Raw genomic sequence first — 72089 nt, 5'->3', positions numbered from 1 at the left:
TGTAGACTTAGCTGACCAGGAACTTTCCCTGTAGACTGGAACCCATGGAAGTTGTTACCTTTGCCTCCAGAGCGATGGAATTAAAGACAAGGTCCATATTGAAAGGTTAGCAAGAGTAGACATGTAACAACAGTAAATGTTATAGGAATACAAGCCATTGGAACAAATTTCTCAACTTGTATGCAAGCTATTACAAAATACACAAATAGATAAGTCATGTAGTACAATATATTTTAGATGTAGAGAATGTCTTCCAAACACAGAAAATTTAAGAGATTAATGTAATTAAATTAAAATTATATTAACTAATTTTGAAGGATACAGATAACAAATATCAAAACTGATAAATGTTTTAATACAGGGAAATGATATGTAACCCACAAAGAACATTTGCCCCTTCAAAGTTTGATATGAGGTATCCAGAACACCACTATTTTCCACAATGATTAAGTAAATGTAAACCATTAAGTAGGTAGCATTACAAGGCAGTGGGAATTCTACCTGAATGTTCTCTGAGGGAAGCAAAGCTTTGTGCTTTCTTATTTCTCCAACATGGCAAGTAAAGGCATGGACTTGGAAAACATCTTCTGGCCTCTTTCCCCTGCTGAGGTCACTCTAAAACATTATTATTTTTTTAAATCAGAGTGAGAAAATAAGTGAATTTGTGAAGTTCTCTGATCATACACAAACACACAGTACTGGGGAATGAAGGCTCCAGGTCCCTAATTGCCACACCAATGCTACCATTGAGGATATGTTTGCCCTGAATGGAATTCCTAAACACCATAAGGCATTCATTTTGATTTTGTGTTCTGCTCATCTATTTACTGTCAATAAATCCTGAATAAGTCAGTTTGTTATTGGTTTTTACACAAGAATTGGCATCATAGTAGAGGACAAACTGCTCTGAAAAGATTAGAGCCTCCGTGGAAACTTCCTTTGGTCCTGAAGGGACCATCTGTTAGCATGAAGGTCCTTGTATGACACCCACTGAAATCTTCAGTGTGATTACTACAACAAATAAGACTCTTCTAATAAAATTATTGAATCAACCCAGGTAAATAATGTGACACTGCTATTACAGCGTGATGATGCTTATTCGTGACGTGATGGCTGAAAACCTTGAAATTACTTTCATTTATCTCAAGAGCAGTAAGCAGCTTCTGAGAGCGAATGAATAATTCATTAATTAATTCAACACAATTATTAAGTGCCTAACAAGTCCTACTACATCTCAGTCTGTAGCTGGTACAAATATAAATAAACAGTTGCTTCTCCCATTTAGCAGCAAGGCAGTCAAGGAAATAATTACAAACAATCAGATCAGTGTCATGGTGTGACCGCATTTTGTGTGACATTAGAGTGAGATTGTTCTTCCCCATGGGGAAAGTCCTGAGAATGTGTGATTGAAATTGAGATGGTGTAGCAATGTAGACTGTAAATAGATTATAGGGGTCTTTTGTGCATTCGGTAAAACATTGAATATTGAACCCTGTAATGAATCCCATGACATAAGGACACATCTACTTTGCACTGAGTTATCTGGGGTCAATTATTGATGTTGTTTTCCATTGAGGAAATCACAGATATATTTGCATGCCAATGTGAGCACAAAGAGAATGGCAAATGCTATACAGAGATTAGAGGGATGGGGCTTCCAGAAAGAAACATCCAAGAAAAATGTCAGAAAATTCCTACGAATTTAAAAATTATCATATGAAGATTAAATAACTGCAAGAGTCAAGGCTGAAGCCTGGAATGTTCTCCTTAAAGAGCAGGTATGGGTGAATGACAAGGTAGGCTGCTCTCAGAGCATGAAAGGCTTGTCCTTACACCGCTATTAGGCGTGTCATACAGAAACATGCAGAATGAAGGTAAGTGTTCATGCTCCATCATATATCTAAGAGAGTGGGTTACTTTCATAATATGTTATACAATTGTATCTAAATTATATGTAAAGTGGATATCCTTCCACAGCCCTGTCACATTGGCATGACCTAAGGCTCCATGTTGGAGGCCAGATATTATGGCTTCTTATATTATTTTATTAAAAAAAGAAAGCCTGGGAGTCAGGTACCAGGGTATAAACCCGATAGATCCATGAACCAATGGAAAACCGATCAGATCACCTGACCCTCTTCTCTACCTTCCCAGATCATTGAAATCCATGTGAATCTTTCCAAGCTCCTTCTTATTCCTCAGTAATTCTCTCTGTCTTCCTCTCAGTCAGCCAGGAAATCTATTGTTCATTCTGGCCTGCTAAAGGTGGACTCCAACCTCTGATTCAAGGCATGATTTAAGGTTTAACTATTGATGGTCTCAGAGTAACAATACAAACAAATTTCCTGCAACCAGCAAATATCACATTTGAGTAGATTACATTGAGAAAGAACTCTAGAAGATTTGACACCAAAGAGACAAAGGGCTGCTTCAGTAGATTCTACTTATAACTAGCTTATTGAAATATTTGCTTTTTTGATGACTGCTCATGGTCCTCTTTACTCAGAAGTTGTTATCTGCCCAACATATATTTACCACTCTGCAACAAATGGCACAATCAAGTCTGACAGCTGAAGAAATATTTCCTCTTATTTATGAGCTTTTCCATGTGGCAATGACTTCTCTAGACTCAATATAACTAACTTCCATTTCAATGACAATGAGCTGTCTAAAGTAAGTACATTTGGTATATATTTTTGAACTTTCAGGAAACCATAACTAAAATTTACAGAGGTTTTTGTGATAGGATAATTGGGTTTGAAAATAGGTGTGCATGCTAGGAATATCACGATTCATTTAAAATACTTGTACTAGGGCCAGGCGTTGGTGGCACACACCTTTAATCCCAGCATTCGGGAGGCAGAGGCAGGAGGATCTCTGTGAGTTCAAGGCCAGCCTTGTGTACAGAGTGAATTCCAGGACAGGCTCCAAAGGTACACAAAGAAACCCTGCCTTGAAAAACCAAAAATAAATAAATATTTACACTAGCACATCATTGGCAATCTTTCACTTAAAGAAGAAAAGAATCAATAAACTTCACACAGTATCTTCTATAACTCTATAATTCTTAATGATTAAGTTTCTCCAGTAACCATTTGGTATTTAATTCATATTAATAAGTAGAGGCAGAAAGAAAAATGGGAGATGGTCATTCATTTGTTTGTGCTCATGACAGCCCCTACTTGTCAACATTTGGTGGGAATGGAAGGCTTAATATGGGTTTAAATTCTGAATGGCTACTTGGGCAAATAATTTATGCACCATTGGGTCTCCTTGGTTAAAATAAAATAGAAAAATTCATTTGCATAATAGTACTGAAAGGTTGTTTTTTTTTTTTCTTTCTTTCTTTCTTTCTTTCTTTCTTTTTTTTTTTTTTCCATTTTGGTTTTTATTTTGAGACAGGGCTTCTCTGTATAACCCTGCCTGGTTGTCCTAGCACTAACTAGCTTTGTAAACCAAGATGGCCTCAAACTCACAGAGATCTGCCTGCCTCTGCCTCTCAAGTGCTGGGATTAAAGGCATGAGCCACCAATGCATAGCTCTGAAAGGATGTTTAAATAAAAAATGATATCATTATTATCCTGTGGCTTTCTAGGCTTTTACAATATTATTTAGAGAAAAAGAAATATTTTAATAATTAAGTTGTAAAATAATTTCTATATAAAATTATTTGCTTATTTTAGATACCTAATGAACTTGTCTCTCTGGTTGTTGTGAGGAAATTCTGTTTATGTCATTGTTATTAATTTATAGGAAGTTAATTTATAGGAAAACATTTACAAGAACTCTTGGATCACAACTGTTTATCATAATTTTATGGTACCTCACTGCCTGTCCTAGTTAGCTTTAGCTTTCAACTTGGCACAGGCTAGAGTAATTTAAGGGAACCTCAGTTAAGGAAGTGCATAGGTAAAATTGGCCCTTGAACATGTCTGTGAGACATTTTCTTGATTGCTATTTTAGATATGAGGTTCCAGCCCATCATGGGTGGTACAATTCCTTAGAAATGTGATCCTGTGCTGTACAGACAAGAAAGCTAGCTGAGCACAATCCCACAAATGAGCCAATTAATAACATTTTCTATGGTTTCTTCTTCAGGTCCTGCTTAAGTTCTCTCCCTGAATTCCTTCAATAATAGATTGTTATGTAGACATATAAGTTAATGCAACCCTTACTGTTCTATTCTACTTTTGGTCATAGCATTTGAGCATAGAAAAAGTAAAGCACAGCCAAAGACACTACCTAATATGAAGTCCAAATGAGCTACTCAGATAACACTAGATATCTACAGTGACTGCATTAGAGGAGCAAGATGACCTTTTATCATTTTATTTAATAGTGGTTCTTAACTAATTCATTTTATATTTATTGTATGTGCATTTGGTGTGACAGTATCTGGTCCCTTAGAACTGGAGTTACAGACAGTTGTGAACTGCTATGTGGGTACAGGGAATTGAACCTGGGACCTCTGAAAGAGCATGTCAGTGGTCTTGACTGATGAGCCATCTCTCCAGCCCTTAATAGGGGTTCTTATAAGTTAAATATTTATTTGTGTGTATGTGTGAAGGTCAGAGGCCATTCCTGAGGGTTCACTTGGTGGGTAGGACTCCCACAAATTTTCTACTGGATTTATCATACATGCACTTAATGGCATGAACACATTCACATGTGCCTTCACAAATACACACACTAAAGAAATAGGTGAATAAATGTTACATAAAATATAAAGAAGAGGTTTTTTTATAATTTGAATTAACCTTTAGGGTATAGTCTAAATATTTAAGTTCCTTACACAGAACACCAGAAACTTGACCTGTTGTACTTAATATTAAGAACATTAAGAATATATTTCTAGGTGTGAGAAGAAGCACTGTGTGGTCTAGATTTTATAACTTATGTTATCCTCTTTCGGATTCATAATTTTCTTACTCTTCTCAGATTGAAACTTTAGAGACACAGAAATGTTTCTTGGTAAGGAAATAGTAACCAACCCAAAAACCAATTCTAACATTCAGGGCTTAAACTCAGGATCATCTCTGAAGTAACCTGTAATGGGGTTGTGACACTGATTATACTTAGATTCACATTTGTTGTATGATCTTGTTTTAGAAACTGTTCTTGGAAAGAAATTAAATGAAGAATCCATCATGTGAACAGTTCTAACCTCAAGGATCTACTGAACTTCTCTGAGAAAGTTCAACAAATGAGATTTCTACTTTCTGAACACAACAATTATTACACTTGGTTTCATCAGATAAAGCTTCCCCACAATTAACTCTCATAAACACCACAATACTTCTGCTTTTAACCATGGTGATTGTTTTATAAAAAAAAAGAACTCTACATTGTAATCCTTGTGGAGAGAGTCAAGTGACTGAAAGCTTAGTGGCTGACCAAGCTGCCAGTAAAAAAACATAGCAAGGAGTTCAAAGTGGTATAAAACATATAAAAGCCACTTTAAGATTTACACTTTGCAGCTAACCAGAAATCTCACATATGGACATTTAAGCAAAACCTGTAGGATACAGTTAGCTGGGCTGTCTCATCTGATTTTCCAAGGATATATTGTATTTTTAACTGTGTGTGTGTGTGTGTGTGTGTGTGTGTGTGTGTGTGTGTGTGTGTTTGTGTACATGAGTGAAGTGCCATCAGAGGTCAGAAGAGGGCATCAATTCCTCTGGAGGTGAACTTAGAGGTGTTCTGTAAACTGCCTGATGTGGGAGCTGAGAACCACATGGATGTTCTCTACAAGAGCAGCAAGTGCATTTAGCTGCTGAGCCATCTCTCCAGCTTCCACTATATTATACTCTACAGTGAGTATGAAAGTATAAGAAATATATGTATTTACATTTTGCTTATCATAAAACTTAATAAACTCATAATGTAGAATATTAATCTTATTTTACAAAATAGATTCATTGTCTTGTTGAAATATTACTGTAAAAAATAAAAAGTACATTAAGAATTTTTCTTCATGATATTAAATATGCCTATCTCAGAGAAGGACTGTGATCATGCTTATTTAAGCCTTCATTAATTGTCTGGCACAAAAGTCATAATTACTAGGTATAATTATCTAAAAATACTTAACTTTGGATATTTTAAATTCATACAATCTTGAAAGTGACTATAATTTAATTCATACTAATCTGACATTTTAAGAAATAATCTGATTTTAATACAAATGTGACTGTAATAATTGTACAGCCCTCAGAAGATGCATGATGACAATGCATAAAGAACGTGTGTGCCCTTGACCATTTCTCTAGTAGTAACCTGTCAAACCTGCGGCACAGATAAATTATCAGGACTGACCCAATGCCTTATTATTTCCAGGGGTCCCTGGCTCCCTTTGCATTGGTCTCCTACATGCAGGTGTTTTAGTCCCATGCAACATTATTATTTACACAAACACACTGCCACCAAGATGTACAGTCCCATCCCCATATAATGTCACCTATTGATCTTCAGTGACAGCAGTTCATCTGTCAACTGTATCTTTGCTTTACTTTTGCCTCTAATCTGTTCTTATTTTTAAAATTTTTCTCTATATAACACAACTTTATGAACTGTTTTTAATATTGACATCTTATACACAATCACATATATTCATGTAAATCAAATAGAACATGAACATAATTTTAAGTGGCTGTTCAACATCCCCATCTGAAATTCTGTTTTTGTCTCTATTTATACCATATCCATTAGGAGGGGGCATTTTGTTGTTGCTGTTGTTTTGCTTTTTGAAACAGGGTTTCTCTTTGAATCAGTCCTGGCTGTCCTGGAACTCATTCTGTAGACCATGCTGGCCCAGAACTCACAGAGATCCCCCTGCCTCTGCCTCTGATTGCTGGGATTAAAGGTGTACACCACCACTACCCAGCTGGGGAGGGACATTTTAAGGCTCTCACAGATTAGATAAGCATTCTTCTGCTGAGATTCGATCTTACCCATGCCTTCACCTCAGTTTTAAATGAATTTGTTCTGCATCCTTGCTTCAGGACTCGTGCAAAAAACAGAATTACTTCTTTGCCTTTACCTCAATTTGTCTTTGACTCACTGGCGCAGTAGGAGACCTTAGAGGAGGGAATGTAAGTCCTAGATCCAATAAGATAGTTAACTAACTCTGAACTTCCTGGATCAGCTAAGATGGGGACACTGATTCTCATACTTGATTGACAGAAATAGATTGCCTCTCTTTGATGAAGTCAAATTTACAGAGATACATGCTGTCTAGTTTTAAGTTAATTTGATACAAACTAAAGTTATCTGAAAGTAGGAAACTTCAATTGAGAACATGTTTTCATAATATTTGGCCTTAGTATTTATGGAAGGGGCCCAACCCATTATGGGTGGTGCTACACCTGAGCTGATCTTCCTGGGTGCTATAAGAAAGCAGTATGAGCAAGCCAAGGGGAGGAACCCGCTAGGCAGTACTCCTTATGGTTTCAATGTCAGCCTCTGACTCCAAGTTCCTGCCCTCTTTTTTGAGTTCCTGCCTTGACTTCCTTCAGAGCAATGCTAAAGTGTGAGCCTGTTAAGTAAGCTCTTTCCTTCCCAACTTACTTTTTGGTCATGTTGTTTCATTGCAGCAATAGTAACCCTAACAAAGACAGAGGTCAATTTCTTTTAAGTGTTAGCTTATAGTGTACATAATTTTCTCTGTCTTCTAATATGAATTCCTATTTTTTGGCCTCTAGAGATTTATCTCCTGTTTCTTCAATGTTCATTCAACTGTTCCCTTCCTTGAAAATGGTGATGTAAGTCAAGGAGAAAGAGACTCCTCCTGAGAAGGTCACTGACAAAGAATTTCTTCATTTAAACATCTGGGTCATGATGAAATATGTCATTAATTAAAAGAACAGTTCTTAATATATTCCAGTTTTCCCACTGGCTTTTATTACATTTGAAATTAAGTATGAATTTTAAATATGACCATAAAACATATTGGTGCATAGATATGAATGCATCTACACGTATATTTTCTGTTCCTCCACATGGTAGTTGAGTTTTACTCCCTGACACCCTCCAATATGAAGTGATATTAAAATCAGCACAACAAAGGAAAGTTTGTGTATAGCTTCAAGATTTGGATATTTATTCAGAAAAATTAAATTGATTCCTCTTACATATTAAATTATGTGTGCTCCATGAGAAAATTTGAAAACCAGACCCTAATACCTCAAAAAGAACATTTTGAAAACAGGATAGTTATGAGTTGAACATGCAGGCATGTCAGGGAAAAGGTCCCTAACCCAATGTGACTGGTCTCCATGTACAAAAGAGCCTTGTGAAGACGCTGACATAATAAGAACAAGGTATGAAGATGGAGGCAGACTGAATTGGCACACCTGCAAAGGACAGAAAGTCAACAATCTCACCTGTCACTACATGGAGGTGTGGGGAAGAGTCCACCTCAGAACTCCAAGAAGGAATCTCCCTTACTGTCTCCTTGGCTTCAGATTTCTTTAAGACACATAGTGGGAGGTATGTTGTGACAGCCCAGGAAACTCATTATGTAAATGTAAAAATTCATCTTTCTCTATTCTCTGCAGTGCTGGAAGTGTTTGCTTAGCATGTTCACAGAACTGGATTCCATGCTCTGTACCAAGTAAACCAAACACAAACACAGCTCACCAGGAATACAAAAGCAGACAGATCAGAAGTTCAAGGTTATACTCAACAATATAGAATTTTTGAAATGAGCATATGCTACATGAGACTTCATCTGAAGAAGGCAAAAGTTTCCTCTGGCAGTTTTAACAGGGCGAAATGAAAAATAAAACACATCAAAACATAAACATATAAAGGAATTGCAAATGAAATATACATCCAAACATGCAACATGGAGTTTATTGTCATTGTTGCTTTTGTTTGCTTACGAAGGGTAGTCTACTTGAAGAGAGCAGAGGCAAAAAGTATTCCAGAGTTTTACATCCCACTGATAGTACCAATATGTGCAGGATCAGGATCATCTCTTCAATTAGGTCCAATGTACAGACAAAATTTGGTACTTCATTTGAATGTGCCAATACATTTAATGTTTGATGATATAACTAAACCCATAGGTATCTATTTTAAACAGTGTCCTAATCACTGTTCTATTGCTGTTAAGAGACACCATGACCCAGATAACCCTTATGAAAGAAAGCACTTAGTTGGGGGCTTGCTTATAATTTAAGAAGTTTAGTCCATTATCATCATGGCAGGGACCAGAAGAACATGCTTGTAGGTGATAGATCCCAGTTTCATCTCCCTCCCTCCCTCTCATGGCCCCTGATCCCCTTCCATCCCTCCCCCACTCCACATGTAGGGTGATGCCTTCCAGGTGGGGTTATCTAAATCTGTCAAGACCTTAGGAGTAGGGACTAGGCCTTCTCTCCTGTCTCTAGGTTAAAGGAGAGTATCCCTCCATGGGGGGGGTGTGCCCCCAAAGTCTTTTGTGGACCAGAGGTACATCCTGGTTCTACTATCAGAGGTCCCTTAGACTGCATAGGCCTTCTAGCTGATACCCATGTTCAGGGGGTATGAGTCAGTCCCATGCTGAATTCCCAGGTTTTAGTCCAGAGGCCCATTAGCTCCATTTTGTTCAAGTCAGCTCTCCCTATGTTTCTGTAGCCTGGTCTTGTCCTCCCTCTCTGCATCTGGATTCCAGTTCTGCTCAGTGTTTAATTGTGGGTGTTTGCTTCTGTTTCCATCAGCTACTAGACGAGGGCTCTAAGTTAAATGTCGATCTCATTATCAGGGAAAGGCATTTATGGTAGCCTTTCCACTGTTCCTCAAATTGTTTGTTGGGGATCAGTCTTGTAGGTCTCTGGACATTTCTTTAGGTTCAGTTTTCTCTTCAAACCTATAATGGCTCCTCTTTTATGTCTCTCTCTCTCTCTCTCTCTCTCTCTCTCTCTTTCTCTCTCTCTCTCTCCTCTCATCTATTCTCTCATCTATTCTCTTGTCTATTCTCTCATCTATTCCTCCCTTGACTCAATCTTCCTAGTGCCACGTGCTTTCTTCTCCTCCCCTTCTATTTCTCCCAGTTTCCTCACCACTCACTGACCCCCCTACTCCCCATATGCTCAGGAGATCTTGTCCCTTCCCCTTCTATGAGGGACTTTATAAGAATCACTTAGAATCCTCTTTGTATCCTAGTTTCTCTGGCGGTGTGAATTATAGGTTGGTGATCCTTTGTTCTATGTCAAAAATCATATATGAGCCAGTACATACCATGTTCCTTTTTTTTGTGACTGGGTTACCTCATTCTAGATAATTTTTTCAAGTTCCATCCACTTGCCTGAGAATTTCAAGATTCCATTGTTTTTCCCCCCCCTCGGAGTAGTATTCATTGTGTAAATGTGCCACATCTTCTTTATCCATTCTTCAGTTCAGGGGCATCTAGGTTGTTTCCAGGTTATTGCTATTACAAATAATGCTGCTATGAACATAGTTGAGCACATGTCTTTGTTGCATGGATGTGGATTATTTGGGCATATGCCTAAGGGGGGGATTGCTGGGTCTTTGTGGTAGACTGATTCCCATTTTCCTGAGGAACCACCATACTGATCTTCAAAATGGCTGTACAAATTTGCACTCCCACCAGCAGTGGAGGAGTGTTCCCCTTTCTCCACATCCGCTCCAGCATGAGTTGTCATTGGTTTTTCTAATTTTAGCCATTCTGGCAGGAGTAAGATGGTATTTCAGACTTGTTTTGATTTGCATTTCCCTGAGAGCTAAAGATGTTGAGCACTTTCTTAAGTGTCTTTCAGCTTTTTTGATTTCCTATATTGAGAATTCTTTCTTCAGTTCTGTACATATTACTGTTAAATAAGGATCAGGATAAACAAATAGGCCAAATAGATGTTTATTCAGGGAGAAATAATTTACAACCTAGACAGATGAACACCAGCAAGTTCCACCAGATGCTCTCCTGTCCGAATCCCGCCAGCAAGAGCTTTCCCAGCTCTTCCTCAGACCTCCTTCCACCCATGGCTCCACCCCCAATGGGCATGGTCAGTGCCACAGAAGGATTATCTCACTACATGTACCCCATTTTTTAATAGGATTATTTGGTGTTTTGTTGACTAGTTTCTTGAGTTCTTTGTATATTTTTGAGATCAGCCCTCTGTCAGATGTAGGACTGGTGAAAATCTTTTCCCAGTCTGTGGGCTGCCATTTGGTCTTGTCAACTGTGTCCTTTGCCTTACAGAAGCATTTCAGTTTGACAATTTATTAATTGTTGATCTCAGTGTCTGTGCTACTGGATTTATGTTCAGGAAGAAGTCTCCTATACCAATTTCTTCAAGGGTACCTCCCACTTTCTCTTCTAAGAGGTTCAGTGTGGCTTGATTTATGTTCAGGTCTTGGATACATTTGGACTTGAATTTTGTGCATGGCAATAGACATGGGTCTATCTGCAATCTTCTACACACCATCAACCAATTGTGCCAGCACCATTTGTTGAAGATGCTTTCTTCCTCCCATTGTATACTTTTAGCTGTTTTGGCAGAAGTCAGGTGTTAGTAAGTGTGTGGGTTAATATCAGGATTTTCATTTCGATTCTATTGGTCTACCTGTCTATTTTTGTGCCAATACCAGGCTGTTTTCAGGACTATAGCTCTGTATTAGAGCTTAAAGTCCTGAAGTTCCTTTATTGCACTGGGTTATTTTGGCTATCCAAGGTCTTTTGTTTTTCCATATAAAGTTGATTATTATCCTTTCAAGGTCAGTAAAGAATGTGTTGGGATTTTAATAGGGATTGCATTGAATCTGTAGGTTGCTTTTGGCAAGATTGCCTATTTTACTATTTATCCTACCTATCCAAAAGCATGGGAGATCTTTAGTCTGGTTTTTGAAAACTCAAAACACCCCAGTAACAGATCTACTCCAGCAAGGCCACACCTATTCCTATAAGACCATACCTCCTCCTGATTCTTCTAATTTCTTCAAGCAATCCCACTCCCTGGTGATTAAGCATTTAAATATATGAGCCATAGGTTGGGTCTTTTGTATTACAGAATTTTCTTCCTTTTCCCTCAGAAGCAAGTTGAAAGTGAGTTACAGGCCCAGCACTATTCTTGAGATCTATTTACATCACCCTTTAAGATTTTGGGTTTTGTCCTATAGTGATATTTAGAATCTGATATGCTCCCTGAAGGCTCATATTTTAAAGAATTGGTAGCATTGGAGACTGACAGATCATGAGTTCTCTGACTTCAGTAGTGCATTAACCCTTTCATAGATCCATAATTTCATAATATTATTAGAAAAGGTTAGATTAGAACTAGGAGATTAAAACCAGGAGGCTACAGAAGTGTTTACACATGAACGGATCTTGACTTGGTACTCATTTATGTCCTTCCTAACTGCTCTTGATTGAGAAGCTTTGCCAGGTTATGACCTCCTGGAAGTGATGTTCTGATTCTACATACATCTGCAAGTACGGGGCCTGGATATTTCTTGCTGGGCATTTTATTTCTGATTCCACCTCATAACTTATTATAAGTGTATTTATGTAATCTATATTATTTGGTTCAATTTTAGTAGGTCATATGTGTCTGGAAATTTATCCATTTCCCCTGGATTTTATCTAACTTTTTGGAACATAGGTTTGTAAATCATGCACTAATAGGCATATGGACTTCTTGACATCTGTTTGAAAATCCCATTTTCATGTCTCATTTTATTAGCTTGGGTCTTCTTTCTCTTTCTTTTGGTTAGCTTGTCTATATTTATGACAAGTTGTTTTATGTTTTTCAATAAACCACTGCTTTGTTCCATTGATTCGTTGGGTTGTTCTTTTGTTTCAATATCATCATTTTCTACCTTGGTGTTTGTGATTTATTTCCACCTATTGATTTAGGGTTTAGCTTGTTCCTGTTCAAATCAGACCTTGAGATTTTTAAAAAACTATTTATTTGGAGCATCTTGGGTAATGTCAGAATTTATTGAAGTAAATTTCTTTCTTCCTTGATTTTTCACCTGTGTCTCATGGGTTCTGATCTCTTTTCATTTTCGTTCAATTCCAGTGACCTTATAATTTGTTTGATGACCCATTCATTGTATACAAGTGTATGGTTCACTCTTGAAGAGTTGAATTTTCGATAAGTCTCCCAAAGGTGCTTTTTAATTTTATTCCATTGTGATTAAGTAGAATACAAGAAGTTATTTTAATATTTCTATATTTGCAAAGACTTGTTTTGTGTGATAAAATATGGTTTATTTTGAAGAAAGTTCCATGGGCCATTGCAAGTGATTTATATATTCTGAGTTTATTTGTTGATACCATGGCTGAGACCTTTTCTCCTGCACTGCTTTGGTGTTTCATTTACTTGTCCTTTGTTTTTAATTTTTGTTCCTTGGGAACAGAGTTCCTATTAAGTATCCTTTTATTTTAGTCTTTACTTTTCCTTTGGAAAAATATTTTTATCCTATATGGTTAACATTGTTATTATTGTTTTCATTCTAAGAGTTATTTGTTAAGTACATTTATTTTCTAATTGGTCTTTGAATGGCATTATTTTCTTGTACTGAAGATACCATCTTTTTCTTCTGTTTCCACAAGAGATTTATAATAATATTACGAAGCATTTTTTTTTCCTTTTAGGATTTCTACAGAGTAACAAGGGATTATTGCATAAGGGGTGTCAATCAAAATACGTAATTTTATTTAAGTTTCTTTTTCTCATCCCAGAATCTTGTAGCCTAATGCTTCTGAATTCTGATGTTAGCCACTGATAGACTTAAGTAAACATGGATGCACTTCAAGTTCTTTGAAAACTTTAAGTATATTTCAATAAATGGAGTTGAATTATGCAGGATCGAAGCAACATTGATAGCTATCTCCTCCTTGTGGTCTACAAATAAATTTTCATTTGATGAATCATACCATCCCACCAGTTCAATTTTACTGATACTTTGAACAAAAATGAGAGGGATGAAAGATAGAGGAAGGGAAAGATGGGTGAGTAAAGCTCATTGGTTTTACTCAATTTCATCTAGGAAATAAAATAAATCACACATGCTTATAGGAAACTCCATGAGTTCTTAGAAACTTTGTGTATATTCAGCTATGGTTCTTGAGTTTATCAGCTTACTTGGTGGAGGAGATATCACCACACTTATTTATTCTCCCACCACTCCTCATTTTTACCATGGATCTCATTGCTATAATCCCATCTGTAATTAGCTAATGTGATAGGGACTTATATAAGATATTTGACTAGAGAACCAACTGTAAAAAATTTTAAAGTATATTTAATAGCATTTTAAACTGTGTGTTTGGTGTTGTGCCATTTTCCTCTCAATATCTTCTCTTTCTGAAAATGGATAGTTATTCTGAGCACAACTAGTACCCTAGTATCGGTGTTACAACTATCTCCTACTTTGTCCCTTTTCTTGTCCCATGCAACAAGATGGTATATTCATTTTCAGCTTATCTCAGCCTTTCTACAATATTTTTGTGGCTCTGATTAAGTCAAATTAACTTTCTGGTCAATCAGTTAAGGGATAAGATTCTAGAATGGACCTCTAGGGTCATTAGATTTGCATAATGCAAGTTGTATAAATGCAGGGACTCTGGGCTTAAACAAAACAATGTTCCTGCATTTCTGCATGATTCTTTGAGAACACTGTAAATCATTAGGCCATTGTTAGAGAGTTTCAGCAAATTTAGTCTTCAATAATCTCACACATTAGCCATGGAAATAAAAGCAATTACAGTCAGACATTTGTAATCACTGGAGCTTTCAAGATTCATTTGTGGTGAACTGAAACTCATTACTTTCCCTAATCACCATGCCAACTTAACTGCCTTAAATGTTACCTGCAAAACTAAAGAGATATAATACATAATGTCAAAAGTGCTACATCAAATTTAATAAATACACCATTATGGAAAGTTTTATTAATCCAAAAATTAGAGAATAATTTGATATTCTTAGGCATAGAGAAAAATAATTGAGAATAGTTTTATATATACTATAGCTGTGTCTAAAAGGTTAAATGAGACAATATTTTGTTCTTCAGTTTTCTGTAGAAAGATGAAACATGGTGCCCAGTATTTCCTAAGTGACTATATATTCAGTGTGTGTTTCTGCTCATCTTTTCATTAATTCTCCAATCACAACCCCAGTATATTTTTGACTACTTTACTTATGTTCTTTGGGATTAGTCCAATGAATTCCTGTAACTATGAAATGTGCAGCCAAGCACAATTTTAGATGATACAAAGGGGGAGAAAGAGAATTTCCATTGGTTGGAGTGAAATTAAACAATACAACCCCTCCTCCAAAATATCTTCTGAACAGAACACATTCACAATCTTTTCTCCTCTGCTCTAGTCTGTGTTTATAAAGGGAGAAATATCTAAGATCCAAAAGCCAAAAAAAAAAAAAAAAAAAAAAAAATCAATCCAACTCCTCCTGTTCCCTGGGGCTCTTGTATTATTACTACATGGTATTGCTGCATGGCTCATCTATTTATACAGTGACTGCTACATCAGGCTTGGGTGCTAGTGAGCTGATGGAACTCATGGGTATTTAGCGACATGTGTGAGTTTTTGTTTGTTTGTTTGTTTTTTGTTTCAATAAGTAGTAAATGGACTATACTATTTCCCTTTTAAATATTTTCAATATGGGGTTTCATCATTAGCCAAGGTATGCATTGAACCCATAACCCACATGTCCCAGCACTTCATAGAGCTATAACTGCAGTATTCTACCTTAACCTGACTTAAGTACAAATTTTACTCACCATAGACATGTTCAAAACATTGCACATTCAGCTATCTTTACAGTAACAGGAAGAAAATGGATACAGCACTACAAATACCATTAAGATTAGATAAGGTACCAAGGTTTAAAATGGAATTCTATGCAAAATAAGGTCAATGAAATATGACCCTCCACATCTCATGTATTTGTTGGATTGGAACTATAACTATCCATAAATTATGGTTGCTTCCTTCTACTGCACAGTGTTCGGATAGTAATGGGTAGAGAGTTTGTGGTGTCTTCTTCTTTGGTATTGTAATATGCCTGAATAATTTTGGTTAACAATCCCAGATTAATTGAAAAGGATTATTCTAAACTGTCTTTCATATATTGGTAACTAAGATAAATTAGACATTTATAATCACTGGAGATATCTGTTGGTTTGTCTGCCTTCTTTTGCATGATTTTAAGGAATTAATTAATCAAATAATTGCAACTGAATTTCCCCCTAGATTAAAGATAATTGTTTACATTTTCTTTATCCCATAGAAGTCTCAAATATGGCTTTATATTCACATGAGTTGTAAGGAAACACGCATGATAGCAGCATGTTTAAACATGAAGGGTCAAGCAAATATAACATGTTCTTAAATTATTATAGCTATGCTGCCTTCTCTAAATCCCTCTAGTTAAAAAGCCATCTCTGAGGTGACTGGTGGGTTTCACAAGTGAATTTCTCAATTTCTCTCTCATTTATGGATTTTTGGTTTGGATTTGTTTGGGATTTCAAGATAGGCTTTCTCTGTGTAGCTCTGGCTGTCCTGGAACTACTTTGTAGAACAGGCTGGCCTCAAACTTGTCAAGATCTGCCTCCCAAGTACTAGGATTAAAGGTGTGTGCCGCTACCACCTAGCTAATATCTGAATTTCTCAAAAGCTTAGAAATCTTCCCTTCCAACTCTCCAAATACTTCCCCTATCTCCTTGTTATCCCATGTCTTATGTTTCTTCTTTAGATTTTTCTAGTATGTAAATACTACCCTTATCCTTTTGGAACCATGAATTTGAAAACATTGCATCATCTGTGGTTACTCTAACCTCTTAGCCTTCAATTGATAAATCCACAATTGCTACGCCAGTATAGTATGAAATATACTCAGATACTATACATTTTCAAGAAAAAAAAAAGAGGTCAAACAAATATCCTCATGAAAAATGATTGGTGCTATGACTCTAATTCTTCATGTTTCTAAACATTTATGGTGGAAAAAAAAAATCGTGACATTACCTCTTCAATATATAATAAGATACAATGTGATTGCAGTGAGCACCCAAATGCTTCTGGGCCCTGTCTGCTTATGTGTTGTTGAAGGAAATGATGTGAGTGAAGGAGAATATAGGAGAAGAAGGGCAATTGGTAGCAGCAATATCTGCAAGCCAGTGTTTGAGGCTGGGCCTGAACTTTCCCTTATTCTATGGCTCAGTATCTCAGGATCAGTACCAGGAGAGCACCAGGAACACAGCTGAGCCGGTGACTCTTAAAGCCTTAGTCTTGTTCCCCAAAACAACACTCAACAACAAGAGACAATTTGACCCATGGTTATGTAGAAGTCAGCAGATGACCATCATTGAGTAGCACCATTTTATTTTACGAAATCTGTATCTTCAAATGCTGCATAGCTCTCCTCTATGTGCAGGCCACTGACCACCATAGAAAATCTCATCTGACATTTTTGGATATTTACCTCCATTGCCATGTTGTTTGAGTTGTGTTATATATGCTTAGAGGGATGAATCAGTGCTAACAATGTCCTATGCCTTGATATTTGGAGTGTTTATAATATATATTATAAAAATCAGACTTTTATAGATGAAGCTACAGCTTGATGATAGACTGCTCTTTTCTTGTGTGCCTCAGACTGTGAGTTCAAGCCACACCCATGCTAAAACAGCAAACAAGTATCAAAAAATCTGATCTTGTAGCTGTGAGGTAAATGTCCAAAAATGAGGGAAGGAATAAGCTTGTGTGACACCTCTGTTTACAAGGTCCTTGTCTTCAAAGCCTTTCTGTATCACTTGACCTTATTTCTGAGTCTTGAAATAAATGAACTATGTTTGTTGAGTCCTACTTCTCTGCATATTCACTGTAAAACCAAGCACAGATTGAGAAATTAACGAAAACAAATTTCATTAAACTTCCAAACCCCATTCTAATAAAAAAACAGTTCTGAATTCTTCTATGTTATGAGAGGTTTCTAAGATAGTATGATCAAAATCTTATACAATGACAAATTTGAGCAGTAATTACATGTTGTGGAATTTAGTTTTTAATTTTCAATTATAGGCAGTTGTGATCCACCATGTGTATGCTTGGAACCAAGTCCATATTCTCTGCAAGAACAACAAATATTCTTAGGCACTGGATAACCTCTGCTGCCACATATCTGCATCTTCAGTGATATTCAAAGGCAATGAGATAAATAAAGTGGGGAGCATGAGACCAGTAAGGCTCACATTTTAAACCATTAAATAATTATGTATGCACTGTGGAGTTGTGTAAGCAGAGCAAACCTTTATAAAAGGGTGAGATGTGGGACTGTTTCTTAAAAATTCATATTCTTCAGGAAAAAATGAAATTGAAGTGACAAATCCATGTGTATTACAAATAACTGAAACAGTACAGGGAATTACTTTATTAGAGTTCAGAACACTTACATACGCTAGTCTTAGAAGTAAATCTGTTTTTGTTATTTTCAGAGTTCTGTTTTGCTAAATTGTTATAATGGCAATAAATGAATTATCAACACTCTAATGTAACTGCTTTGTTTGTAAAATTACCTAATCATGCAAAAACTGAGTCATGTCGAGAATAAGTATGCCTAAATCATGTTAGCATCAAAGTCATTTAAATCAAATAAGGACAAGTACAAGCAGTTGGTAGTTCTAAATTTGATTACCAATCTCATTAGTTGAAGTTTCACTTTTTATGAGAATTATCTTTTATTTGTATACAGAAAGAACATTTCTCTTTGCAATAAAACAATCTCTTCCAAACACAAAAGATAATAGGTGGGATACTGGTGAGGGATGAAAGTTCACTATGAGGTATTAGGAGATACATTAGGATGTCAGCTTATTACCCTTATATAATGGACTACTATAATTGGTGGGTTTTGTTTTGTTTTGTTTTTACTCTTTTGGTTCTTTGGGGGACTACCACCTAGCTCCCAAATAAACCACATGGAGGAGTGTTATTCTTTCTTATGTGCAGTGATATCTTGCTTACACAAATAAAGCCTGTTTGAAGGTCAGAGAATAGAGCTTGCAACTAACTAACTATGTTAATCTGGAGGTCAGTACAGACAGGAAGTGAGGTAGCTGAGAAAAACCAGTATATACTAAGGGAGAAACAAGAACTTGTTTTGTCTGCTGAGATGCTAAGGAGGTAAGGTGTGGTGATGGCAAGCTCCATTCTCTGACTGTCAGATAGCTGTTATTTGTGCAAACAAGATATCACCACACTTATGCGTGTCTGGCCTTAGTTTGGCTTGTTTGTAGCCAGCCCTTTATAAATTAGCCCACCTATATTTTACCTCGGGGCTTTTATCTTTATCTATTCTGTATGTCATTCTTTACTTCTTACTATGTGGCTTGCTGTATAGCTTAGTGGCTGGCCCCTTCTTTTCTTGCTCCTTCCTTTTTTTCTTCCCATATTTCTCCTATTTATTCTCTCTGTAGGCTAGCCTCACTTATCCTTTCTCCTATGTAGCTATCTGTCATTCCACTTTTTATGAGACCAATCCAGTGTTTTAGATAGGCAAAATAACACAGCTTCACAAAGTTGAACAAATGCAACATAAAAGAAAGCATCACATCTTTGTATCATTAAATAAATATTCCACAGTTAAAAAAAAAAAAGAATGTAACACACCTTCAACTAATATTCTACATCAGAATCCAGTTGAAAGTATGTGTGGGTCAATGGTCCTGCACTGAACTCATGCCTAAGCTCCACTGGGGGCATCATCTCAGGTGCTGGAGGCTGAAGTGTGTTCAAGGCACACAGAAATGTCTACCCGTGTAGACAGCTCTTTCTCTGCCTTCAGGGTTCCAGCCCCAGGAGGAAGCCAATGATGAAGACTGTAGAAATGTTAAATGAACAGTTTCAACATTAAGTAAATTCATCCTTGTAGAGTTAATTGAAATAGATGATTTTATTGCAATTGTAATTAAGGAAGCACGTGACTACTACACTAAGTAAATAAAGAACATTTGATGAGCTGGCCTGACCATAGAAAAGTTCACTGGGTGCACAGAAAATAAAGTCTCAGTCTGAAATTACGAAGGCTTAATTTTGGAGATTGTCTTTGACATGTTGATTGAGCATTTCAAATACAACATTTAAGTCTATAAACTTACACCATGTTGTTTTCTTTCTCCCCAGAATTCAAAAGTACTATTGTAGTTTTTTAATGTTTAAAATCTTTATTCTTTATCTTGAGTCTCTAGCAACTATATGTTTGTTGAAATTTGACACTCTATGCTTATTTTAAATCTCTAACATTAAATCCATTCTACTATCTAGGATCTATTATTATCATTTTAATTAGCATATACTTGATTGACACATAAATAATAGACTGATTTTGAATGTGATAGTCAACTGATAAACTAATGAATCATTGGAAATGCTTGTTGAAATGACAATAAGTTAATTACCTTTATCACATTTGCAAAAAAAAAAAAAAAAGATACATTGGCAAAAGCAATGCTGCCCAAATGTAAGCTGAACAAGGATGGCGCCAATGAACATATCAGACTGGAGAGGGAAAGACCACAAGACCCCAACACTACACCAACCAACAACTACAGACAACTGAGTAAAGCCAGGAGCAGGAGAGATGGTCTTCTCCAGGAATTGGTTGTTCAATGCCAAGTGGTCAGCCATGAAAACATATACACAAGTAAACTTTTGTGGGCTAAACAGGATAATTTAGGAATATACAATATCATATATTCCTAAATATACATGTATGCATGCAATAACAATTGATGACAGCAGAGACCATGAATTTCAAGGAGACATAGGTGGGGTATATGGGATTGTTTGAAGGTAGAAGGGGAAGGGGAAAATGCTGTAATTGAAATAAAATCTCAAAACAAACAATCAAAAAGCCATAGTTAGATAACACCTACTATTTGCCAGATAGCTTCCTCAAGCTTGCCACACATATCTGCAATGTAACATCAACAGTGTTGACTGTCCCTTTGAAAGAAAAGAAATAAAATGCATGAACTACAAATGAGGGTGATTTTTAACTTTATTGAGCAAATGACAGTTTGACTTGCAACTACCTGGCTTAACAATGCTTCAGAAACCTTATTAATAAGTAACAATTGAACTTCATTTTCATCCTTGTGCCAGATAGCAGTGTACTATGTGAAGTGCTCTCAAGGCATGCACTGTAGTTTTATATAAATATTCTAAACATATATTACTTAAGCTAGTTTAGGTTAGCTATATTAAATGCAGTATCAACTTAAACATATTTCAACTTATAATAATTATCAAAACGAGTAGAGTACACATATAAAGAGTTGGCACTGTATAGAAATAGACAACAGTTTAACAAATGACTAAACCCAAGAAACCAGAGCCAATCAAGTGTACCAATTGGCACCTTCCAGTCACCATCCTATTCCCATGGCAACTGTATTCTAAATTATCCTAATAGAATGATGAGGGTATTCATACCTGTTTTATGTTTATTTCTTTGTGTAGTGGGTAATATTGTGACTCTCAACAATCAAATCCACAAGTGAAATTCATAAAACTTCAGCATTTTCCTTTTTAATATACACTTGCAAATGTCTATAAATATACCTTTGCAAATAAAGAAAAAAATTCACCAATGAAATTCTTAAAGCTCCCTCAGCATTTATCCTTTTAATATATACTTGCATAATGCCTATAAATCTAGCCTTGCAAATAAATAAATAAAAGTTAATACAAGACCTCTGAAAGGTAAGTGCCTTGGGTGATAGTTTCAAATTGAAGGTATCTAAAATATTAATAGGTACTGTTGCTGTATTATTACAATGTGTCAGAAACCATGGTGAGTGCTTTATTATATACTGCTTACTATAATTCTCATGACAGACTCTCAGGTAAATATTATTACACCAAATTTTATATAAGGGGACTCAGAGCCAGAGACCATATATAACTTCCTTCCCATCATGCATCTGTTACAAAGCAGAGCAGGGATTCAATTCAAACCTGACCAAAACTGAAATGGCTCAAGGCCTCTACTCAACCTGTCTCCATTCAGTGTTGATGCCATTCTATAAAACAAGAAGATGATTTATGAGCAATGGCTCATTGGTCCTTCCCAGGCTTATTTAGAGCAGTAACAGGACTTTAGCAACATTTAATCTTGTGACTGAAACAACTTCTCAGTGATACTAGTAACGGCTGCTTATTTGGGAAGATACCATGTAGAGGCTCAGAGCTGGGTGTTCTTTTGTTAAAATGTTGAGCTTTGTTCTCCTGGCCAGTTCAGTTACTGGAGAATCATCTTGAGCCTGCTGGAAGGAGTCATGGGCTCTTCTGAAGCAGGTCTGCATCAGTCTTGTCTGTCCTTGTTGGAAGTTTCAGCCCCCGGATTTCAGCCACAGTCCCTGTTCCTCCAGTACTCTCAATTCTCTTGCTATAGCTCTTTTGTCTTGTGATTCAATGACTCACTCATGGTGCTTGTGTTTTAGGCTTAACCCTAGTTCCTTCTACAGAGCATCAACAGAGCCAAAGGATTCCTTCTCTGAACCATGGCTGTTTGGTTGTCCACAAACTGAGGCCTCTGTTTCTCCATCTGAGGAGACTAGTCTTTACTTTTCTACATCTGTGTATTTGAAAAATAGCTTTAGCAAAAGGAACTGATGCTATGGAGATTACATGCTGTAAAACCCTCTATTCAAGTGCTCTGCATTCCAAAGTTCACTATATATAGCGAATGCCAATATATATAGAATATATAGAGTACATGTAGAATGCACACACACACACACACACACACACACACACACACACACACACACACTTAACTCACTCCATTTTGGATAAACTGAAAATCCCACACCTAATTTCAAAATCAAATACTTTAGCTACACAACTACACCATTCCATAAATTTAGTTCCTTGATGTTTTGATTACTAAGAGGGCTTAGAGAGACTGCTGGCTATGTTTAGGTATATAGATGCAAACATCCTCATTATCTCAATGCATATGCCCGAATGTTCAAATCACCTGTCTTATATTTGGAGAGACATTTGGATTTTGATGTCTTATCGTGTCGATATTCACCAACAAATCTTATAAAATTGAAAAGATCAATTTTAATCTATAATCTGCAGTTAGCAATAATATAGAAGAAAAGGAAGGAAGGGAGGGAGGAAAGGAGGAAGGAAGGAAGGAAGGAAATGAAGAATGAGAGAGAGGATAGGAGGGAAATGAAAAATGAAAAAAAGGAATTGAACTAATTTCAATATTGAAGCTAAACTGAAAACTCTATAAGAGGCATTTGGACTATACCTCAAACCCTAGGAAGTAAAAATCTCTAAATACAGCTGACCTTCCTTATACTCTCTGGTCACTTCTCCTCCCCTTTAACTCTTCTGTATCCTCCTGCTCCTTTTCCTCCTTTCCTTCCCCCTCTTTCCCTTTCCTCTCCTCCTCCCCCTCCTTGTCTGTTGATAGTGTCAGGCTTTCAAAGTGGGTAGGGTAAGTGTTTTGTTTTCAGTTAGCTTATTTAAATAAAGTAAGTTATTAGTTAGCAGTTTGCATGGAGCAAATACCCACAGGTGTACCAAGAGGTGAGGTTGAACTTTTTCATCTTACCTCTGCCATTTCTTACCTACAGTACATGTGGTGTCGAGATCTAACAACTCATGAAGTAGAAATGCAGCCTGAGAGAAGTCGATACACCCTGACAGTTCTTAGGTGGGAAATACGAGCCACGCTGAGGAATGTCAAGTTAGCATAAACTCATGAGCATTTTTCTGTTTACAAAGCTTTAAAAAAGTCAAGATACATCTCACATGATTTGTATAAAAATCTATAGCTAAAAATGATCGAGGAGATGGTTGAAAGTTTCAACAGACCCGCTTCTGAATATCAATGTATACATCTCTTGCTTGACCACTGACCAAATTTATTAACATTTCCAGTAACTCAAAATTAAAACTTTTATTCCACAATAAATAGCATTACACACTGTCTCTTTAAACTTAGAAGAATGCTAATTTCTCCACTACACTTCAAGGTGAACTTGTAAACCCCTTTGTGCATAGAGATGTGATAATACTTACACACAAAGTTAATAACTCACATGCCACATTATGTTAAGTGCTATAATAATAACACCACTAATTGTATTCCAAATGAGAGCTAAGATTGCAACTTTCACACACTTGTAACTCAGTGTCTGCCTTTAGTCACATTTGGGGGAAAAAAAAGTAACTGATGACGGTGGTCCAACTGGGGTAGGCCATCCTTCATGTAAAAACTCTGGCTTCCTGCATGTTAGGTAAGCATACTACCAACAGTACAAATTCTTCACACTGGGATAATGGAAGACAGAGGGAGCTGGGTATCATGTCTCCCTTTCCACAAGCTCTCCACATGCTGGTTCAAGCCATCTCAGCATATTCTAGTCTTATTAATTACTGTTTACTCAGCTAATGTTGCCTACATCAAATATATCCAGATATCCAGGCATCTAAATAGGACCCTCTAGGAGCCTTATCACAGAGTGGTGACCTGGATTCCATAAAGTATTGCTGTCACCTAATTTTATCAGTTTTAATTAATTCAAGACATCAAAACAGGCAAATGAGGTAAATTAGACAAAATCATAAATACTACAAGAGGTTATATCATTAGATTAGGATTTCTACTGGACAGTTCACACAGAAGTTACAATGGGAGCAAACCCCACAGGACTTTATTAAAGATTATTGCAGTCATTGATTCATTATAGGAATGAAGCAACTAAAACCAAGGCTAAACAGTTAAGAGAAACAGTCAAATCATGTCCTAGAGCAGGTAGTAATTTTGCAGTTGCCAACTGGCAGTTGATGGCTGCTTGAGTATGGAGAGTCACTGTTCTTTAGGGGATTTGGGCATTGGTGGTGCCCTTTTCCCAACTCATGGCCTCACATCCATGCACATATGGATAGCACTAATTGAACTCATGGTTACAAAATAAAGAAGAAAGACATGAAGGTTTTGGGGAGAGAATATGTTGGAGAATGAGGGGTGTGGGGGTATATATGTGGTTATGATACATTGTATACATGAATAAAATTTTCAAAGGATTAAAAAATTACTTTAAAAATTAAAGAACATTTTGTCTAATTTTCATAGCTATTTAATGGACATTCTGTTTATGGAACTGATTAATTGCATTTAGTCATCATATTTGTGTCCTCATTGCAAGAAAAAGAAATACACCAATTTTAATGAAATGTCCCCATGGGCTCCTGTGTCTGAACGCTGTTCCCAGCTGATAACCTTATTGAAAACTATGAAATGGTGGGAGGTGGAGTCTAACTGGAGGAAGAGATTCCAAGAATGGTGGACCCTGATGTTCATGGCTAAATCTACTCCCTCTCCTTTTTTTGCATTTTGATCTGTGCAAATGCAACATCAAGCTGTGCCATAAGTACCAGCCAGTGGAATTCCACTAGCTACATTACCACATCCTAGAACTTGAGCTAAAGCAGATTCTTCTTCTCCAGGTTGCACCCTTTTATCCTTCCTTCCTTCCTTCCTTCCTTTCTGTTTTGTTTCTGTTTGTTTGTATATGTCTTAGGGTTTTCTATTGCTTGAGGAGACTCCATGACTATAGCAACCCTTATAAGAAAAACATTTCATTGAGGTGGCTAGCTGATGGTTTCAGAGGTTCAGTCCATTATGGTCATGAAGGGGAGTGTGACAGTATGCAGGTAGATGTGGTGCTGGAGCAGGGAGTCCTACATCATGCAGGAAACAGGAAGTTGACTGTCACACTGAGAGCTTCAGGAAAAGAAGCCTCACAGTGACAAACTTCCTCCAACAAGGCCACGCCCCCACTCACTTTGGGGCCCATTTTCTTTCAAACCATCACAATTTGTTTTAATATGCAAGTATTTATTTAAAACTTTATTAGCAAGATGAAAAAATGGAAGTCATTTTAAACAGATTTAATGCAGGACATTGTGACTGATACTATATATATATATATATATAATAAACAAATGCACAATGACTACAAGGTAAACAGAGTTCCCCTTGGAGTTCCACCGTGTATAATTTTCATAGGTGTAACTACCTGAAAGCCACTGGAAGAAAGTATATCAAAATTGAAGGAGTATATTACAAGATACCATGATTCCATTCACTGGAGTGCTGGGATTTGATTGATAGATTTAGTGACAGGAAATATGTAGGACGCTTAGCAAAGCAGTTTGAGCAACAAGGAAGATTTATTGTCAAAGTTGGGTACTTTGACATAAACAGGTTTTTGTATGTTTGTGTCTTTGGTTTTTTTTGTGTGTGTGTGGTGTGTGTGTGTGTGTGTGTGTGTGTGTGTGTGTGTGTTTCACTGTAGTTGTGGGGTGTAGAAAACATAATTGCTTTGAATATAGTAGAATATCCTAGTCCAGAGAAAATACCTGCATAATATCTCTGAGGTTGGACATGAGAAAAAATAAGACATCGGAGGAGTTTAGAAATGTGTCCTGATATGGGAAGTAGGGAAAAGAGAGCAGAGATAAGCAATTCTTAGGGGAAGAACAGCCTTCTAAATAGCTAGATAGCTATATGTTTGCACAGTAATGGGGATAATTAGAAGAAGAAAAAGTAAATGATGTTGGGAAAAGAGAAGAGAGTGTTAAGGCAACATCATGGAACAATGAGTAAGAATGGGCCCCAGAGCACACATGACATGTGGTGATGGCTTTGAAGTATGACATCATTTATCTGCAAGAACATTGAAGAAATGGGAGTCAGACCTTCAAGGCTGCTAGATGCTAGATATACTGGTTACTATGTAAACATTGTCTTCTGATGGCTGCAATTTTTTCAGTGGGCAGGTAATAAGAATATCAAGTAAGTGGCAATCAGTAAACAAGCTGTTGAGATCTGAGAGTAAGAAGGAGAATATAAAGGTGATTATCTGGGGAACAAGGAAGAAGTCAATGAACCAGGTCATTAACTGGAACTGAGATGTGTCTGTAACCATACTCAGCAGAGTGGTTACAGGATTTCAGGAGCTGGTGTCTGGATATAACCAAGAATAAGAAACCTTCTAAAATGGCTATATGTGTAGAATGGTGGGGTTTGTCACCATGTCAGGAACAAAGAAGTAAGCCTGAAGGGCTCAGCAATATCACAGTGAGAGAGAAACAAGTGGGGATGAATGTAATTATGAAATTTTAAAATACATTAATGTGAATACTATTGAGCAAAATAATAAAATGGGACTGATATATAAGACTTGAAATACAGTATTGACCTGGACCACTATATAGTGTTCCTGTGTTTAACATTTAAAGCCATCAGACTAAAGAGATCACAACACATCAGGCATAGGTAAAATGTGAATTTTGTTTTACACATGAAATATAAAGGTAGTGCTTCTCATTAAGATCTAGAGCAGAAGGCTTAACTTTCCCATAGCATGCAGCATTTCATACCATTCAGATGCAAAGATAGAAGAGTAAATATTAAGAACAAGACAGTACTGAGGAGATTCATCCCTGGTAGGTCACTTAACTAACACAAATGAGAAGAGACATGTATCATTGATGGATCACTGAAGAACACTATCTGGGCTGAATTTCTAGAAACAGGTTCCAGGGATCTTCAGGAGGAGCTATTAGTAGTTGGTGGCTGCTAAGGAAATTAGATTCACTTTTCTTCAGAGATTTGATGCTCCATAGGGTGGCCCTACACCTGTGCACATATTAACAACACTAATTTGACTTGGTGATTTAAAAGAGGAGAATATTAAGTTGGAACAGGATGAGGTGGAGGTGAATGCAAAATGCATTCTACACCTATATGAAATTCTCAAATAATAAATAATTATCAATATATTTAGAAATAACAGCATATTATATGCTTGAGGTTGACTAATAGAATGGACACAAATGTTCTCTCACACATGAAAGAAACTGCCCAGGTGAGGCAACATATGTGTTTTAGTTTGAAAGTGGTGAAGTTGTGATAATATAACAATTATATGACTCTATCAAGTCATCATCCAGGTTTTAAAATTATAAAACTTTTATTGGCTGATCATGTCTTAGTAAAGCTAGAATACTATAGTGTTTGGAGCCTTTATTTTAGCATAAAGCATATTTGAGCATTCTTAAATTTTTCATTTCATTTAATTAAGGAAATAAAGTCTCCTGAGGCTAAGTATCAAAATACAAGCAACTGCATTGGAATATCTAAAAGCAAAAAAATAATTGAAGGCTAACCACTTTGAGCTTCAGAGATACTATTATAGAGAAAAGTATAAGGTCATAGACTTGGCAAATTTAGAAAAAAAATCAATCTAATATATCTGATGACCTGAAAAACAGAGATAAATCCTCTGGTATTACAAAGGACCCTGCGAGTTTAGAAAATGCCAAAGTAATGAAAGTTAAATGAGATGACCCAGTTATTTCTCATCAAATTATACAACAGTGACAATTTAAGAGCACAGTTGTAAGCCACATGCTTCTCCTAAGTAACTTTATGAGTTATCTGACATGAAAGAGGGTAAAATATACAGAGGATCACAGAATGGATTATGTCTTATCTTTCTTCAGTCTTCATAGACACGTGTTCCTTTATGATAGTTAATGGTGAGGCTCCTGGAATACTAACTTCTATCTTATCCTCAAACTGTTCATTTTCCCATAATCTAGACTGTGCTGGTTATCTGTAAATGGGCCCAGAGTTAGGAAACAGACCTAGTGTATGTAACTAAAGACCCTGGTGTCATATTTAACCTGGGAATTGATATGACAAGAAAATTTACATAGAAAACTGACATCCAAATGTCTTTTTCTTATATTAGCATGTCTTTAATTCCAGTATAACTAGGGAATCATTGGGTTTATTGTCACTTTTTAAATTTACTTTAAGGTATCAGGTTGAATATTTATGGAGAAAAATATTTACCTTATAAAGCCTAATATGGGCCTAATGTGAGGAAATTAGAACAATCATGGCTTTCACAGTAGCATTTAGGCTCTTTTCTCCTCTCATTCACACTTCCCATCTGTATTTTAACAGTTTCACTGGGCATACTCTGTGTAGTATAATTTATAATAATTGTTCATGCCACACAGGAATTGAGTATCTGTGATATACTTTGGGTCTTAGCAGTCTCCCATGAGCCCTTGTGTTAAAAGGATACACAATGCTCTTTGTAGACTGTGGTACCTTTAAGAAGTGGGCTAGTGGGTGGTCTTTGTGCCATTGGGAATGAACTCTGAGATGGATTGTGGGATCTAAGTCTCTTTCTGTCTTTTCCTCCCAGCTATGAGGGAACTCTGTGCTCCCTGCTGTTGCAATGAACACTCCCAACAGACAGTAAAAGTCCACCACTGAGTTGGTTTACTCAGACATTTATTACAGTAACAGAAAGCCAACTAACCAGATGTACTGTTAAGCTGGAGTGTGTCCTTACTCATTCACAATTGAGTGAATGGTAGCATTATGGACATGAAGTTGACATGACAGAATATCTAGGTAATTATATCTTACACTTTTAATGTCAAAACTCTAAGTAGCTAAATTGTTGCTTGGTTCCCATATGAATCCCAGGTCAATAGCATGCACTGATATATAGATATAGGATATATAGGACACTTTATCCCACATACTCTTACAAGCCTGGCTTTCTGAAGGTGCTCTTCCTCAATTCTAGCTCCTCACTCACTGTTTCCTTCTGAGTGAATGACAACACACCCTTGCCACTTCTGTTAACACAATATTTGCCAGAGCTGAGCATCAGTCTGATTATAGATCACATTGCTGTGACATCTAACTGGGTGTGAAGTGACATTTCCTCTGGGGTAGGTTGCTGAGGTGACTCTCGAAATGGGATGATGAGTCCCGTGATTCATCCCTGGGTGGCAGACTCTGTCCTCTGCTGTCTCTGGTCAATCTTTTTGACTATAAGAACACCCACTTTCTATTAACATATTTTGTCTCTTTTTCTCTCTCACTTTTTTTCTTTTGCCTTGTAGAGAATGGAGTTTTCTGGTTGCTGGAGCTGCTCAGGGTGGGAGGATTTGGAGAGATTTACTAGGTAGCAAGGCAACATGCTGTGTTCTTGGTGTTCTTGGGAATCTTTCAGAGTGAGTGACAAGCTTCCGTACAAAATGTTAAGGATTCGCTTTGATTAATCCACTGGTGTGTGTCCTTCTAGGCAGCTCTAAAAAAGTTAGTATGAACAACTTAGTGAGTCCATCCATATCTCAGAATAAAAATTACAGTGTTGAGGATGCAGTGCATGAGACTAACATGTGTGTGGCCCTGGATTTGATTCCCAATACTTACAAGGAAAAACCTTTTAAAGACTTCATTCAAATCATAAAAGGTTATATTAGGTGAAGATGGACATTAAACAGCAATGTGCACTTCATGAAAACAAACAAAAACAAAACCCATAAGTATTATAAATATTTATGCACTTGATCTTATGTCATGTATACATACATACATACATACATACATACATACATACATACATCTCACACACACACACAAAGCAAAACAGGTCAGACCTCAGAGGAGCAATCAATGTCTACAAATCTAGTAAATGATTATTACCACAGTCACAACAATGAAGTGAAACAATCAGATAGAAGATATGAGAGGGGACAAAGGCCTTAAATCAATAAACAAAGTTTGTTGGAATACCCCGTTCACAAAACGCCATGTTCTTTTCCAGTACACAGTGTTTTTTTTTTTTAATTTAATCAATTATTTTGGAATCTTGCATCATATGCCCCTGTCGCACTTACTCCTAGTCTTCCTACGTCTGCTCCTCTCTCCTACACCCCACCCCTTCTCCCCTCCCCCAAAAATAATGTCCATTTTGTATTGTCAATATATTCACTTCAATTTGATCACTTGAAGGTGATCAAATTCCTAGGGGCCAGCTCCCTGAGGAAAAATAAGTCTTTCTTTTCTGTGCAAGAGGCCATCAACTGAGAAGAGCCACTTAGTAGCTAGAGGAGAGTAGGGCTAGTTTCCCTGTGCCCATGATACAACCTGCATTGCAGATGCACACCAACTTTCAAAGACAAAAAAAAGTTTTAAGCAGCAAAGGAGGTGTCAAGATTTAAAATAAACTTTTAAAAGTCCTTCACATTTTTACATGCAATAAATGAATAATGTAACAAAGCTAATCATAAAAAACAATCCCATTTAAATAACATCAAAATGGCAGTAATATTTAGAATTAAGCAAACTCGAGCCTCCTGGTTGGTGACAGGCATCACAGTACTGGAAGGAAGTTACACCCTTGAGGACAAGAAGCTTCAAGCATCAAACCTCCCTAGATTAATCCTAGGATGCTTGTCAGGTACTCATTTGGGCTGCTTACAGAAACTGTAATCATAGGTCCAGCACTTCCTGAGTTCTTGTAGTTACTCTAAGAATAAATGAATTGGGGGACGTGTGTGGATAGTGAGGGCTTCTTGATTTGAAGTCCTTTGTCAAAATGGGGCAGGTACTTGAGGTGGACAGACATTCTCATCTAACCAACTACTCAATTCCAAGTTACTCATGCAGGTATTAAACTGAACCTGCCATGTGGAAGTTATACATGGAAGGTTCTCCAAAAGAATAAACCAAGACAAACAATTTACAAAATTTCTACCTCTTCACTAACTAGGTACAGATTTTCCAATTTGGTAGAGTACATGATTTTAAAGTATATCTACATAATTTTCTAGATTCCCTTGGTATTGTTGTTAATGTTTCCATTTCCATCTCTAATCTTGGATCTTTTTTCTCCACCCTTTAGCTAATTTGGATAAGGGTTTGTCAATCTTAATTATTTTATTAAAGAGCCAATTCTTTGTTCCATTGATTCTTTGTACTGTTTTTTTTTTTCTGCTATTGTTTCCATTTTATTAATTTGAGCCCCGAGTTAAATTGTTTCTTGCTATCTACTCGTTTTGATTGTGATTTCTTCTTTTCATTCTAGAGCTTTCAGGGATGATGTTAAATTACTGTTATGAGATCTCTCTAATTGTTATATCCCATGAACTTCCCTCTTAGAACTGCCTTCATTGTGTCTCATAAATTTGAGTATGCACTACATTCATTTTCATTCAATTCGAGAACATCTTTCAATCCTTAATTTCTGTCTTGACCAGTTTTCATTCAGTAGTGAGTTGTTCAGTCTTCATGAGTTTGTAATCCTTCTTTTGCTTTGAGATTTGTTTTGTGACTAAGAATGTGGTACATTTTGGAGAAAGTTCCAGGAAGTACTTGGAAAAAGTATATTCTTTTGTGTTTGGCCGAAATGATTATTAATATCTGTTATGTCCATTTGGTTTATCATGTCAGTCAGCATCAGGATATCTTTGTTTTTGTCTAGATGATCTATGTTCTGCTGATTGGGGTAATGAAGTCTCCCATTATCAGTGGGTGAGGGTCAGTACATGTTTTAAACTGCAGTAGGTTTTTTTCTTAAATGACCTTGGGTGTGGCTCAGATGTTTAGTGTGTGTAATGTTCTGTTTGTGGGTCTCTTATTCTGTTTCCATCTGTTACTGAATAAAATGTCACCAATGACAGTTGGGCTTGGCACCAATCTATGAATATAGCTGGCTGTCATTATGGATAATCCTGGAGAAGAGGAAGATGAAGGAGTGTAGGAGCCAGAGGGGTCAAGGACATCACAAGAAAGCCCACAGAATCAAATACCTAAGTTCATAGGGGCTCAAAGAGACTGATGGAACTGACAACCAGGGAGCTTACATAGACCTGAACTAGGCTCTCTGCATATATGCTACAGTTGTGTCCCTTGGTTTTCTTGTGGGACTCCTAACAGTGGGGACATGGGCTAAGTCTCTTTTTTGTTTTGGTTTGGGTTTTTTGTTTTGTTTTTTTTTTTTCCTTATTTTACATATCGATCCCAGTTCCCTCTCCCTCTCTCCCTCCTTCCCATACCCCCCGCCACCCTCCCATCCCATCCACCCCCCTCGACTCCACAGGGAGGGTGATGCCTTACAGGTGATTTGGAGTAGGGACTAAGCCCTCCCTCCTGCCTCTAGGTTAAGGGAGTATCCCTCCATGGGGAATGTGCTCCCAAAGTCCTTTTGTGCACCAGGAATACATCCTGGTTCCACTGTCAGAGATCCCTTAGATTGTCCAGGCCTTCTAACTGAGACTCATGTTCAGGGGATTTGAGTCGGTCCAATGCTGGTTTCCTGGCTATCAGTCTGGAGGCCCATTAGCTCCTTCTTGTTCAGGTCAGCTATCTTTGTGGGTTTCTGTAGCCTGGTCTTGTCTACCCTCTCTGCATCTGGATTCCAGGAATTTGGCTCAGTGTTTAGCTGTGGGTGTCTTCTGTTTCCATCAGCTACTAGATGAGGGCTTTATGATAGTGAGTAAGTTAGTCATCAATCTCATTATCAGGGAAGGGCATTTAGGGCATTTATGGTAGCCTTTCCACTGTTACTCAAATTGTTAGTTGGGGTCAGTCTTGTAAGTCTCTAGACATTTCTCTAGAGTCAGTTTTGTCTTCAAACCTATAATGGCTCCCTCTTTTATGGTATCTCTCTCTCTCTTTCTCTCTCCCATCTCTTTTTGCCAGCTTTTTGGACTCTTATTCTCATTGGGTTGCCTTGTCCTGTCTTCAACTTGATATGCCATGTTTGGTTGATAATCATGGGAGGTTAACCCTCCTTTAAATAGAAGAAGAGAAGTGGATGGGGGGGGGACACAGGAGAGAAACTGGGAGAAAGAGGGAGGAGGGGAAAACAGTGGTTGGGTTGTAAAATAAGTAAGATATAAATATATAGTTGTAATGTCCTCTTGGTGAATTTTTTTCTATGGTGAGTACATATGTCCTTAACTATATCTTCTGATTACTTTTATCATATATTAAAATGGCTATCCCTGCTTTCTTCTTATGTTCATTTGCTTGGAATATCTTTTTCTATCCTTTTACCCTGAGGGAATCTCTATCTTTAATATTAAGGTGTGTTTCTTGGATGCAGCAGAAGGACGGATTCTATTTTTTTATCTGTTCTGTTAATCTTTATCTTTTTATTAGGAAATTGAGACTACCGATGTTGAAAGTTATCTATAAAAAGTGTTTCTTTATTCCTGTTATTTCATCATTGTTGTGGTGGTGATGGTGGTGGTGGTGGTGGTGGTGGTGTGTGTGTGTGCGTGTGTGTGCAATGGCTTCACGAACCCACATTTATACTTGCATTGTATTATGTTAGATGATTGACATATTACATGACTGTCTCTTAAATATGATTTTTCTAAATGATTTGTGGAATGTAGGTGTGTCTGTAGGACCAGGAAACACCATCATTGATGAGAGCTGGGATAGAATGAAGTGTCTAAGCTTTGAGTAATGTGCTTATTTCTTACATTTCGTTGAGACTTCAGAACATACTTATTCTTGATCCATCTTGTGCAGAGTGACTTAGGCTGAGTAGGTGTTATCTAAAAGTGTTCATGTTTCATGAAAACCAAAGAATAGCTAATCTCAGGTCAAGTAACAAGAGGTAGTAGTAGTGACAAGCCACTTTAAGATCACTATGGATTGATCATCTATTTACTGAGATCAGAAAAACAACATCATTTCTAGGGCAGGTCATGTACCTCACCATAAGCAAGAGAGTAAGAATAAATGTGCATGTTTTGTTTGCTATGTGTATTTCTCAAGACTAGCACAATGACAATACCAGTTGACCTGATAGGATGGATTGGGGAGATCTCACAAAGCCTTACTGCTAGATGAAGAGTTTTAAGCTACAAAACAAGGGGGATTATCATTCTCCAGAGACACATCTCAACAAGTTATTGAAACCAAGTAGTCAGTGCTAAAAATATACATATATAAGAAACACTAAATTTACTTAGTGGCTTCTACTTATACGGTGTGTGTGTGTGTGTGTGTGTGTGTGTGTGTGTGTGTGTGTATCAATAATAGGTAATGAATGTGAGAGGAAATAAGGAGACATGAAAGCAGTTAGAAGAGGAGAGGAATATGGAAATAATGTAAATACAGCACTCATATAAAATCTAAAAAGTGTTAAATAAAAAGAACTGAGCAAAATGGTCTTGTATTTTTGAAGTCAGGAGCCAGATTTTGCTGCCAAAGGATTGGATGGTACCTTATAAACTAAGAGATGTAAGACACCGTGTTATACATTATATTCTAGTTTGTAAGTTATTATTTTTCCACAAAAAGACAATTGGGAGACTTTTATGTTCATTTTTGCTGTGCATCTCAATGTAACATCAGATGAGGCAGTGCATACTAATGGAAAATGAGTCTTTCAACAGAGTTCCCAAGTTAGATCAAGCCTTCTACAATATATTACATGTGCATTATGAGAAATTTAACCATCTCTGCATATGTACATGTGCATTTGAGAAATGCTAAATGCACTTAATTGTTTATAAACACATATGCACACACATGCATATATGCACACATATGCATATATGAATGTATGTATGCATGAATTTATGTCTGTATAGTAATAATAATAAAATAAAAAGCCATATGTTTAGAAAACAGACACAGAATGAGTTAAAGGGAGGGAAAGGGGAGGATATAGATGCAGACTCTATGTATTAAATTTAAAAGATAAAATCATTAAATACAAAAATTAAATAAAAAATTTTGCCTATATAGTGATATTTGAAATGTGAAAATGTTAATAATAAAATGGTTGGTTGATTATGTTTAATTTAAAAAATAATCCATTATTAAATGTACTTGAAGCAATTAATCTTTTATACTGTGTCCCTTAGTTATATTCATATTCAATTTGATAGGAAGATATAAAACCAAAAAGTATCAGGAAACTTCAACAATATCACTTGATCCAGGTCCAATCCTAATAAAAATCATGGCAGGTGTGAGGTCTTCCAACCATATTCATTTGTAGGGCCATTTGTACCTAGAGAATTCTGCGGTACATGTAAGTTAGGGCATCATTACCATTTCTCACCTCAAAGAAAACTACTACTCCATTATTTGAAAGTCATATCCAGTACATCCTGATAACAGTCTTCCAAATCCACCTTTCAGGAAACTGGAGACATCAACTTATCAAACCAGGTCATAAATCTAGAGTCCTTAGAGCTTTATAAAATTTGTACTCAAAGGAAATTCATAAGAATAACCCTAAAATTGACAACCACATCTATCTAAATACCACAAATAACAGCCAAACTTGAGGGCATTCCCAGAAATGTCTGTACAAATGCTAGACAATTTGTGACAGCTGTGTAAGTTGCTCCATCACCTAAGTATCAAAAAAGTTTTAATTATCAGTTTTGGGAGAACTAATAATAAATTGTTTTTGCATGGTCAGGACTAAACAATATTTAGCTTACTAACATGGGAACTGATAATATGAATCTAATATTGTTGGGGAAGAATTGCAGAAATCAAATTGAAATGAATGAAATAAATGGGTTGTGAATATTGGGAAAAATGTTTTCTTCTTTTTTAAATGTTTTTTTAAAGAAAACATTCAATCTTAGCCAAAAGACAAAATGAAAGCAATAAGAAAATGTATTTTTTTAATAGAAGAGGAGAGAGGATCAGGAAATTTGCAGTAGGTAGAACAGAACTGGACCCCAAGCCTGCTTGTCTCCTAATGTGTTACCTTCAGACTTTCTCAGGGATGAACCTGAAATAGCACATTTTCCTGATTGAATGCCCCCAGAGCCACTACATCTATAAGCTTACTGGCTTCAATTTCTTTTCTTTTCTGTGAAGGTCATTGTAGGAGATTGTCTTAAATACACTGCATACAAATCTCGTCCTTATCCAGATTTGCAACAACTTTCCAGTTTCTGGACCCATCATAATGTTTTTTTTTCTCAGACCGAAGTAGGCCAACACAATGAATAAAACATATCCTCATATCTAGTTTCTATTTCTGCCAATACTATGATCATGGCTGGTCAGTTATAAAGAAGCAGCTAGTGAATTCCCTGTGGAACCAGCCTCTGGGCCTCACTGCTCTCCAGTGACTTTTGATCAGTAGATTACACTTTCTTCTTGCTTAGTTTTGATATAGTGAAGTCATTCTTAAAAGTTTAACATGTGTTATGTGTGCAATGCTACCCTTTTCTCCAAAACACACTCACCTGATTATTTGTGTGACCTAAAGTCTCTCTGGCATCCTTGTTCGAAGGGCTGTAGATGAACTGCTTTGTCTTCATGTCCTCATCCCCAAATCATCTCCTACTCAAATGACGCTACATCTCTCGAGGTTCCAAACTTTATGGCCTTTGCACCTTCTCTCCCTTATGCCAGGTGACGTGCTTTCTTCTATCCTTTCTCTCACAGACCACCCTTATTCACGCCAAAATGTGTTGTTGTGCATTATGTATTTACCCACAGAAATATTTAAGAACAGCAGTCGCCTTTCTTACCTTGTAAAGAAGCTTGTGAAAGTTGTAAAATTTGTTAGCAAATATTTAGTCAACTCTGATCAGAAAGGAGCCAATTTCTGTAGCAGCTTGGCTGGCTTATAGCTTCCAAGGAGCACACAGAAACCCTCTTTGCAAGATGAAGAAAGAAATTACAATATTATCTTATTAAGTTGTTGGATGTTAATATTTCTGCTGCAAATAATGCATCATATCCTATCTTAATTTCATTTATAGAAACATTCAAGGACCGATTCACAGTACTGACACAGATAGCATAGCTTATACAAGCCACCAGACTTGGAACCAGAGATGCCAGCAGCTCAGCCCAAATGCCTCATGTGATAATAAAACCAGGTGAAATCCTCCGAAAGGCCCAGAATGCAAAGTAAGTGTGTAATATCATGTAGCAACTTGACTGTCACATTTTCATCATTATGATGTGGGCTCTGCCCCTAGCAGGTTATCTCTGGGTTAACATCATCATCTCCACTAACAGTCCATAGAAGAAGATGCAGTTACATCTGCCAATAAAACCAATACTAAAAACAGTTAAGAATTCTAATCATGTCCAAACAGCTAGAAGAGGGTTACAGAATTGTATTCATTTATTTTATTATTTGAGGTTCATTTTTCTATGAAAGAGTGGAACACAAAATAAATATAAATAATGTCTGTCTTCAATCAATATAACTTAAAATTTTAAAAACAAGGATACCAGACTAAAGAAAAATATAAAAATGAGTTTCTTGGGCTTAAATTACAATTTTATAAAGACTTTATTTTTGATAAGAGAAGGGATAGCAACACTGGATATTTATGACTAAGATTATAAAATAATGGAATTGCCTAAAAGTTTATCAGAGTAGAAAATAAATCAAACTAGTCTAATCACTTTACATGGAACACATTTCTTTTGTGCCTTTCCCTGAAGCTGAACAAAACTTCATAAAGCAAAATGATTTTGAACATCATTAGTTGTGAAATATTAGATGAAGATGTGTTACATTTGTTTATGCTGTGGAACATTTGTTTAATGATGCAAAGATGTGTTGCATTCTTTTAAGTTGCATTAGTTTAACTCTGTGAAGCTGTAATACTTTTCCTGTCTATAACACCAGATTGGTCTAATAAAGAGCTGAACAGCCAATAGATAGACAGGAGAAAGGATAGGTAGGGCTGGAAATCAGAGAGAATAAATATAAAGAGAAAAAGAGGAAAAGGGAGAAGATCAAGGAGTGAGAAAAGGAGGAAAGGAGGACTTCAGGGGCCAGCCACCCAGTCACACAGTAAGCCACAAAGTAAGAAGGAAAGAAAGGTATATACAAATAGAGAACACAAGAGCCCAGAGGCAAAGGGTAGATGGGATAATTAAAGATTTTTTTAAGTTGTCTAGAAATAGGCCAAGCTAAGACTAGGCATTCATTAGAAAGAATAGGCCTCCATATATTTATTTGGAAGCTGGGTGGCTTGGCCCCAAAGAATAAAGAGCAAAAAGTGAAAGAATAAAAAAGCAAAACAAAACACAACACAACAATCATAAGAATCATTTACTCTCTATAGAGCTGAAGTAGTTTGTGTAAATCTCAGAATGTATTTTTCATCAAAAATCTTTCATTATAAACATAATGATCAGATAAAAATAAAAATGTACACAATGTTAAAAAAATCTCTAGCTATTCCCACATATATGGGACTAATGGAATAAACTGGCTCATTAAATCTGCAACCTTCTGTAGCCAATGAGAGAAATAGTCGAGATCAAAGACCAAGCTGCCTCTCTGTAAGCTTCCATAATTAATATTTCCTTTCTAGTATAATCATTTTATGCTGATTAAATACAGAAAATAATAAAATTCTTTACTAAGCTCCATTTACAAATCATGCAAATATCATGTTTACCTGTGGCACACTTAGCCATTCTTGTTATTAATGCTATTGCTTCATAGTGTAACTGTTTTTGTTTCTTGTTTTTTGTTTTTTTTTTTTTTATAAAAAAAGAAAGCTAAGGTCAAATAAAAGACTGTATACAAACTCCAATCTCAAGTGCAACAGAGACATTCTACCAATTCCAATTACTAATGAGTCATTTGGCAGAAAGTCCTTTCTTGTTATTTGTCATGAGCTGTTCTACCACAAGATTTATTGTTGCAGCTACTCTATAGTTTTCCTATGCTAAATGTCAATTCTGTGTAAATTAGTCCCAATTATAATTTAATTCAATACAGAATTAGAGGGGGAAAGCCCCACATAGCATTCTTTCTTTTCTCTGTCTGTTTGGTGTGAATAAAATTAATGTTTTACAAAGCCAGAGAAAGATTCAAAATGGAATTTAAAATAAAATTATATATTAGACACAAATCAGAAGCATAGAGTTGAACATAACAAGTATTTGTGTCATATGACAAATATGGAAGTTATAAATCTTTATGTTGAGACTGAAGTAGATTCCAGCCAGCCACATTCTGAAGGGCTATAGGATAGTTCTATTGGAGAGTATGACAAACCCCTGCTTTCTCTCCATCCCATTAATTGCTCAGGCAGGTCTTGAAGATCACTGTCTGGTGACACTGCATGCTGACCTTATAGACCCTGCAATGCACTGGCTCCTGGACATAGACTTAGTACATGGAAAGAGAATTAATGTGGTCAATGAAAATGTCTTACCCCAACAGTTTCAGACAATAGATAAATCAATCTATAATGTATCTTTTGTGCACCAGTGACTTACTAAGAGGAGGAGGAGAGGGAGAGGAGGAACAGGAGGGTGAAGGAAGGAAAACAAAACAAAATAAACCAAACAAAAAGCATGAAATTAAAATTTCCATTTGCACATTCAACTCAGGTAATAATAATCTAAACCTGACTACTAATACCTGTAAAAATTCTACTGCTGATTTTATTATGTTGCTCTCACCAGAAAATTCAGAGTTAACATATTTTGACAAAACTGTCTTTCTACTAAATGATAGCCAAATATAATAATTCTCACATGTCATGTTCCAGGCTTGTTCCTATACCACCTTAACCATAGACCATGTGTTTCCTCGTGTGAAAAGTCTGTTGTCTTATGGGGACAAAATGGTAAGGAAAGGAAACTGTATCTTTACAGTCTAAGCACTTAGGGTACAACATGCCTAAGACTGGGAGGAGGTGACCATTTCCCATCTATCTTTTTTCATGGAAAGTGTTTTCATTTTCAGAGAACATTACATGAGAAGAAAAAATAATAACATGTCAATAGGAAATTCCCATGGCTAGGAACAGGATGATGTGGTTGGTTATATGAAATGGAGAGCTAGGGCTAGAATCAGGTTAAGGTTTAGCTCTCTAGTCCTGTGCCTACAAAACTATTTCTAGCAGCTTGGTCCAATGTCCAAAAGGTTCTCACACTTCTCCAAACAGCACTACCATGGCTGACAACATGAATTAAAACTCTCAAGTCTCTTCTGAGACTCAAAGCTATTATAAAATGCAAGTGACAAGTTTCAAATATATAACATCATATAGTAAACATTCTTACTGGAAAAGGAAAGGCTAGAAAAGCAAACAGCTAATCCTGAAGCTCAGTGTCTGAAATCTGGGGTTCCTGGAAGCATTGTCTAGGCTCTAGTAGGTTTGGGCAGCCCTTTTCCTATAACTCTGATGCCTGTAGCATGTGTTGCCTTTTTGTTGAGTCAGATCTCCTTGGTATGTAGTTATTTTTTCCTGACATACATCTTATGTTATTGGCCTGATGCTAACCTGCACTTTAAGCTTCATCTTCCATAGAACACTTGGGAGCTTCACTCAGGGAAACTGATTCTGCGATAACAAATTGCACGACCTCATTGTTTTTTCTGGAATCTTTGTGAAAGCCTCAATGGCCCTGCCATTTTTATATAAGCATAACTGAAAACCTGTTATCACATGGATGCCACCTCCAAGCTGTGTTCCCAGTTGGAGACATGAATTCCTCCACTTGAAGTACAGATGCAGTGACCAAGTGGGTGGGTTACTGAACTTGGCAAACAATTGGCTAGAGAGTCCCATTGCAAGGAGGATCTGTGTGTGAAATCTCTTCCTAGGCACTCTCATTCCTGGCCAGGTCCTTTCAAAGGTCCATTTTCTGATGGGAGATGCCATTATGTATATATGTTTTTTATACTGGTTAATAATAAAGCACTGTTGGCCAATAGGAAAGGAAGATAGGAGGGACTAGGAGACAAGGAGGAAATAGGAAGTAGTAAGGAGGAGTCAAGATGGAGAGCCTGAAGAAAGCAGTATGCCGCCGGCTCCCCGGTAAGAGAAATACATAGATCAGCAGAAATGGGTTAATAATTAAGATAGAGCTAGCCGATAAGAAAGTAGTACCTGGCCAATAACATAATATCAAATACAGAGTCTCTGTGTATTATTTGGGGCTGGCGGCGTGGCGGCGGGACAAGACCAGCGATGGCAGGCGGAAAAACCGTACTCGTTACTCTGGTCTCTCACTGTAGGTAAAGAAAAGAGCAGTAAACGGTAACTTATTGTACCTTTGAGGTTGGGGGAGTGCCCCCTTGTAGGCAAAGCAGACATTGTAACATATATACATATACATACATACACACACACACACACATATGTGTGTGTGTAGCAGCATCTAACTTCATATAATTCTTAAACTTTAAATGCAGTGATGGAAATAGAAAGTGCAATTCATTAAATGTTAAGTGTGATAATTATTTCACATATTTCTTTTCTTTGAGTCACTTATCTGAAAACCTATGTCAGGGTTCAGATCAGTCCCTTTCAGGGGCAACACTCCTACTTAGTGCTTTAATTTCTGAAGAAAGTCCTGCCAGTTGTTCAAGTTCACTGACATTCAAACAAAATTAGTTCCTTGTGTTTTCTCACATTGAGAAATGCCTTTCAGGCTAACTTGACTGCCTTCTTTTTTCTTGAAAACTAAACTCTGGTTTTCATGGTCCTTTAAAAGTCTGTCCTTTCCTAGAGTATGGTTTTACTAACCTGGATCCTTTCTACATTTGAACTTTTCACATTTCTATCTTTTGTTAAATGCTCCTATTGTTGAAAGATGATGCTGTTTCTCATTACCACATTCTCTTCTGGCATCTCTTACAGATGCTGAACCATAGAAAACATGGTGAGAGTTGAATGCATTGTTACCTCATAATCAAACAACCAAATGAACCAGCCTTTCATGTTATTCAGTCAGTTTTCCTTGTCATACATGAAAATACCTGTAACATGATGTTATTAAATATATGTATGTATTAAGTCTCATGACTTAGGAAGCTTTCCTTATGTAAATTACCTATTTGTTGAAGTCTGAATGGTCTTTAAATTGGTTCCTAATTCTTTAACATGCCATTTCCATTATTGATTTCACTGTCTGCCTAATGACACACTCTTAAGATGGTCAATGCTTCATGAAGAGTGTGTAAAGAGCCTACACTTCAAACGGAAAATATCTCTGTTTTTATCCATGAGTTAAGTCACTGAAAATAGGTAAATTACAACTTGGGTTTCTGTCTTTCAATAGCTTCTCCATGATCCTTTCTTTATTGATTTAGTGAACATGAAATTAGAGTTCTTTTAAAGGCTTTCATTTACCTACCTTCTCCAATAAAGATCATTAAAATAATTCAAATGCTTAAGCATGAAATATTCAAAAGTTTAGGAAGGCATGTCCATCCTCAATCTCTCTAAAGAATGGCAGGCAACATTGTAGCTGTGCATTTATGGTCATAGAAAACTGTCACTCAGTACACAGAGCTTTGCTGGCCTGCTATTTGCTTGATATATGCCTGGTACCAACTACGTGAAAAGCATGCTTTGTCCTTCTTGGAGATAGTTGTATATGAGGGATGTTGATGAGGCCATATGCAATATGGTGATGGCTAGGCTATATATAAAACATGAATAGAGATTAGACAGGGAGGTGAGCTAACAGTCTTGTCCCAAAGTGTGTTTGTAAAGAAGATTTTTCAAAATTACATTTATGAACATGCTTCTGTCCTCTTTACAGGGTTTTAATATTTCCCAAGTCAGGACTATACAGCCATGCATAGTAAATATTTATCATGCTTGCCTTTATGACCAGCATTCTCCTTTGGCCCCAGTAGTGTTTATGGAAAGCAGACAATTAATCTGGGTGAATCCAAAACAGCATCATGGCTGTAATTGGTCATAGGGGAGAAAATTTTTACATGGATTTTACTCATAAATTCTGTCCCATATTAAGTTTCATTTTATTATTCCTGTCATCTCTTTTAATTACTAATATACAAGACTGTATTGATGAAATGTTATTGGATAATATACAAATATAAATAAATTTAACTAGAATGTATGCTCTTTATATTATTTTTAAATAAAAATATGCAACAATACTAGGTCAGAATATGAACCTTCTGAAATCACTTCAGTCTGTCTTTTTAATAATATACAAATTTCCTAAATGTCCTTCAGCTTCCAGAATTCAGAATAATAGTTTCTTGATAATGCCTAATTTGCATTAGAAAAGTCTCACAGCCAAGGCCCTGCAAGATTAGCCCACTAGGAAATCATTCTTTCTTAAAATTCAATAAAGCATAGAATATATACTATAGACTGCCTTTAGAGACAAAAAGTTTGAGTCCCAACTTATCTAATATTAACCAACTTCAAGAGAAAGCTCACAAAAACAAGGCTTCTAGTGTGGCCTGTCAGTCACTTTATCATTGTGATAAATTCCCGGGTAAATAATGTAAATGCAAGAATTACCAATTTCTGCCTCAGATTTGTAGGCTTCCTTCTATGGTCACTTGGACCCTTCATTTTAAACTCCAGACAAGGCTGAACCTTACTTATAGGAGAGTGGGTGTTGTAGCATGGTAACTCATCTTACTTTGGCCAGGAAGAAGTAGGGAAAGAGAGGAAGAGGTGGCCCAAGGTGGGGGGATCATTAAAACCTTCAGTACAATAACTCCTGTGACTACCTTCCCACCATGTGGCTCACCTCCGCCATAATGCAACCAAGTCTTAATACACAGGATTTAGGAAGTACTAAAGATCCAAACCATAATAGTAATTGTTGATGCAAAAACACCACAGCTCTCTTCTGGAAAGATAATTCTTGAGAGATAATTCAATCTGGGGCCATTTTGAGTGGTCATGGCCCAGGAATATAGATCTAGGTCGCCCAAAATTCTGTGTTCCAACAAGGAAGCAGTTTCATACAGTTTTATAGTTTTATACAACACAAGAGAGTCATAAATTGAGCCAAGTTTAAAATACACTGGAGGGTCCCCTAAAGAAGCAGGTACAGCAAGATGGAGGAAGCTTTTCTATAGGTTTAGGATGCTATCTGAGCTTTTGTGTTGGTGGGTTACTAGATCCCAAAAGGTATTTATCTACTAGTCATGAGACTTTAGTTTTGACATAGAAGTAGGCAAGGAATGACTGGTCTGGAGAGCCAGAACTAGCCCCAGTAGCTTCTGGGATACTGAAATTCTAATCATCCATCCAGTGTCTGTAGACACATCTTCTTTCCAGGAGTTTATCTTCACATATTCAATGGTTGTGTTAATTCTGGCAGTAGTTGACAAAATAAAAGGAAAACATGAACTTACAGGAAACTCATTCCAACTCATTTAGTATATGGTTAAACAGAAAATTGCAGCATCAATACCATATCCTTTTATGAAACAAATGGAAAGAAATGAAAGAGCAAACAAATACAACCAGACTATTGCAGAAATATATGATATTGATCATAGCTTCCTGAATGTTTTTAGCTAATTTTCTTATGTTCAGTATTGTTTCTTTGTTACAGTTATAAGAATAAAAGCTGGAGGATGGGGGATCCCTAGTGGAGGTCCCAAGTGAGTGGGGTCCCAAGGTAAGGGACCACGTAGGAAAGTATAGCAGGTGAGGGTGACCGAGGCAAGAGGGAATAACACACCAGGCAGATAGAGCTTAAATGAGGAATTTATTTAGAAAGGGGAGTGAGGGGAAAGGGAAGAGACATAGAGACATTGGGAACAGAAGAGAAGATAGGGGGAGAGAGAGGGGAGAGGAGGAGGAGGAAGAGGAACAAGAAGAGGAGGAGGTAGCTGTTGGCCAACCCAAAGCAGGAAGGGTGTGGGTGTCTGTGCAGCACTTGCTTTAAAAGGGAAACTCGAGCATTCATAACTGAGTCCCCTACACAGCCCTGTAATGAGTGACAAATTGATGACATGCATGCATGTTCCGCCCATCATTAGGGGATGGGGTCAGCAGACTGCCAGTTTCCAACATTTCCACATCTTCTTATAACTGTAACAAAGGAAGCCCATTGCCTCACCCTCTGGTCCCATATGCCCTCATATATTTTTAAATCATTTGCTTGTATTTGAACATAACCATCCCTCTATGTATTAGATGAGCACTTGCTGTATTTTCCTCTTTCCTGGTACATACATATCTCTCATTCTGATTAAGTTGCCTTTGGTAACACTGAGATAGACACTCTCCTGCAACAACTTACTGTAGTTTCCCTTTGGCAGTCTTAATTGATAGATCCATGAAAAATTCTAAAGGCCACCTTCAGTAGGGGCATAAGACAGGAAGTAAATAAAACAAAGGGGCAATAATATTTCAATAGGTCCATAAAATTCTTGAGCTTGAGATCAACAGTGACTTTAATCTCCTTTCTTCCTTACTATAGACATCTCTCTCTAACTAGAAGTTGGGCTTTTATTCTCATCGTTACACTTTTTAAAGGCTAGCAAGATTTGATATTTGATACCATTTTCTTAACCTTGACACCCATTTGTTTCTTAACTTGTCCTTGAGTAAAAAAGAAGAAAAAATAAAGAGAGTTTTTTCTTCTCTGGTGGGACAATAGAGTGAATATCTTTGCTTATGTATGCTCTGATCACAAATGGGAATCCTGCTAGGTAAACTGCATGAGTAGAAGCATGAACATCATCATTTCTCCTTCCTGTGCCATTTTAACAAACATAGGAAAATACCTGGAGAGCCTTCTGACAGCTCTATTCTTGTTAGTAGGGGAAAGATTCGGACACTTAGGACAAGAGATTATATGTTCACATTTGTCATCTCTAAGCAATCATCAGAGCTAGGAATAGTGGCTGCTCGACAGTGCTGGGTTCATGTTCTCCAGTCTACTCCCCCAATATTGTGCTAGGCTAGCTCAAAGCTCGTGTTGCCAAAGCTGGCTGTCACTGCTCTGTTCTTGTTGCCATTTATGTGCAAGAGTTGCTGAGCTCTCTTGCTCAGGATGGCTGATAAATGGCCATAAATGGTTAGAAAATTTTGCCTGGTTAACACAGGAGGGAAGAAGTTATGGCACTGAGGATGCAGTAATAAGAGGAAAGTCTATATAACATTTACCCAATCAAGCATGGATCATTTGGGCTACAGAGAATGTGCACTGAAACATGGAATACATGTTTCCTCTCTTGAAAATTTCTCTCTGAAGATTGTTGTACTGGCTGGTTTTGTGTGTCAAATTGATACACAAGATATTGTCATCAGAGAGGAATAAGCCTCAGTTGAGGAAATACCTCTATGAGATCCAGCTGTAAGATATTTTCTCATTTATTGATCAGTGAGGGAGGGCCCAGCCCCTGGTGGGTGGTGCCATCTCTGGGCAGATAGTGCTGGGTTGTACAGGAAGGTGGGCTGAGCAGGCCAGGGGAAGCAAGCCAGCAAGCAGCTCCTCTCCATAAGTGCAGATCTGGCCTCTGCATCGGTTCCTACCTCTGGAGTCCTACCCAGCCTAAGTTTCTGTCATGATTTCCTTCATTGATGAACAGCAATGCTGAAATGTAAGCCAAATAAACCTTTTCCTCCCCAACTTGCTTTTTAGGCCATGATGTTTTGTTTGCAGCAATAGAAACCTTAACTAAAACAAATTGGTACCAGCATAGTGGCAAACCTGACCAAGTTTTAGGGAGGATTGTGGAAAGACTACGGAACCTTGGGCTAGAAGAACCATTGAGTATTAAGAGCTTAATGGGGTGGTCTAGAGGAACATGGAAAATAAGAATATTTCGAAAAGCACAGAGGATGGAGGCCTGGCTTGCAAAATTTCAGAGGGAAGACTAAAGACTCTATCAGAGCCATTTGTTATTTTGAATTAAGATCCTGTGGTTCTAGGGCTGAAAAATCAGCAGTGATTAACAAGATACCAGAGCTACTAAAACAAAACTTTGCTTTGCTGAGATACTTGATGCTGCTCAGCTGGAGCTAAGAAATTTTAGTAGTGATTAAGGAGAGACCAACATCACTGAGGTGAAATCTTCTAGGAAGTATTTCCTGAGATCAAAAGACAGCCTAGGTTGTACCTCGTGCAGTCAACAGAACTTAGTAATGTGTAAGAGCCACCCGGTGGTACTCATTTTGAAGGCATGAAGGGGTCATGGAGAGGCCCTGAGGCTTGCTTGGCACTGTGAGGGTCCAGAAGAGACCATTGGTGAAGGTGGGGCCTCAGTGTCTGAAGGCCCAGGATCATGCAAAGATGTTGAGGTTCAGCACAATGAAGAAAGTCTATGAGAGGCTATTGGTGAAAGTGCAGACCAGTTGCAGCAAAGGACCCTAGCATATTGGAGATGCCAGTATCATGGGATGACCACCAAGTGCAGCAGCAGTCAATTTGGAGCAAGTCAGTTCCTGTGTGCATTTCATGGGGACATCCAGAGAAGTGGTTCAAGCCCTTTGGAAGACTCCAGAATATCGTGAGTAGATTCTAGATATTGAACGGTAAAAATTTTGTTTTGCTTTGCGGTTGTGCCCTGATTTTTCTCTCTTGAAGAACATACTTTACTAGTTCAGTTGACTTTGAATTTTGAAAGACCTTAGATTTTAAAAAATGGTTACTAAAATTTTAATGTGTTTGAATTTGCAAAGACTGCAAAGACTTTTAAAGATTTTTATGTTCTTAATGTGAGATCTTGGGGATGGATAAGAAAGGAAGGGCTGTGACTTAATAGTTATGTGTTTGTGTGTCAAGTTGACAAGGGTTCAGTTGTACTGACTGGTTTTGTGTGTCAACTTGACACAAGCTAGCATCAGAGAGGAAGGAGCCTCCCCTCCATGGCCTCCATATCAGCTCCTGCCTCCAGGATCCTACCCTGTTTGAGTTACTGCCCTAACTTCCTTCAGTGACCAATGGCAATGCTGAGTTCAGGCAAACAAACCCTTTCCTCCAATACTTGCTTTTTGGTCATGGTGTTTGGTTCTCAAAAATAGAAATCCCAACTAAGACAATTGTCAAGCCCAGATCTCAATGCAGGGCCACAGCGAAACTTTGTATCACCAAATTTGCTGTTTGGAATGTGAAGAGGTTGTAGTGTGGTGTTTCACACTTGGGATTCCAACACTTGGGTACCTGAGGCATGAAAACAACCATGAGATTGAAGCCACCATAGGCAGTATAAATTCCAGGCAAGCCAAAGCCATACAGAAAAATATTTGAAATGAAACTACCAAGGAAAGTATCCAAGTCAGAGTTCTTGTGAAAGCAAGAGCTCTCAGCAGCCTGAGAGTAAAGGTTAGAGTACACTTGGTTGCAACTTCCATTTTCCTGTTGTGTAGAGTGAGGGACAGGATTGCTTGCAACTATTATTTATTGAAAAAATATAAAACCTAGGAAAATATTGTCTTTACAAATTGGTAAGAGGACTGGAGATCATATAAATTATCCATTAATCTTTGTGCAAACTGTTTACTAGTCTTTGAATTTGATTAGACTTGTGTCACTCAGAAAACAAGTCATTTGTCCTTTTTGTCAGCAACATGCCATTCTTAACAGGCTACCAGGAGCCTGATAAGCTTCTGTCCTGAAAACCCTTTATGTTTCCTACTTAACTGTATTATAGGTTTTTCAGATTTTCTTTCACTTAGTCAAAGCAATGCCTAATAGGATGAAATTGCATTTACCTATCAAATACTGGATTTAAAAAACAATACATTCTAATGAGTTTGAATATTTATCTTCAGCTTAAAGTCAAAGCCAAAGTATACAGTTAATGAAACCCATCGACCTTTTGGTTGACCTATATTAACGGATCTACAACTAATTTCTCTGAATTGTATTGCAAAATTGAGTGAGCGAAGGCTGAGGAGAAAAATTAAAAGTGAGAGAGTTTCAGATGTGGAAGTGAGGAGAGATTAGTTTAAGAGGGGATCCCACTGCCTCCCTGTGCTAAAAGTCAAACATCCAAATCCAAACAGTAATGACAAATCACTGGAAAATAGCACTGCGATCAATAGTGGGAAAAGCAGAGCGTGACTCCTTAGTGAAGGCACGTGTATACCTACAGTGGAAGGATGGAGTTCAGTATGGATGTTTCACTGCCTGTTCTAGAACTCATGGCAGTGGTTTTCAACTGTCCTAATGCAGCAACCCTTTAGTACAGTTCCTCATGTTGTGGTGATCCCCCAACCATACAATTATTTTCTTGTACTGTCTCATTTTTTTCCATTGTATTATTTCATTTTACATTCCAACCACAGTTCTCCCTCCCACCCTCCTCCTCCACACCCCTACTTCCCTCCTAGCCCACCCCCAGTCCACTTGCCACTGGCACAATAGGTTGGGGGAGGGCCCTTCTCCCATGCATTACTACTGAGCAGGGCATCCCACAATAGGGAATGCACACAAAAAAGCTAGCTCATATACCAGTTTTGTATCATGGTCCTACTGGCAGAGGCCCCTCTGATTGTCCTAGCTTCATAACTGTCTCCCACATATGAAGGGCCTAGTTCAGTCACCTGGAGTCTCCACAGCTATCAGGCTAGAGTTCGTGAGTTTCAACATTCCCCCCCCCCCTTTTTTTTCTTCATTCTGTACATATACTGTTTTCTTATTATGTGAAATGGGAGATTTATTTTCTGGTCCTTTCTATTTAGTGTCTGTGTACTTCTAGTACTTTGATAGGCATCTGCATCACATTGGAGGGGTTTTCTTCTATTAATTCATTAAAAGTATTTTTTATGTCTTTGTTCCAAGTTCCTTTTCATTGTTATACAGCTATTAATTGTAGACTTATTTTTCCATGGTGTTCCAGATTTCCTGGATGTTCTGTGTCTGCATTATTTTAGAGCTAACACTTTTTAAAAAAAAAGTGGTATTCATGTCTTCTATGTTTAATAATCAAGATTCTGTCTTCCATGTCTGTGTTCTCCTAGTGTGGCTTACCTTTGAAGCTTTTGTGTGACTTCCTAAAATTTTCATTTCAATTTTATTTACCTTGGACTCTTATTTAGAAATAGAATTTCTTTATTCAACTCTACTTTCATGTCTTGAACTGTTCTTGTTATTCATCCAACTGTTTGTGCTTTTACTGTCTCCTCTAGAGAACTTACTCATCTCATTTTAAGGTCCTTGAACATACTCATGATTTCTATTTGAGCTTCTTTATAGTAATTCAGATGAATTGCATTCAATTCCTGTGGCCTACTGTAATGAAGTTACTAGATTCTGTTGGAGGAATATTATCTTGGCTGTGCATATTTGTGTTTTTGTTTGGGCATTGAAACATCTGGAGTTATAAAGTTTGAGGCATTTCTTGTCCTTGATATCTGGTCTTGTCTTTGTTGAGAGCATATTACCATTGGTTGCTGTTGTTCACTCTGAATTCCAGGCAAGTATGTCATCATACCCAGTTTCCACATCCTCTGTAATTGTGAAAAAATCTATAAGGGAGGAAGAAATAAAATTCCCCACCTTATTTGTTCTGATGATATATTTTTGTGATGTGATATATATATATATATATATATATATATATATATATATATATACATATACATATACATACACACATAAATATATACCCCAGTATATTGTAAAGACTACTTTGTAAAGATACAAATTACAACATGAACAAATTGATTTAATAGGGATATTAATTCTAAAATCTAAGAAAGATATATCTTTTAAAGAATAACATTTACCAGAACACTAAATCACACAAAGTTTGAATAATGCATATAAAAATGATAATAAGTATATTAGAGAAAGGAAAATGTATGTTCATTTTTCATTTTGTTTAATATTTATGAAAATGGTGATAATTTCATGTATTAGCATTGCAATGACCATAGCAGGAGAAGAATTGTCCCAAATGTTAAATAGTGGAGTCCCCAGGTTATAATTTACTGTGTTATTCCATGCTAGGTGGCAGGGAAGTCCCAGTTCCCCGAAAGAGATTTCAGATTCTGACAATTTGTTCATCTAGCTCTCAGAAAAGTTTGGGATAGGGTCAGTGATTGGAAAACCACACCTTGACCAGGACAGCTTAATTATACCAACCTCTGGCCCTCTATTCAGGCAGTACTGACTGTTCCCAGGGGTGTGTGCTAATGAGTATTGTTAAGTTTTCTTCTTTCCAGTGCAGCCAAAATGAAAACAATCTTTTTCTGCTCTTTTTTTATTACTTGATACTTTGATTGTCATACTGAGGATGAACAGTTGATCAAGCTTGCTGGGAACTGTCAGATCCAAGGAATGACCCCAAATTCTCAACAGAATTATTATCAATCAGTGTAGTATTGCTTAAGATGAACTAGAATTATATGGGAGATGTATTGAGTATCATGAATTGTTTGTAAGAATTTTTCATTATGAGAGTATTTTATATAATTATGACCATTATATGATGAGGTTAGTGAACAGTACATGCTTAAATTTTTGTATTTCAATGATATCTTTGTTGAATAATTGAGTGAAAGTCTTGTAGGATTATGACTATGAAGGCAAATTTTTTTTATTTTATTTTTTTTTATTTAATTTTATATAACAAAGTCCAATTAAATGAAAACAAACATTTATACACAATATTTGGGAATTTGGGCGACATTCTTTTCAAACTACTTCCTGCTGGTAAGGGGCACTGTCATGGGGGATTCAAAGACGATTCAGATATCCTGGCTGTAGTCTGTAGGGCTGTTTTGTCCAGCTGTTTTGAATGTAGGATCACCTTGTACTCTGTTTCAGACGGTCTGGCGTGATCAAACCACATTAGTCTGGAAGGAATCCACATCTTTTCATTTTCTGTGAAAACAAAAATAGAAATCCTTTTCCCCAGTAACTTGTCCTTCAACTTAAATTTTGGAGTCAAAGCATTTTTTTTAAATTTAATTTATTATTTTACATGTCGATCCCAGTTCCTTCTCCCTCCCCCTAGCCCTCTCTCCCTCCTTCCCTCCCTTTTACCCTCTCTGCCCTCTCACATGCACAGCTTACCTGAACAAGGAGGAGCTAATGGCCACTAGACTGATAGCTGGGAAGCCAGCATGGGACTGACTCAGGCCCCCCTGATTATGGGTCTCAGCCAGAAGGTCTGAGCATTCTAAGAGACCTCAGACAGTGGAGCCAGGATGTATCCCTGGTTCACAAAAGGACTTTGCGAACATATCCCCCATGGAGGGATAACTGCCTTAATCTAGAGACAGGAGAGAAGCCCTAGTCCCTACTTCACAGGACCTGTCAGATCTACATGACCCCAACTGGATGGCATTCCCCTACATGTGGAATTGGGGTGGGGGGATGGGAGGGGAGGGTGTTTAGAAGGCAAACTTCTTAGTGCTCTGAAATATCTGAGGTAAGGGAATGAAGATCAGCATTGAGCTTATTTTCATACAGACGGCCAAAGAAAAACAATAGTGTTTAACCCTGAAGTTTTGTAAAGAAGCATGCTATGCTTATAGAAAGATTGACTTCCAAACTGAAAACTACATGTAGTATAGACCTACACAACATCCCTCTATTTTAAACCCACCCATTTCTTATACCATGAAAAGTTTTTTTATTTTTTCAAAATAATCCTGTTCATCAGAATATTTTACTGATCTAAATTTATCAGGTGGGGTTGAGACATGATTTCTCTGTAGCTTTGGAGCCTGTCCTGGAACTTACTCTGTAGACCAGGCTGGCCTTGAACTCATAAAGATCCACCTGCTTCTGGCTCCCAAGTGCTGGGATTAAAGGCATGTGCCACCACCACCCAGCTAATTTTAGGATTTGAATAATTCATAAATTTAGGGGTGCTTGTAGTTGCTTTGTTAGTTAAAAAATAGGTACCATAGTTACAGGTGCACCTTAGTTATTATTTTGCACGTGTGTATAAATAAAAATGTCATTATTGTTAGACTCTCAGAACTGGTCATTTAAAATTTTGCGTGTTAATCATTCAAGGATAATTGCTTTATGAACTATGTTCAGTCTTAAGCTTGTAACTAAAGATGAGCAGTTTCATTCCATCTAGAAGTTCTACAGTGATTTATTTTTGAAGTAGGTCCCTCACAAGAAGACATATATTTTACTCAAGATTCAGGAACTAGAATTCTTCATCAATTACTTGTTTAAATAACAAGAATCAAATATAAACCATTCTAAGAAACAGTAGGTACTCTGTGATGCACTGTGAAATCACAGAGCTAAGCAGAATCCTGTGTGGTTAATATGAGACACCAAAAGTGCATACATATGTGAGTCATCTTGAGGGAGCCAAATTGAGAGGAAACTCAGACCACAAAGTTGAGAAGGAAGGATGCACTGAGAAGAAACACTAATCCCAGGAGGCTTGTGCATTTTTGTTTCCTTCATTGTGATATAATTTCCTGACTAAACCAATCTAAGGAAGAATGTGTTTCTTTCTACTTACATTCAAAGTCCCAGGCCACCACTGTAGGAGGAAGTCATGGGATCAGGAGCTTGAGACAGTTGGTCACATTGTATTCACAGTAAAGATGAAGTGCAAAGAATGGATAGATGCATGCCAGTGTTCGGCTCACTTTATAAAGCCCAGAGTGTCCCTGCTCAGGGTATTGATCCAAAGTAACCATGAAGATAGTCTTCTTATACCAGTAATTATTCAAGGTAATTTCCCACAAGGATGTTAAGAGACTAATTTTCTAGGTAACTCTAGATTCTATCAAGTTGATACCAATGTTAACCATACTACATGTTAGGACCATCTATATTCTTTCATGCCTCCCCTGCAGACATGTTTATTAGCATTTTAGAATAGGCTAATAAATGTTGAACTAAATGCCTAAACTGAGTCAGGAGGGAAGTGCTACATCTATCCATACCTTATATTGAGAAGAGGATAAGCAAGCACAGGGGTATTAAAAACTTAGAATGGTTTGTCTGAAAACCTACTCACTGGGCTATGACTCTGTAGAGATTATAGGCAGCACTGGCAGTAGACTCTTGGAGGGGATTCACTCTCTTCAAGGAGCTTGGTTGGCAGATTTTCTCTGGATTGACAAGCCAGAGGACAAGCCTACTTTTAAAATGTCAAGGTAGGGCCCAGAGAGATGACCCAGAGTTTAAGAGCACTCCTTGCTCTTGCAGAGGACCCTGCCTGGGTTCCCAGCATGCACATGGCAGCTCATAACCTTTAATCATTCTATTTCTGGGAGATAGGATGCCTCCTTTCACATTTCAGGAACTCAGGCACAGATGTAGTACACATGGACACATGTAGGCAAGCAACCATACATACAAAATAAGCAAACATAAAATACTTAAAATAAAATTAAAGAATCTACCCTTAATATAATAGACAGCAAACTTGTGTATGACATTGTGAATCTTTTAACCTGCACTGTTTGGTGGCTATTATTAGACCTTGGTTTCTCAAGCATTAAAATATAAAGATAATGGCCTAAGCGCTAGTAGATTGTCCATCTATAGCATTTCAGGAGTACTGCTTATAGAGAATGTCTGATGCATTTGAACAGAAATCTTACAAATTCTGTAAGATACTTGGAACTGAAAATTTGGAGAATGTTTGATAAAGTGTGTTTGTCAGACATGTGCTTATAGATCCTAAGAAAGTTGAATGACAATCATTTCCTGTCTTCCTTTTGCAAATGAGACATCAGTAATTCTCTGACTCAGGCAGTGTGGACTGAGGGTCAACAAGACACTCGGGATTGGCTCCTGACCCCAAGTTCTGTATTAATGATGAAGGTTTGCCCTTGTCCTGGATAATGGACTTCTGGGACAAAACAGAACGAAGCAGGTCATTGCTTATTATGCTTTCCAACGTAAAATATTTTATGGATGGCCTCTTTGAAATGCCACTCGTGCTTGTCATTGACTCAGATGATTGCTCTTGTTGAAGGGCTAGAAGGCTCTGCAGCGGGTATGCCTGTAGGGGAGGCTTCCTTCTAACCTTGGTCCTACGCTTAGGAATATTTAGCAGAGCCAGAGGCATCCATAGTAGAAATAGAGGCAGTGTTACTTTTCTGGCAGGCAACAATTCTTCTTTTGGGGACTTAGCCAACTTCTCATTTGGTGCAGCACAACCTCTGGCCTCCCTTCTGGGTCATTCTTGTGAAATATCAGATGAGCAATGATGAAGGAACCAAGGCAGTGTGCATGCTGCATGGCAGTCTCAAACTGAATCATTGTTACCAGCCTGAGGTTTAACCTTTATCTATAATATATGAGGTGAGAGGAAGGGATACAGGAATAGATTCATGCTGTTTTAAGAAGACAGTCCATCCTGTGACACAATTTTACAATGTCTAAGTGAACTCCCTAAGGAGTTAGGCAAGTGCTTGGAAAAACAAACAAACAAACTACATAGTATCACCAGCATTTCCTATTCATTGTATTTATTCTTTGCTTCTTAATAAAATTTCGGTGTATAATAGTTTTGCTTAGGGCTCACTTTACTAAGGAACCCAATGTAAGACCTTGATTGAATGTGAAACCTGATAGAAAGACTAGATAATCCAGAAATTTCCATGTGCTGATAATTAGAAACGTAGATAATTATGTGAAAACCAATAGCAGTTTTTCTAATTTCATTTCCTCTCTCTTTCTGTCTTTGGTTCCCCTTTCTTTTCCCCCTTCTCCTTCTTTCTTCCTTTTTTCTTTTTTTTTTTTTTTCTTTTTTTTCCCTCCGTGTCCTTGCCCTCCTCCTCCTCATTCGCTTTCTTCTTTTTCTTTTGCAATAAGGCCTCACTTTGCAGCACAAAGATTTTCCTGTAGCTGTAGCCCAAGATGGCCTCAAATTTCTACTAATCCTTTCACCTCCTCGATGCTGGGATTATAGGCATAAACCACCACTGCAGGCACACCTGAGTTAGAATGCCTTTCAAAATAGGAAGTGCTAAGGGGAGACTAACTCTCAAAGTATTGTTTGTTTACCCAAGAGGCCAGGATATAGAGGAGACAATTTGCCTACTTAACTCTCAGGTGACATTGGAATCCTACATGAACCTCCTCTGTGCAAAAGGAGCTTAAAAGGTAAGCACTTGAGAGTCTTAGAACCTCCCCTTTCAAAAACAAAAACAACATAAAGCCCAGTCATTGGGAAGTTCTTGAAATCCCTTCAAGAACTTAGAAGGTAAAATGGCTTCCCACTTTCTTCCCTTTAGCATCTACTGGCAGGAGAGAGCTGAGACTTCAGAAGTGACTGCAATTGCTCAGGGAAGGTGTAGCAGCAATTTCAGGAGGAGTCCGGATGCTGATCGAGTAAGTCCTTGAAATGAGGCAAAAGTAGTAATGCTTCCAGTGTTACACAGTGTACATGTGCTATCCCAGCTAGGCTGTCTCTCTCCATCAATGTCCAGCACAGGATGCTGAGACATCATTCCATGGAACATCATTCAGTCTGAAGTCTTGCTGATATCCTTCTACACAATGTCAGACAGCAGAGGGTTGATGTGACAGGGAGTTCTTTGCAAGTTACATGTCTGTCTCACTGGGGAGCACATATTAAATTATAGGTTTGAATTCTATATTCTGTATTCTGTATGTAAAGATTGGTTTTGACACTGATCCCCCAAATTACAGCAGCTGTTTCTTCTTTTGGAGCATGGCAATGAGACTCTGTGGTGGGAGGGCACAAGAGATGCGGAAAGCAAATGCATACTGTAGCCCTTGGCTTGTTTGTGTGGTGGGGGTGGTTTTGTTTGTTTGTTTCTGTTTTTAATTGTTTAGTTGTTGTTGTTCGGCTGGTTTTGTATTCCAATACTGTGCTTCCCAATACTTTAAGTCATTTAGGAAATGCAACAATAGCCTATTACCCTGACTGTCATTAAATCAACAAAACTTGCCTCTACTTTTATTCAAGGAACAGCCCATCCTCTCATTAGTCAGTTCAAGTCTTGACTACAGACTGCATGTTTGATTTGATCATTTACATCAATTTTATGTCCAACAACTCCAGAGGCAACCTCGGCCGCTACAGACCAGAAGTGATGTTTGAGAGTGATGTCCCTCTTTCCTTTCTCTACTAAAGGACCAAGGGACCAGTCTCACATGACTGAGGCTGGTTACTGCCATTCCCTAGGTCACTAGGTCATAGAAGACAGATAAAGAGAGAGCCCAAACAAGGAGTTTACTTTTATTTGAGGTAAATGTACTTGTACATATCATCCTCAGACAGTGTATTGATGACTATTTAATGGTGTGTGGAATTTTAGCTACAAGAGACATTTTGGAAATAACATTGGTTAGGCAGCCACATGCTCACATGAGACTTTTTGATGGAAGAAAGAACAGATGTACAGTGCTGATGACCTTGTCACAACCTGTACAGGGAGTATTATTGTATTTTAGGCTATAAATACAAACTTATTTCCCACTTCCTAGGCAAATAAATTAATTAGTCGCACTGCCTAGAATTCTTTAATGGGAGGGAAGGCTATTTTGTTTTTTATTTATTTATTTTATATTTTTAATTTAAATTTGAAACAATCTTGTTTTACATATCAATCCTAGTTCCTGCACCCTCCCATTCTCCCCTGTTCCCCCCACCAACCCAAATCCCATCCCATTTCTGCTCCCCAGGGAGGATGAGGCCTTCCATGGGGAGTCTTCAAAGTCTGTCACATCATTTGGAACATGGCCCAGGCCCTCCCCCATGTGTCTAGGCTGAGGGAGTATCCCTCTATATGGAATGGGCTCCCAAAGTCCATTCATATACTAGGGATAAATACTGAGGCCCCTTAGACTGCCCAGTCCTCCCAACGAAAACCATATTCAGGGAATCTGGGTAGGTCCTAGTCTGGTCTCCCAGCTATTAGACTAGAGTCCATGAGCTCCCCCTTGTTCAGGTCAGCAGTTTCCATGGGTTTTTCCAGCCTGGTCTTGACCTCTTTGCTTATCACTCCTCCCTGTCTGCAACTGGATTCCAAGAGTTCAGCAAAGTGTTTAGCTGTGAGTGTCTGCTTCTGCTTCCATCAGTTACTAGGTAAAGGCTGTAGGATGGCATATAAGGTAGTCATTAATCTCATTATCAGGGAAGGGCATTTAAGGTAGCCACTCTATGATTGTTTAGATTGTCAGTTGGGGTCATCCTTGTAGATTTCTGGACATTTCCCTAGTGCCAGATTTCTCTTTAAACCTATAATGGCTCCATTTATTATGGTATCTCTTTTCTTGCTCTCCTCTATTCTTTCCCTGACTCAATATCAGGAAGGCCATTTTGAACACATGAAAATCCTGACAGGACACTACATGTATATAATAGACAAGGACTGTTCTAAAATGGACTTAAGTTGGAGTGAATATGGGGAGAAGAAACACTTGGTAAATTAGATTAAATAGGGACAGTATGCAGGGTCATCAAGTGTCCAACATATGGTAGTAAACATTTTATATACGTGATCTGAAACATTCAGTGTGGCTGGATTTATGTTCAGGTCTTTGATACATTTGGACTTAAGTTTTGTACATGGGTCTATCTGCAGTCGTCTACACACCATCATCCAATTGTGCCAGCACCATTTGTTGAAGATGCTTTCTTCTTCCCATTAGATACGTTTAGCTCTTTTGTCAAAAAAATCAGGTGTTCATAGGTGTGTGGGTTAATACCAGGATTTTGATTTGATTCCATTGGTCTACTTGTCAATTACACCAAGCTATTTTCAGGACTATAGCTGTGTAGTAGAAATTAAAGTTGGGTATAGTGATGCCTCCTGATGTTCCTTTATTGTATACGGTTGTTTTGGCTATCCTGGGTCTTCTGTTTTTCCATATAAAGTAGATTATTATCCTTTCAATGTCAGTAAAGAATCATGCTGGTATCTTCTTTAATTTCTTTCTTTAAAGACACTAAGTTCTTGCTAAATAAGTCTTTCACTTGTTTGGTAAGCGTTACCCCAAGATACTTTACGACCAAGTAGGTTTCATCCCTGGCTTGCCCTTAATGATGTACTTCCTCCTATAAGGTTCTACCTGCTAGTGTTTTTGTAACCTCTGCAAACAATGTCACAAACAGAGGGTCAATTGTTCAAATATATGAGCCTATGAGGAATGTGCATTCAAATCACCCCATGTGGTTTATTCTTGGACTTCAGCAAATGTAACACAGAATATACTTATACAAAATGAAGGCTGTCAGCCCTATCAAACAAACCTTTAGTACTGAAAATATAATTTTAAACACATATGCCAAGTGACATTTTGTATCCATAAAGTTTAATATTATCATTATAACAGCAGAAAGCAAATGGCAAGAAAAGAGGCGGTCACTTTAAAATTTTCATAATTATCATATATTTAAGTAATCAACCATAAGGTTATTCATTACTTGTCATCTGTTCTATTCTATTCCAGGGAAAGATCTTAGGGCATTTGAAATGAATTCTGGCCAATCACTTCTTTTGCTCATATTTTTCAGTGTCCTCTCTTAAGTCTATTTCAGCAATTTAAATATATTAATACTTGAAAGTGCATTTGAGATATTAATTATATCCCATATACATCAGAAATCTAAAGAAACAATCCCATACACACAAAAGAGTCTTTCAGAAGTAGTTGGACATAAATGGATTTATTGTTGACAAAAATTAACCATAACTATTTTTGTGACAGTTAATAATTAAAGGCTAAATTGTTATGTTACTAGGTTTAATATAAAATAGCTTTGGAAGTTTTATTAATTAAATTCTCCTTAAGCTTGTCAACAATATTAAAGACATAGATCAAATGTATGGTAGCTATAATTAGCTTACCTAATGATGGTAGGATTTTTTCCCTCTGGGTTTTGTTGTAGGCTATAATTATTCTTCTCAATTTCAAATACAATATTCTCTGGAAATCATGGTTCTTTGCCATCTTTTCTATAGGATGCTCTTGGGCACAATACAAAAAGTGCATCTCTGAAGTTGTAGCCTGCTTATCTCAATTTTGACCCCTTTGAATTGGGACTTTATACCCAAACTGACTTAATAGTTTTACATGATCATCATTTTATGATTACTGTGAGCTTGTGTGATAATAGAGACAAGGATTTAAGGGACCTGAGTGCTCTCACTATAAGTTAACAGATGGCATCAGTGACTCTAACTCCCACAGCACAATTCGGAAGCTGTTGTTTGAATGAAACTTGCTAAATAAACTCTAATTAGTAATCCTTAACCCTAATTAGTCCTATAAAACCCAAATCTATGCTATTATCAACCACATGTATGTATACTGATGCTCTTGCATGTGAAACCTTACCTTGAATGCTTGTAAATGAACAAAAACAAAAGAGCGGCTCAGATCTCTTAGAATGATTTCAGTTTTTCATTTAAAAATTACTTATTTATTTTTCTACATGTATCTGTGTGTACCTGAGTGTTTGCATGTGCACTCAGAGGTCAGCAAATGACATTGAACTCTGCAAATGAGAGTTACAGATGGTTGGGAGCCACCATGTGGATGTAAGAAACTGAACCATGGTCCTCTCCAAATGCAGTAAATGGTCTTGGGTACTGCATCACCTTGCTAGGTTCTATTTCAGCTCTGTGCTGCTTGGTGACAAATAAGAAAATTCTGCTACAGAGCTTGGAATGAGAGTTGGGGGCAGTTAGAGGATGGTGTAGAAACCTAATACAATGGAAACTTCCTGGAACCTATGAAGGTAATACTAATGAGGATTCCTGTAATGGGGGATATGGAGTCTTGACTGGTCACCTCGTCAAGCCAGGCATTTAATTGAGTTGTTGGCTGAAGGGGTCTCATAGAAATCCTCAAACAACCAAGGTTGATGGTAAAACAAAAGGTTGCTCTGGGCAAACTGACTGAGAGGGGCATGGCTGAGTCAACATTCACATAACTCATTGAACATGGAGAAGTGCCTACACAGAGTCATCACTCCTATGTTCTAGTCTCTTTGGTGCAGGAAGATATGAAGCAGGCTACTGAAATAGAAATGTGGATATAAATGCTGCCCCAAAATCTTTGACCTACATTCTGTCATGCCTGAAAAATATGCTAGGGCAATGTTGGCACAGAACTTGTGGGAGTAGCCACCCAATGTCTGATTGGACATAAGGCTCATTCTATGAGAAGAAACATGACACTGCTTGGGTAACCAAGAACTGGAGAGTAGATTACCAGAGATGTAGGGTAAATTCTAAAAGTAAATAAGTAATTAAAATTGTTCCCAATGATAGTCTGCTATATTCATAGATCAGGGCCTTATCCAGGAATCATCAGGGAGGCTTTCTCTGGCAGCAGAAGGGAACAGATGAAGAGACCCACAGACAGACATTGCACTGAGAAAGAGTGTAAATAGAAGGCTGCCATCAAATCCCTCTCCTCAGAGCTCAGGGGATCCCTTGGAAGAGGACCTGGAAGGATTGGAAGAGCTAGAGAGAATGGAGGACGCTGGGAAAACAAGGCCTTATTAACCAACTAAGCAAGGTACATATGAGTTCTCAGAGACTGAAGGAAAAAGCACAGGCGTTGAATGGTTCTGCACAAGGTCTTCTGCATATGTATTATAGCTATTAGCTTAGTACTTTTCATGGGATTCCTGAGTGTAAGAATGAACACGTGGGTCTCTGACTCTTCTGCCTGCTCCAATGACTCTTATTCCTGATGGATTGCCAACAGGACACGATAATTTTTGCTTTATCTTATGTTTTCTTTTGTCACATTTGGTTAGCTGCGGAGTATGGTTAAAACTTATATCTAACAGTGGGAACTACTTGTGTTTCATTTTATTAATTAGGGAAGAGTCCTGTCAGTTTATTAAGCTTGAGGAAAACTTGGCAATTCCTTCAAAAAACTTTCCAAAGAGAAAATTTAATTGGAGTTTAAAATACCCAAATATATTCCTCCATAGGGAATGAACTCCAAAAAGCCAGTTTATGCACTAGGGATAAATCCTGGTCCCACTGACAGTGGCCCCAGACACTTCCCAAGCCACAGAACTGTCACCCACATTCAAAGGGCCTAGTTTGTCCTATGCAGATTCCCCAGCTATTAGTTCAGAGTCAGTAAACTCCCGTTAACTTGGGTCAGCTATTTATGTGGGTTTCCCCACCATGATCTTGACCCCTTTAGCCTCAGTGCATTTGGGAGCGTCTTGGTACTTGATATGTCAGGCTTTGTTGACTCCCCATGGAGACCTTACTCTTTCTGAGGAGCAGATGGGGGTGGATGAAGGGGAGTGGGGTGGGCAACAGGGAGGGAGGGGGAATTATAGTTGGCAGAGTTGGTGTGTAAAATGAAAAAAAAAAACTTAAATAAAAAAATTAAACATATCTAAGCATTACTGCAAAATAATGTTACCTATAACCATGTATTTTTCAAGAGTTATCATGTATGTACATGTGAGTCTGTGCTAGAGTATTACATACTAATTCTGGTAACTCTGGAGGCCCTTAAGACAGAAGAAGGAGTCAGGTACCCTAGGATTGGAGTTGTAGAGTTATGAGCCCCATGGCATGGGTGCTAGGGACCAAGTTCTGGTCATTGCAATAGAAATGTAAAGAGGAAGAAAGAATTGTAACTTAGACTGCCAGTGAGTTTTATCAAAGGAAAATCTTGTTTGGAAAGGTTCCAACACTATCTTTTATAATTAAATAAGGCTTTAGTGAATGACACAGCAACCTATTCTTACATATCTACTCAGTGAAAATAGACACATATCATCACCAAAATATAAGGACCAAAATGATTGTAAAAACTCTTTAAAAGCTATTTAAAGGGCTGGAAGTGGTCCAAATGTCCATCAGCAATAGCACAAAGGTGATGTGTACACAAAGTGAAAAGTATTCAGAAATGACAATGGACACATTTCAACAGGCAGCTAACTCTTGAGTATAAAACACATCGTATTCACTAAGATAAAATATCAGACTCAAAGGAATGATGGATGCCAAGTCTATTTAAAAAGTCATGGTGAATTGGTTTCTCAGCAGTGAAGTTCTGAGTCACATGTCCTTTTTAATCCAGTTGTTGGTGGCATCACAAATGGTCCATAGTTTCTTTGTTCCATGAATAGCCAAGTACCATCTTCTTTATTATTGCAACTATAAAAGAAGAGAATTATGGGGAGTGCTTGAACCCAGATATTTATAGGCCTGTGATCTGAGAAGGGGAGATTTTATCCTCCAGAGTCTCAAAGTCAGAGGCTTACTACTCTGGGCTTCTAAATCCACCAGCTTGAAAATTGGGGGCTGATATCTGTGGGCTCTCAAATTGTGGAGCTTGTGGCTCTAGTCTTTGACAAGTAGGGGCTTATTAGCTCTAGGCTTACACAAATGGGAGCTTGCAAACCTAGATACTTAGACAAGATCCTTAATACTCTAGGCTTTAAATAGCAGTGCCATAGAACATCATAGCCTTGAGTTTCAGATATCACAGCTCTCAGCATTTAACCCTTGGTGACGAATTCCTGCAGTAACCAGAGTCTGTAGTTACTATTCTGAGCTCTTCAGCCTTGCCTTCCTCTGCCTCAGGTCTTTCCAGCCTTCTGCATTCTACACTTATCTCTCCACTGCCTCAGCTCTTCAGAACATTCTGATTTCTGTACTCAGCTCTCATGATCTCTGGCCTCTCTGCACTTCTCTGTCCTTTTTGCCCCTACAGTCTATACTCCTGTTCAACCTTGAATGCTGCTGAGACATCTCCTAAATACTGAGCACATCAAATGTTTATAGATTTAGAATTTTTCATTGGTTCTTGGCTTTAGGAGCAACTTTCTTCTAGTCACCTTATCACTGCTGTGGTGGAGTGCTTGCATCTGGAAGCCCAATGCTGCGTGTATTCTTAGTATGACTAGATTAGTCATTCTACCTGCTACAAAGTAAGCAATAAGAGAATAGTCAGTAGAGGATTTTTATAAGCATAAGGTGTATAGATGATCCATGCATATGAAGGGAAACTTACAGCATTGCCCCCATTGAGCAGAAAAGCAAACTGCTTACCCAGATTAGAGACGTGGCTGTTTGCATAGTTCCCAGTCTGACAATCATAGGCATTTGTTGAATCATTGAGTGGAAGATTAAACTTTTGTCCTCTTGGGATAGTTGCAAGATAGGCAGAATATCTGAAGTCACTCTAGGTAGGGTCTTATAATGGTCACTGAGTTCACTTATGGCTGGAGTTCCTGAGCCAGTTTGGGCTGCCTGGAGCATCTGTGACTGAAGCAAGGCCTCCTGAAACAAAAGACGTGGCTTTAGGTGAATCTATAGTCATTGCTGCAGTGGGGTCTTCTCATTGTGTTCACAATATCGTCAAAGCAGCCAGGCTGCTGTTATAAAATCCAGCCAGTCATCAAAGGAAAGATGATTGGATGATAACTCTGACTCAAGGCAGCAAGGCACAAAAGGCTGTCAGTCATGAAGCCAAGCAGCAGTCTCCTAATAGCTCCATTTGTTCTAGGAAAATAAATAAAGAGGATTTCTAGCAATGATTTGACAATTTCTTCAGTGAATTACAAAACCTACATCCTTCAGCCTATAATATTCTTATAGGTGGTCATATCTTTCTATTTATCAGGAATATGAGTAACTTTGCTTTCATAAACCCTATCAAAAATCCTACTATTGTACTGCATATATAAATACATCCAGTATATATAACACTGTATATTACATATAAAGTATATTGTATGCACATATATTATATAATATGCATGCCTATATGTACACATACAAAATATATATTACCTGCATATGCAATGTCTTTCAGTACACATTTCTATTATTTTTTAGATTATACTATAACATTTCCCCCTTCCCTTTCTTCCCTCCAAACACATCTACATAGCCCTCTCCATCTACCTGAAATTCATGGCCTCTTTTTAACTGTTATTGCAATAATTTATATCTGTACTCCTAAATACAGCCTGCTCAGTCTGTATAATGTTGCTTGCAAGTGTCATTTAGGGGCTACCATTTGGCACTGGACAACCATTTGGTGCACTATTCCCTGAGAAAGGTCACCTCCCTTGCTCTGAGCTTTCCTCAGTTGTATGTAGTTCTTTGTGTAGGGTTGATGTCTCGTGGGACTTTTTTCCTGATCAGTTGGCTTTCCTCATTCAGCTCATGTTTGGTGGTATTGTTGATGAGAATTTATGGATATAGCTTCTGTAGTAAAGTGATGATAATTGAAGGAAAATCTACAACCACTGATTTCCTAAATCAGCATAATCCCTAAGAAAAATATATAAAGATTTGTCCTTACATCCATAGGTAAGTAGGGTTTTCACCTCTTGTGACATCATATTTTAAAAAGCAGTTATAGCTTTGAATAAATTAATGGCAGGCCATTCCAATGTGTATTCTTTGTTTTTGGTAGCCACTGACCACTGACTGTTAGCAACTACTAGAGACCGAGGTTCAGATACGTTACCTTGTTTTAGGAATGGACTGGTTGATAATTGGCAGAGATTAAAATGATTAGTTCAAAAACTAAATGTATACTTGTGAAGCAATGTAAGTCTCTTTCTTTGCACTAAGTATATATGTAGTCTGTTTAAAAATATATAAAAATGTCTACCCTATGAGGATGAGCTCCACAACTGAGAACATATCGGTGGGGTGGGGGGGAGGAGAGATTCATTCAATACTGTTTTAAAGGGTATTGATGTCATGGAAACATGACCTTGACATTTTCTTATAAATAAAATCATGACTTTTAGTGAAGTATTAAGACTCTAAGTTTTGAACCCCCCATATTTTCATATGTCTTCTTGTGCAGCTTTCCCATGAGAATCCATTTCTCACATAGACTTTCTGTAAATATAATTCTTTCATCAAATATGTGTACTTGTAGATCAAATTTCCCTACTATAAAACTACACAGTAAGGTGGCCATTGATTCTGCCTCATACAGGGATTAATGCACTATATTGATACTTTTCATTGTTTATACCTCTCTCATTAAAAAATATTTTATTTTGATTATGTGTATGTAAGGGTATATGGGTGTATGTGTGTATGTGAGTGTGTATATGCATGTGCATATCTGCATAGGGTGGTAAGTCTCCTGGACCTAGAGTCAGTTATAGGCAGTTGTGAATCACCCAACTTAGGTCCTTTGCAAGAGCAGTAAGTGTTCTTAACTGCTGAGCCATCACTCCAGCAGAGTAGCCTTTTCCTTTCCTGTAACATATGGAAAGAATAATCAAGAAATTCATGCTTCTCTATGCATGAAAAAGCAAACGTGTATGCATGTCTTCTCATATTTATTAACTATTTGAATGTTGATTGCATTGGTAAACAGTCAAAGAAAACAAATATGAAATTTTAACAAAAAATATCAAAATACCAAATTATTATCATGTCCATGAATATTTAAAGTAGAAAACAAGGGATGGTTAAGATTGCCCAGTTATTAAGAGCACTTGCAGCTCTTCCAGAAAACCCTGATTTAACTCCCAGCACCCACACGGTGGCTCACAATCATGTGTAACTTCTCTTCCAGGGGATCTGATGTTTTCTTCTGGCCTCCACATGCACCAGACACTCTCACACATATATGAAAAAACATTGATGAAATAAAATAAACTTAAAATGAAAATATTAAAGAAATAAACAAAATAACCCAAAGCTCATGTGAAAACATTAAGATCATCTTTAAATTTTCCTGTAATTTTTAAATGCAACCCTTGAGAACCTAACTGCTTCCATTTCAAAGTAAGATCTTGGTGCTTAAAATATTATATATACCGATGCTCACCTGATGAGTGAGATAGTGTGGAATCCCTCTGCAAAGCAAGAAAATCTTTTATTAAAGAGGACAAAAAAGGCATTACTGCCTAAACATGAGCTGAACCTGATGATACCAATAGACATGTCAAAGAACCCTCCCTCCCACAAAGAGCTACAGGCAACTAAAGAATTCCAATAGTGAGAAAAATAGTCTTCTCCAGGGAAGAATATGTCAATTGTTTATCAAATGTCAATTGTTTATCTAAATGGTCAACCATGAAAACATAAATAAGAATAATATTATGGGTTATATTTGGTGTGTGTGTGTGTGAGAGAGAGAGAGAGAGATGTGTGTGTGTGCGTGTGCACACACGCACGCGTGTGGGTACACATATGACAACAATTAATAAAAAAATGTTTTGGATTTGAAAGAGTGCAAGGAGAGGTGTATGGAGTTTGGAGAGAGAAGAGGGAAGAGAGAAATATAATTATAATCTCAAAGGTAAAATTTTGAAGAAGAAAACATTTTTAAAATGCATCCTCATGTTCTTGTCCCAGATATTACAGGCTATAAGCACGTTGCTATAGATGAAGAGCAACTTTGCATGACACAGTTCCTGGCTGGCAAATAGGTTTGAATTGTATTTAGTGGCTTGGATGAAAAATCAATTATATTGGTTGCGAGATTTCATGATTGAAAGAATCCCATTTAAAAGTGATGATCATTTAGAGATTACGTTCAGGCACTTGTTATGATAGAACAGTTTTTCAAAGCATCTACTCCATTTTTCTGGCTACTCAATAAAATAAAATCCCCGATACTTGCAGGACCACTGAGTTTGGAAAGCGCAGTAACCAGTAAGCTGCTCCTGCATCTTGTTTACTCCTACTTCCAGATAAGAAATACGGCAAGATGAAAAATTGTGATAAGAGGAGCATCGTTCTTTCTAAAGACTCATTAGATTTTCAAATAGAGAATTTATTTCTGATTTTCTTGGCATCTTTTCGATTTTATGGAAGGAGACAATTAAAATCTCATCAGCTTTATTCCAGATGAACTACTATTATTTTAATACACAGCCCCCCTTTCTAAGTAAATGGTTGGTAAGGTGACCCTGTAGTTCATCTGTATTTCTCTTTGGAAAATAGCAGGCAGAAACATCAGTACTGGGAAAGTTCACAGTTGTCATACCATCCTGTTTTAGGGGTAATTCTAATTGAATAGTGAAGTAATTTAAAATTTGGCCCTTCTGTACTACAGATAGCTACAGTACTGTGTAATCATCAATTCTCTCTCTCTTTCTCTCTCTCACTCTCTCTCTTCATTCTTTTACTTTTATTTCCAATACTTTATTCATATCAACTCAATAAATGTCACAATGTGATGGCTTTTAGTAACCTACTGAAATATGTTTAATATATGTTTAAGCATTATTGATTCTCAGGCTTCAGGCTCTAAGAGCACATGACCTAAGGTAACATTGTACTTATTCTACAAGTACTCAAAATAAATAACTACAGAGGCCAGGCTGTTGTTACCTTAAAGGAGATGGAGTAATTTACAGGAAAATTTCCAATAAAGATCTATGGCTGATTTGATATCTTTTTGATGTTTTTAATAGACTATAAGAATATATAAAAATATATTACACTCTCACAATTAGATAGACAGAGGTTATACAAATGTTGTAGAATTTCATATGATTTTCTTAATAGGCACTTTCGAAAACTCCATGGCTGTCTTTATTTTGAGCTTGTGCGTGGGTGACAAGGGGCCTGTTCTCTTAAATACTACAGCAATGTTTCTACACTTCTTACATAGTATTTAAGTAACCAACCAACCAACCAACCAACCAACCAGCCAACAAACAAACAAACAAACCACAAAATTTTATTATAAATACACAGACAAGATCTATGCTGAAGTCACTGATAGCTCTTTATTTTATGTCATCTGGGAATTTCCTTAGAGATGAGGACTCGACAACCTAATTTATCAAACACCCCACTTGTTAGCTATGGTTATGTCAGACTTCTTGTCATACAGGCTTGTTGGTATCCACCAACTCAGGCATTTGTAGTTAAAAGAGCTGATCAGGGCATGCATTCTGCTTTCACTAATGTTACACATCCAAAAAAGGTTACCTCAGACGATAAAGCAAAAATAATCTATGCTAAGTGTTTAGTGTCTTTTTAATGGCTCTCTGTGAGGAAATAACGAATAGAATGGGCATCTACTAAAATGGATTTATTAGATTGGCATACATAGTAAGTCTGGTCCATACAACAGTGACAGTCTGTGTCATGGACAGATTGAAAATAGTGATGTCCAGTCCCTGTGGTTGACTGTCCCAGCAGTCCTATCTGTATTGAGGACTCCTAATGGTAAGAAACCCTTACTAAAGCCCAACCATAAACCTGGAGATGTAACTGCTATTTAATTCAGAGCGGAAGGACAACAACATGGAGTTTGATGCCAAATTGTTTTTCTTGTTTAATTATTTTTTGATTGATAGTCTCACTATATAGTTCTGGTGGGCTTCATACAGAAATCTGCCTGCCTCTCCTTTCTCTTTCCTGGGCATTCCCTCACAGCCGAGTCCGGGCACCTATCTCCTAGTCGATAGCATATTTAATCAAGCCAAAAATCATAATAAACCTTCACAGACACAATCAAATTTATTATTATTTTTCTTGAAAGAGTAGATGTCTTAAAGTACTTCCATTGTTGGTCTCAAAAGGACCACATCTTAGTGCTAAATGCTACTTTCTGTAGCCATTGGATTCTGTTGGTTTGAGGTGTGCTGAACAAAACATCAGGTGTTGTCACATAAAATAAGTTTAAATCTGATTCTCACTTTAAGTGCTTTTTGGGTATGTTTTTCTGCCCTTTGTCTTTATTTTCTAGTATTGTTTATTATTTATAAGGAGATATTGCTATTGAATATATGAATATTAAATTACTAACAGTTCCAAACAGTTAAACTTTTTAATCTATGGGAAGAAATGAAGGAATGAATTTGAATGTCATTCAATAAGAAAAATGGGAAAAGACATAAAATTAAAGTAACTAAACCAAATGGATGAAAATTCGGTAAGTTAAAATATTAATTAATAGAATCATTGATTCTTGTTAAATACGGAGAATGATTGGGAACATAATATTCTTCAGGCATTTGGGGACATAGGCATGCCCCTAAAAGCTATATATGAAGGTCCTGTGTAACCTGACACTTTCACAGTGAGGATATCCAAGAGCCCTGGAATCTGATGCCCAAGAAGATACTTGAGCACGAATGCCCATGGCAGTATAATTCCTTGTAGCTAAAAGTGGAAGTAAGCCCATATGTTTGTGATCTAATGAGTGAATGAAGACGATGCATGTAGCAGTACAACAGCATAGCATTCAGACCAAGCAGGGAGACAAGAGCAAATAAACACACACCAGTGCCCATGAGCTATATAGATATGATGGTAACTAAAAGAAGCAAATATAGAGGTGACTTACTGTATGATTCCATTCATATAAAATGCGGAGAGTAAGTGATTCTACAGAGAGAAGTTAGACTAATGGGCACAGAATACAGTGAGAGAGAAACTGTTCTAGAGTTAGGTTCTGGTAATGTTTGTGCACCTTTTAATGATCTTGAACATACTAAGTTCCACTGAATTGTAGATTTAACCAGGGAGATGATTTAGAAATTATATCAAAATAAATGAAAATTAGTTTGTACAAATAAAGCATACAAAAGTCCCTTTGGGAAAGAAATGGTGCTTTCTGGTTTTTGTTTTTGTTTTTAACAAAGAGCATCTGCAAATTTAAAGTAATTTTTATATATAGAATTTGGTTCATGTTTTCCTCACAGGCCTTATTTCTATAATAAATAGTTGATTTTATTTTTATATAAAACATATGAATTGGACTGGAAAGATGGCTCAGCAGTTAAGAGTACCTGCTACTCTTAAAGAAGACCTGTGTTTGGTCACATGATTTCCAGGCATCTGTAATTCCAGCCCCAGGAGGCTGATGCCCTTTCTGACTTCATTGTGTGCTTGCAGAGGACATACATATTTATGTATGGTGCACATATATACACATTGAAACACACACACACGTAAAATAAATAAATCTTAAACACATGAATTTTCCTATGTCCCTTAGAGGGCAATACTCACACTGGGTAGTAAAACATGTTTTGTTAACCTGATTGGACTCATAAAGTTGATTATTTGTTTTCTCCATCTCCCTCGCCTCACTCTTCCCACACATATGCACGCAAATATAATCTATGTATTTTCTCAAATTTGTCTATCTTTCAATTATAACAAAAATTCTAGAGTAACCTGTTATCATCATGTTTTAGGTACTTAGGCCCATAAAACTAAACAAAGCAAAACTGAAAGCAATAAAATATTTTCAATACTTGTGAAATGTGTGTGTGTGTGTGTGTGTGTGTGTGTGTGTGTGTGTGTGTGTGTTGAGACAAGGTTTCTCCATGTAGCCCTGATTGTCCTAGAATTTGCTTTTGTAGATCAGGCTGATTCTGAACTCAGAGATCCACCTGCCTCTGATGTCAGAGTGCTAGGATTAAAGGCATGCATTACTATGACTGACAAAAATAATTTCAATGAATGCCTAATTTATGTTTGTTCTAAGAATTGTATCAAAATCCAGTTTTTCACCAGGAAAATTATGGCCTCGAATGACATTTTTCTACTTGAACTGAAAACACAAACAACATATGTTCCAAATGTGAAAATCTAAGCCCAGGATTCACTTTGGAAAAGGTAGAAAAGTGGTGACAGCCAT

The sequence above is a fragment of the Phodopus roborovskii genome, unplaced genomic scaffold (assembly GCF_943737965.1).
Source record: "Phodopus roborovskii unplaced genomic scaffold, PHOROB, whole genome shotgun sequence".
NCBI lineage: Eukaryota > Metazoa > Chordata > Mammalia > Rodentia > Cricetidae > Phodopus > Phodopus roborovskii.
This window is presented reverse-complemented; position numbering follows the sequence as displayed.